Below are 71,336 nucleotides of genomic sequence, written 5' to 3'. Positions count from 1 at the left end.
CAAAGGCTGCCTCACTCGGGGATCTATCAAAAGCTTTATTAAAGATTTGAACAAGTTAATCCTTTAACATCACGCGCAGTAAGTTATTAGCCCAAATGAATTTTCTAGCTGTATAGGATCTACCTTTGAACACGAACGTCCTTCTCATCATTAGTAGTGGTCGTTGCTGGATTGGCTTTTGCCGTGGCTGTTGTTATGTATGTTAGTGATGATGCCTTTATCCAATAACTGCCGAGACGACCATACTTGAACTAACATATGGGTTTCAGCTTTAATTTCGCACAGATGTTTCTTTCCTTAGATTTTACATCCATAATAATCTATTTCATTGTGAAGCGCTTTTTGATAGACAGGATACCTGAGAGTTATATGGAAAATTCGAGCCGTTTCTTAGAAATCAGTGATTATACACATTATTCAGTTTCTGAGAAAGCACATATGGCAAAGGTCATCATCAAACACCGCCAGATAAAATATATGGTTGTCGGGGTGTCCTGAAAGACAATTCGAAAACGCAGATGAGTTTCCCATGTGTTCTGTCCGCTTACTGAATTCAATTCCAACTGAGCGGTAATTTCATTTTAAGTTGTTCGCACCGGTAAAGAATGAGGCTGAGTGAATTATTGCTTGAGTGGCAACAGATCCAGTTTGAAGAGAGAGAGGATATCATGCGAAAGTCAACAACTCTCATTGAAGGAGTTTCATTTAGGTTAGCATTGCCTTGTTTCACTTGTTATTATATGAAAATTGACGACCCGTCAGGAAGGACCAAACCTGGATTTTAAGATAAAGATTTGACTGCTTACTGGAGTTTCTAACACTTTTAACTTTGAAAAAAATTTATGAAAGGTTTGGTCGAAGTACTTTCGTCATCTAGACAAAATTCGCATATTGTTGGTATGTATGACAGTGTACAGCATTCTCTTTCGAAACTACAATTGTATTGCCTTATATTTTAGCAAGGTTAAGGGCAGAGGGAATTCGTCTCTTGATCATAATATCAATTCTTCTTTTATGAAAACGAATGATTAGATTTTCTTAAACAAATTAAAGGCAACTGACATACAGCACATATATGCATCACGATAAAGTGAGACGTCTAGTGGTAAGCAGGGGACGTGTTGTTAACATCAAAAATAGACATTTGAATCATGCCTCTAGAAAAAATTTACTCTCTTTTCTATTTTCAGGTTTTCGAGTATCTGTGTCTCCGCGATCTTCCATTCTCTATTTTCCAATTGCCCATAATACACTCTGTTTGCCCCCCAAATTTTGCATAAACCATTGTTTTTAAATGCTCCTGGGAGTATTGCATTTTCCCAAGAGCATTTTAAGACAATAAGTTATGCAAAATTTGGGGGGCAGACAGAGTGTATTATGGGGAATTGGAAAATAGTCAATGAGGCTGTCGTAAGACTTTCTCAGCCTTTGCGAGGTCGGTTATGTTTCCTACTGGTTAACTACCAGACAGAGCCGATTCAAAAATCTCTACACCCTTTGACGGCCAAGTTGTCCTGCCCGAATCCTTATCTATTCGCTTCAAAATCCTGTGCTTCTTTTTGTGACAGGGGTTAACCAACCTTGGGGTTAAACTTTTTCGTCTCAAACAGGGTGGACCTTGAACAGGTTTCGCTGATTCAAGAAGGACATGGATGGATTTCATATTACAACAATGATTTGAAATATTTTTACGACTGTTCAAGGTGCCGCCTGCCGGCCATGTAGGCTGAATATCCACTACGCTGTTAAAACAGTAAAGGAACATTTATCAACAGTTTAATCAACAAAATATGATAAGTTTCTGAGCGCTTTCTAAGAAATTATTCCGCGAAAAAAAAAACATTACATGATTCCGAGAAACATTAATTACTTATTAAAAATATCTCCCCATGTGGTTATCACGAGTTTCTTTAGACCTCTGTGATTGGTCAGAATACTCTTAACATATATGAAATCATTTTACAAGAAATATAGTTCAAGGTCACAGAAACTGAAATAACATGGATATCTGGAACAGACAAATATAATAACAAAAATGATATGTCACAACTTGGTTTTGGTGAATTTATTCATGGGCATGCTTTAGGATAATAAGCCTGTTAAGGCTTGCAAAGTTTTTCCGGCTACCTCTCTTTAAGTCTTTTTGTTTTAACTGGATAGTTTGTTAGAGAAAAGAAGCAGAAGTATCGCGACCAACACCAAGTTCACATGCCACCGGAAGAACTTTTTAAGCGTTGAAAATCGTGCGTTTAGGAGTCCCAGTCACACGGAGCCACCTTTAACAATATGAAGATTTAGATGCAGGTCCAACTTTTAGCCGGTACGGTCGAATATAAGACCGGCGAAGGAGCAGTTGCATTAATGCGTGGCAACTCAGCTGCAGCCGGTCATTTCCGATTTGCTCATTTAGTGTTTGCTAAAATTTAACCTGGTTCTTGAGTTCCGTGTAAACATAGCGAAAACATTGAACGGTTCCGTGCGAACGAGAGTTTGGTCAAATTCTTCGGGCGGTAGAAAAGTAGGACGCAAAAAGCTGCAACCCACGAACTACTTTTGCACTTTTGATTCGTTTGAGCTCAAACTTTGCAGGATGGTAGAACTTGTATTCCAAAAAATCCGATGTTTTTTGTTTTTCGATTTTAACTGTTTTTGGCGTGAAAATGACGTCACATGCCGGGTTGACAGCAAAATTAAAATTTGAAGATATGGCAAAACAAATAAATAATTTAAAAAAAACAAGACGTCATAGACTGATAGAATGTGCAAATTTTTTTTCAAAATTTCAATTGGGTAAAGAGTTATTAAGCTTTGATTTTTGAATTTCCCGCCATTTTGTTACTATCTTTTAGAAGCATAAGTACATTTCAAGATGCTATATCTCCTGGAGCAATTGAGCTTTTCCAAAAAAATTTCACATTTGTTTCTATAACGTCAAGCTCTTGCAAAATTATTTATTTGTTTTTGCCTTAACTTAAAAAACCGTTAAAATCGAAAAACAAAAAACATAGGATTTTTTGGAATACAGAGTTCTACCATCCTGCAAAGTTTAAGCTCAAAGGAATAAAAATGCAAAAGTTGTTCCTAGGTTGCAGATTTTTGCGCCCTATAGGCCTAGCGAGTGAACACAGTCGAAATTGGCCAATGCAAGAAAATGAATCATAAATAGACTGCTCTCATCACAATAACTACATCAAGCCAGAGTCAAAATGAACTTGTTTTATCTCCCAACTCCAGCTCGTTTTGTGAACGGCCGAGAACTTGTCAAGTGTCAAAAAATGTAACTCCCTCGATCAATAACAATTGACCTTGTTCCTAGCGAACTTTAGACTCACACGTGATCGGGTCTAATGTATCTTAAAACCGCGGGAAATCTCTGTGAAAAAATCATGAATGATTCTTGCCGTCAAGGCTAAAAAACTAAGCGATATTTTCTTCTATTTTTAAGTTGGGGTGAGTAACAAAATGCTAAAGGACTGACCTCACGGGAACCAGCGAGGTTTATTTCCGCGAGACTCTCAAGCTGAGAGAAACGTTCGCGAACTCTTCGCTTAAAAAGCAATCTTTTTGCTTACAATGCACCAAAGAGTGGCACAGAAACCTATCTGATATGACGATTGCACAGGGAGATGGGACGAAGTCAAGAATTTGCCATAAATGCTCCTTATATGAGAGCGATAAAATCGCTGAAGGAGAGGAGGAGGAAGACAGCTCATCCTACTCTGGGCGACAAAGATCACAAACTGTGAAGCACTGAATTTATTCGAGGCAGAACAAATGTGGGCTAAGTCCCTTAGCTATTTATTCTTAATAGGTCAAAACTCGTCTATATTTGCATGTAGATAATGCGCTGCTGCGCAAGCCCGGAAGAATAACCCTGTTTCCGAGAAAACTATAAGCTGATTACGCATGACAGAGTGTACAAATGAAACCACTGATTGGTCGAAAATCGAGCCACGTCACGGCTAGCAAAGACCTTGTTGAGGTGCGTGATACCCATCACTTCAACTGAACGTAACAAACAGACGATCTAACTTATACGCCCCAGAAGAAACGAAGAAATCGTTTCTACAGTGTTATCGTACTGGACAAATCAATATGATCACTGAAGAAAATTTTCGACAGAACTTGGAAGACTTTGATCCAATGGCTGCTATAAACTTGTTGGGATTGGAAGTGAGAAGAGAGGTTCACCAAGAACGCGCCAGACTAAACGATCTGGTGGTAGTTAACGAAGACATCGAATTCCTCAAGAAGCAAATTGATGAGAAAAACCGAGAAATTGTCGATTTAAGGAAGGCTATGGAATCTCTGGAAGAGCAAAACCAAGAACTAACAGTGGAGTTGAAGTCTAGAAACGAAGAGATCAAAGCCCTTAAAGCCAGAATCGGTCGACTTGAAAATGACAAGAAAGATCTGGAAGATGAGTTGCGATCTGTTAAAGTGAAGGTAAATCGAATGGAGAATGACATCAAAGAGTTGAGTGAAGCTAAAGTGGCCCAAGAGGAGAAAAATATGATTCTACAGGAGAATTTGAACAAAGTATCGGGAAAGATGGAAAGCAGAAACCAATCAATAAAGAAAGAATTAAAGGAGATGAAGGAATCACAACACATCCCGCCGCCGTCAGCAGGTCTTCCAAGAGCAGCACGCCAAATTACTCCTCCGTTGTTACGAAAACATTTGCAAATAGTCGATCGCGAACTACATGCTTCGCTTTCTTTGGGGGAATTGTGTCGGCAACTCCAAAACAAGATGTACAAGATGGTGTTTCCGAATTCTTTTTCGTCTGTTAGAAATTACAAGATGAAGAACATTTATCGAGATTTGGATAAACTTCCTCAACCAACAGAAGAGAAAGAAAGGTCAAAGAAAAAGTGGGGCGAGTTGCATGGAAAATTCCAGTGGGACGAAGCTTACGAAGAAGCCATGAAGGCGCTTTTCTGCCTCATTTTCATTATTGCAGTCAGGTATGGCATCATTGTGGTTCGAGAAACACAAAGAAAATAGAAAAAGTAAACGAGCGTGCACTAAGATATGTTTACAAAGATAAAACATCAGCTTATCATGAACTACTACAGCGAATAGGTTTAGGAACCACGTTGGAAAACCGTCGTGTCCAGGACATGTTAATAACTATAAACGCCTGTTTTCAAGGCACCGCTCCCACATGCATTAAGGATCTCGTTAAAATGAGAAACAACAAGTACGATTTAAGGGGCAATAATACGCTATCACTGCCAAAAGTAAATACTACAAAGTATGGATTAAACTCCTTCAGATATTTCGCCGCAAAACAATGGAACAATATTCCAAATGAATTGCGTTTAAGAGCTGGAGGTCTAGAATTTAACAAACAAGTGAGGAACATTCAATTTTAGTTATCTAATTTTGTAATTTTAGATGCTAGATATTTTATATTTTTACATTTCTATGTACATATTTCTTTCTTTCTTTTTTAATACTGATTTGTGGAAAACCTGCAAAATAGCTTTAGCTAAGTGTTTCTCCCACGTTAAATAAAGATTATGTTATGTTATGTTATGATGCACATCCCAGTCCATTAACGGAGGAAGGTTTAAGCAGGACGGCAGAAATGATGGATGCAAAAGGTACCCTAAAAGGATGGCTTTCTTTAAAACGTGTCCTGGACCTGATACACATCTGGAAACAACTGCAAACGATGGAGTAAGTCCTTTCTTGTCTATTTTGTGTGTCAGGGAAAAAAACGGCCCTTTATCGATTAGTTTACTACGACAATACACGTTTCTGAAGTATAATTAGATAGCTAGCAAAAAATCAAGAACTCGAAGTTTCCGGCGAACCCGCCAATTATATATTTGCAATCATGAAACAATGTGTAGAATCCTGTCTAACTAATAGCTTAACTGACTGAGGCGATGTCCATTCTTTAATAAGTTTTACTTTCTCTAGTACATACCTCAACTGCGAAAAGAAAGTAGAATGTAGTACTTTAGGGACCGGTCATTATTTATCGCCTGGGGGGGGTCGGAGGATTTTGGGCTAAACACGATGAAATTTAGCCGATCCCCCCTTTAAATGTTATTTTATTGAAGTGATCCCCCCTCATAACTATATATAACTTTAGTGATCCCCCCCCCCCCATGTCTTTGTACCCATATTCACCTTTCGACGTGTATATTCAGTGTTTTAAACGTTCATATACAGGTAGTATTTCTAACTATGATGTACTTACAACATAATAAAGCCGTTAGTGGCAGTCTTTTTTTAAAAGTGTCTCTTTATCCGTGTCTTTTTCTAGTCTGGATCCAGACATCTGAATTCAGTTGACATACAAGCAATCTTGCTTAAAACTGCAAAGTGCTTGAAACTGCAATCAGTGCTTGAAACTGCAAAGTTACTTTTTTTAGAGTGCCAAATAGCAGTCCGCCAAGTCCCTATCAGCAGGTCATATTTAGCGATAATTTTCAGAGGACCACACTCTAAAGTCATTTGCAGGCGATGAGTTGGCCTATTTAGAAGAAGCACATAGGCGAATCACTACACTGCACGAGGAACTTCAGTCCGCATCCAACAAGTTGACAACAGCGCATATTAACCTGTCAAAGAAGTTTCCTTTGTGCGCGAGAAAATCAACAATGTCAAGAAGAAAGAAGCAAAATAAGAGGAAGGTCCGAAAAACCAAGGACAAGCAACTCAAGCAGAGGGCACGTCATCTCTTAGGAAACTTGACCTCAATCGAGGTCGCGGGGCAAATTTTCGGTTCAATCGAAGAGAATGATAGAGTTACTCCTGTAGATAGCATCAATGCTGACTTTGCTAAGAAACTAACAAGGCGTTTGCATCTAGACCCTTTGCTATGGCTACTAGAAAAGGGTATTTTTAGCACGACCCTAGCAAAAAATCTAGAGCAAGTAGCGGCCATTTTAAGGGCACAAAGTCCAGGGTCAACCTGCCGAAGGGGACTAAATGTTGCTGTTGAATCGGATGACGAGGCTCAAGAGGCAAATGAAGTTGTTGAATGGGATGATGAGGCTCAAGATGAGGCAGATGAAGCAGTTGAATCGAATTTAGTATAGAGGTGACACAGGACGCCCATTCCTGGAGAGGCGATAAATGGTTTATGTTTAAACAAACACGCTTTTTACAATGTTTCAGTTATCAGAAGTTTATATAGTTCACAATTTAGAATTCACCTGTCATGTTTAAAGATGAATATTAGCTAAGTCATGAGCACGTTATAAAAGGAAAATATAAAAGCGTTAAAACAAAGCTTTCTCGATATAAATTGAAATGCACACATTCGCCAGTGTGACAGACTTCCGTTTTTTAAATAAAGTTGTGTTAGAACAAATTGAGATTGCAAATGCTATCATCTCCCAGCAGAATGGGCACATTTATGTTGTATGCTTTCAAACTGGCATTGTTCAAGCAGATTTGAGTAATCCCCCCTCTGAATCCTTCCAAAATTTTCAGTGATCCCCCCCTTTTGGGCTCTCAGTTACGACTGATCCCCCCCTCTGTTCTCCTAAAACTCAAGTGATCCCCCCCAAAATCCTCCGACCCCCCCCCAGGTGATAAGTAATGACCGGTCCCTTAGAGACGCGGTATGAGAATCAATAAGAAAGCGACTAGGAAGGCAATTCAACAGTTCTGCGACCTTTTTGTAACAAAGTGCATGTTAAGTTAAACCTAATGGCCTATGAGAAGCCGTTAACACAAAAGGGATACTTGAAAATAACGATGGTTTTTTTATTTGTTTCAAGAATTTATCAGTCCTTTTAGGTAGAATAGCCATGCCTTGTTGATTAGCTAGTTTATATATAATGCTCATTTCCTCGGTACCTAACGAACAGCCGACAGCTGATCAAGCTTGAGTAACCACTTATTTTGAAACAATGATTAATACCTGTGCATGCTTTTAAAAATACCAACCGTTTGCTTTAAGTCTTAGCTGGACTGCTGAAGTTGTAGAAGCATCATACTAGGACTGAACGGCTTTATTTTGACTGCTATGTTCACTTAAACTGGTGCACGACGTTAGAAAATGACAATGTAACACATGATTGTACAAAATGACTACATCATCTGATTAAGCCATGTTGTTCAGTAGTTAAACGAGAGCATGAATAATGTGAGAAACTGACCCATTTGAAGAGAAGTGCACTGAACGTTAAGTTCACTATAAACAAACGTCGTTACTGAAACCGAAAAACGAGTAGGGTAAAATACCACTATGCTTTCTCCAATTTACAACTGCATGAGGCATCAGATTGGAATAAACTGTTATCTGATATTTCAATTTAGCAATGGCGGATGTAATACTGGAGTTAAAAACGAAAAGGGGGATAAGGGAGGGGGTCTATTTTGACTCAACCGAAAGGTTAAATTATAATAAACAAGTCAATGCAAAACGTAGTTGCATTTCTTAACTGACCGGTTCGTGGTTCTAATGGATATATGCACCATGTGTTTTCAAGCTCGCAAAACATCAACTCAAAATGGGACTTTTACGATCGCCAGGGTTAAGGTACAGTTTCAAAAGACGAAAGAGAATAGAAATTTGGCATCCTCTTTTTTGTTTATTTGTTTGAACGGAAATTGTTAATTTCACGGCTACCTGAAGATGAAAAGAGAATTGTAGAAAAAGATGCAAAGAATTGCCCCATATAGGATATCGATATATTTTTCAAAGTTTACATTTTGCAACTCGAACTTTTGGGCCAAAAATCCGAGTTTTGGAGGAGTTGTGGACTTTGCAACTCAGATTTTCCCACTAGAAATCAGAGTTGTTTAGTATCGAAGTTTTTAACACGAATTCTCAGCAGAGAAATCCGTCTGGTTTAAATCGAAATTTGCGACTCGGGTTTTTGCCGTAAAAATTCGAGTTGCAAATTTTGAAATGCACAAAACTAGGGTTTTTGCCGGGTAAAACTGAATTCCAGTTGTAAATTCTGAAATGCAGCGAACTCGGATTTTAGCAGTACAAATTCGATTTGCCAATTTTGAAATCGAACAACTGACGGATTTCTGCTTTGAAAATCCGAGCTGCCAATTTTGAAATGTACGCATCTCGGATTTTTGAGGTGAAAACTCTGAGTTGCAAATGTAAACTGTAAAAAAAAGATATCGATGTCCTACACGAGCCACGGTACATAAGAATTAATGAATAGATCATTCTCTCTTGAATTTGACAATTGATCAGAAATTAAGGAGAATATCAGTGACCTGTGCATGTACTTCGGACTGCTCTGGGTTCCAGACATATCTCCAGCGAGCTTCATTTAGAGACCAATTCCACAAAAGGAATCGCTCTGCGATATTTTCTAGCGTTTGAGGGGGCTGCTGACAGGACCTTCTCAGGTTCCCCAATCATGAACTGTCCAAAAAGGAACTAAACGAATTTTTTAACGTCCGCGGCTAGTTTATAACTTAAATGAACTCACCTTTACTGGGCTTCCCCTCCGTCCCCCTCCCAACCCTTCAAAAAATATATCCTCCATAGGTTTCCACTTTGGTTGCTGTTCAATGATCGGCGTTTGTTGACTTCTCTTAATTAGTTAAGATACCCCTTAATACTGACACGACCATAAATATTGTTGTATTATTTTCAAATTGTACGACCTCTGACTTTTCATTTTAGGTGGTTTACTAGTGTATAAATTTCAGTTAATGGCAATGGTACGTTGTTTTTCTTTTTACTTCGGCGGAGCGCGAAGTAAACTATTCGCGACACTCAGGAATGTCCCAAAGTTGCTTTCTTGGGGACAAGATTGGGCACGTAGAGTCTCTAGGTTTTCGGTTTTATTCGGCTATTTGACGAAGTGAGAGCCGAATTAGTTCGATATACCTCGACATCACTTCGATTTATTCTTTAACTTATTCGAGGAAGCTTGCCCGGTATTTTGAGCCGAATCACCTGTGAAACCCGGCCATCAGATCAGAGGAGACTCTAAGTTGTGGGATTAGTCGATTGTGCCACTGCGACCCAAGGTAATTTGGCTTATGAAAAATGGCTATGAAATTATCCACTAGTTTCGAGAGAAGACTGGGCACACAAGTTCGGGACTTTTCGACTTGTTACTTCGGCGAAACGCGAAGTAAAGGATTCGCGACGCTCGGGAATGTTTCAAAGTTGCTTCCGACAGTCCCTAAGATGCTTTGGAATTAGTTCGAGATATCTTCGAGTTGTTTGATTTATTCTCATTTTAATTTATTATTCTGGCTAGAAATATTGACTGCAAAAGTATTTTACAGAAAACATTGAAGTAATTTGGGCTAGTAGCTTCAAAATTCGAGCGAAAATAGAGATACAAGAGCAATTTTTATCTATCTTCGCCGATAGATCAAAGTGTCAGATCTGTACAACGTTCCGACGTAAGTTAAAAATAATTTTCACGTAAAACTGTACTGCCGTGTTTTTTTTTTTAATCCAGCGGCCGCACTAAATAATGCTGTTCAATACACTTTTAAAAATAACACCACACAACAAGAAGAAAGAACAAAGTAGGGAACTTCACGACGATATTGGCGGGTCGGTGGGTTACCTATCCAGTTCCTAACCCCGCCCAACAGGGCTTAACTTGAGTGGCGTAACTAAAAAACCGAGTACCGCAAGGATTATTGCGAGCTACTTATTTCTAGTTTATGTTGCGATGTTGTACATGAATTATCCTCGGTATAGAGATTGTGCATTTAGTTAGTTACGTTTCTGGAGAAGGTGCGCAATTAACTGTACATAAGGAAAGTGTTGTGGAAGAGGAAATAAAGCAGTCACAATTAGTCCACAACCACGACGCCGAAGTGTACGCTCCCATAGCGTCTTGTTGGTGGCTATATTCTTACATAAACAGAAAAAGAATGTAAAACATAACTGGGCTTTAATAACCAGAATTAAAACAGTAAGCTCTTCCTGCTCTAAATTTAATTTCAAAATAAGGATTTATGTACATTTGCAGTGAGTTACTGAGTTGCTATTAACGGTGGCGTGGAATCAAACTCCGCTTTGAGGGGCAAAGGAGAAGAAAAAAAAAGATGGGCAAGCAAAGCGAGCCGAGGGTAGTCTGGGGAGGGGAAAGGATGGTCGCCGGCTTCGTCGACGACCGCCCTTTCCCCCTTCCCAGTCCACCGCTCGGCTCGCTTCCCTCGCCGATTGGCTTTTGCTATTTTACCCTGTTTTTCGACTTTTCCCCTACTGCGGATCCTAGTCCCAGGCTAGATTAACAGCAGACAATGTGTCTTGTACAATCAGCCACGGACGGAACTAAACTTCCCCTTATGCGCAACAGCGCCGAAATTCTTGTTGAGTAGGATTTGAGTATGCGCTACGATTGGCCTGTTAAAAAAGCCATTGTCGACTTTTCAATCAGGCTGACGGGAATTTCGAAATTTTTTTCCGGTAATTCACTGAGTCCGTCGGGGGCCCGGTACAAGGATATAGGCGCTAATTCGGAGGCGTTGCTAACCGGGGCTAGATTACGTCTGTCAGGCTCTCCCGGGGTTACCAGGGTGGGGGAAAAAAGAGGGCCTAGGGGAGCTTGCACGTAGGCTACTGCAACGCAGGTTATGTGTCTTGCAGTTTCATTGCAGAACGTTGAATGGGACGTTTAGCATTGAATTTTCCCTTTATCTGGACTTTCATCGTGGCGGTGAAAAGAGTTGCACAGTGCCTTTCCCTTTAACTGGCATACACGGTATGCATCGTACAAACTGATCCTTGGCCATCTCAAAGGTGCTACCACCATCGATAGTGTGCATACGCTCTGTTGTCTTCTGCACGCCTATGTAGTTCACGTTTCTTTTTTATCACGGTACCCTATTGATATAACAAAAGTATCGCGAGTAAGACGAGGAATTATTGAGCTAAGTCACATACTTGCCACGAATGAACCCCCCCTCCCCCCCCCCCCCCAAAAAAAAAAAAACAAAACAAAGCAAAACAAAATCTTTAAACTGACTTGGATGGGATACAAGTAGTAGGGAAGGCCACGGCTGAATTAGCGCTGTTTCAAACTTTATCGCGCTTATTCAATCTCCTTAAATACATCAAATGTTGGCAATTTCTTCGGGAGTTGAATTCTGAAGGGCTCTCAAAGTTCAGGCAAAAAAAGTCGTGATCTTGTGTTCAAGTCCTGCACAAAACGTGAAATTAAGGAAGTTTCAAATTGTAGTCGTACAGTAACGGCAAAGAAATGTAAAGAAAGCGTGACCCACTTGCAAAGTTATTGTTTTGGATATCGTTGCCGTTGCTTTCGCCGTCGTCGGTGCCAAAGCTCCCTATTGGCCGAATTTCTACTAAAGTCTGAGACGGATAAATCGTTTAGATATAAATTCGGTGTTTAGACGAACTTTGACCCCAAATTCCTGTCTAAGCGACACGGGACACTTTTAAAACCGCATCATTGCTTACCCGGATACGTGTGGAGGAGGAAAACCACTCTGGAAAGTGGTTTTAAAAAGATGCAGTTTCGGTAAGCAGATTCACTGGTTTTGTGTGGACGGAAGGCCGATTCGTGAACAAAAATAAAATGTGCGGCTTCAAAAATATCTCGGCTTGAATGGACGGAGCCATAAGCTGGCACTTTTGCTTGCATAAAGCGTTACGCTTGATTCGTTTCTGAAATCCAGGCTATAGAGACGCTGACATTAAGGGCCTGTTTATATGGAGGTAGGGGACCCCAGGTAGGTGAGGTAACTCGCTTAGGTGGGGTAACCCGCCTGTCCATATAATCTCTCATTTTCATTTGATCACGTTTACATGATAGGTGGGGTGACCCGCCTAGGCAGGTAGCCCGGTCTACCAGACAGGGTTACCTTCTCAGCCGGGGTCAAATTTTGCCATGTAAACGTTTCAAGGTGGGGTAACCCGCCTGGTCGGGATCGGATTCGTCATACATCAAATTCGCGCAAAATTCACGTTGGCGGTAGCTTTGCATCATTATTAAAGTTAACAATAGAAAGTCATTGCACTGAAGGTTGCAGCAAGAGCAACAAGTGAGTGTAGAAGTGCATTAATCGCCAAAACACGTGGTTTGCCAGAATTTTTCTTGTTTACGTGCTTAGCGACCATTCTATAATCTTGAGAAAGTGCACCCCGGGATGGTGGGGTTGTAAGATTGCATGTAAAGGGGGGTTATTTTTTTACCCCACATAAGCAGGTTACCTCACCAACCTGGGGTCCCCCACCTCCATGTAAACAGGCCCTAAGAACACAAAAGTTATTTGAGGCATAATGGAGATGATTTGAATACCATCTTTGAATGTGCCATAACTCTATGTCCACGTTTCTTTGGTGGCTATTTAACGCTTCCTTGAATGCTTGACCCATGCTGTTACCACTTTAGACGACCAGGCGGTAGCCTTCCACGCAGGCGTGGTAAGCTAGCCAGGCGGTCAATAGTACCGTCGAAGCCCGTTTTATGGACGCCCGCTTAATACGGACACCTCATTTTGTAAGTGCTATTACTGTTAATTCATTAGTTTGCAATATTTTTGGATATTGAAAATTAGCCTGATGTTTTTACCTTGTATAAATAAAAGTGATGATGATGATGACCCATTCTATGGCCCCCTTATTGTCCGTATTAACGGAGTTGGACTTTACTTTGAAGGCAGCCGTTCTTTTCCTTAACCGCGAATGAGATGCGCGCTTCTATCCATTTTGGTGAGTTAAACACAAAATTCTATCCAAAATCAGTAACGTAATATTGAAGTGACAAGTGCATGGTGTATCAGAATCATTTGTTACCTCATTGTTGTACGCATTGAGAAGTTCTTTCGCCAGTTTCTTGTACATTCTTGCGTTCTTATTTGTTTTCTGCTGTTCCCGAGCAGCGGTGATCAGCCATTTGATTGCTAGAAAACGGCGGCGTTGAGGAGGAAGAGGAATGGGCACCTGAAAGTTAGACAATAAACAATGCGAAACTTAACTGACTCAGTGCAGGCCTGCAAGAGATAGTTTGACTCAAATGGAATTTCCACGATCCGTTTTAGAGATTAGCACGCTGGAGTGACTCCTAATTTTGTGACTGTTACTTTCCGAGCACTATAAGATTGTGCTAACCAGCTAAATTTGTCCAAAAAAACAAAAAAAAATTAATTCAAATGGTTAAAAAGATTGCTTCCGAAATCTGGAAAGTTGCCCCCACGACTACTGAGAATAAAGGTATATTGAAATATTTTGAATCTCAGTCCTTTAACTAAAGAAGACAAAGAGACGTACGTTCGCCACTTTCCTGAACAGACAAAGCATTTTCAAAAAGACACTGTTAGACATCTACACTTTATTCACAGAGCGAAAAGTCAAAAAAGCTTGCACGACTCCATTACAGGGTTCGGAAATGAAGAAAACAACAAAATGCAAAGCAGTAAATTTTTGAACTTTTATTGGCTAGTTCTTTTGTTTGTTTGTTTATTTTTTTTTGTTTATCAGTTTTCAATAGACCCCTCCATGGATTTTCTCAAGTTGATCAGGATCACTTAGCAAAATCCACACTGCTGGAAAGAGCGCCATCAGGTTAAAATCAGTAAACTTGCTACAACTCAAGCGAGCGAAGATACAGCTCCGTAAGTTGCGAAAATTCACAGACGTTTGTATGGTGGGGGCAAGTTTGTACTCTGTAAAATTTCGTGACTATAAAGACTGTATGAGTTAGTTTTTAACAAAATCACTTTAAAATTTGGCAGTTTTACACATTTAAAGACGTTCTTTTCAGCGGCGGTCTCGACGTATTAATTTTTCCCTGACAGGTCCTTGACAAAACTTGTAAAACACCGTGTAAAGTGCCACTCAGCTACTGATCACTTACATGTTAGTTCCAAGTACATGTACAGTTACTTCCTAACCGCGGCAGGACTAGCCCAGCCAGTCGATAAAGCGCTTGACTACAGAGAGGGAAGGTCGCGGGTTTGATTCCCGAGGCCCGACCAATACTCACGGTCTTAAAATAACTGAGAAATGAAGGTACTCCCTTTGCACCGCAAGCGGCTAGACCTTCGCATGGCTCGAATGACCACGTAAAATGGCGGCCCAGTCTTAAGTTGGAGACGCAAAAATAGTGTCCCCAATAATTAGTATTTTCGTGCCAAATACCTTAACAGTCCAATAAAGTGCTTTTTTTCCTTTTGTTTTCTTTTCTCTCTTTTTTTTAGTAAACCCAAGACTATGCTATATTACCTGATAGACCTTGCCTCCTCTATTCATTCCTCTGACCCCAACGATAGGCTTACAGTTTTCCACTGCTTCAAGAAAAATCTGCAGCGGATCTGTCTGTATAGAGTCAGGGTTTGTTGATTCCCGTTGTCTGTAAAATAAGAACAGTTATTTAGAAGAAGACACTAATAATACTCTGTTATACATTGTGTTATCTGTCTTCTCACTGGATAAGAGCCTAAAGGTAATTTTGAAAACCAGCCTGAAGTGAAGATTAGCTAGTTAACTGCTTGCTTACTTAAATCTGTAGGTTGCACATGCAATGCATGATTTCCAAGAACAATTTAATACTGTGTTCTGCAACAGTGTGTTTCTTGTTATTTGCATAAAACGCCTGTGTAAAACACTGTGTAAAACAATGATGATTAGGTTAAAATTTTGTCACGTCCAGAATAATCAAGGTATTCCAGATATCACATAAACCTCATCCAATCTGAATTGTTATTAAAACATTGCTGCCCAAGAATACAGCCACACAGCCTTGCAGTTATAATTATGTACATCAAAACACAATACAAGGAATCAGCGGTTACTCTCACGTTCAACAGATTCATTGCTGTAAGGACATGCTCCCAATCACACCAATTCAACACTGACAGCAAAAATGAGGTGACAGTAATTAATTATTCCTTTAGGGATCTGAAATTAACCTTACTTTTGTAGTTGCTCTGTCTTGATATCCTCCAGAGCCTGTGATAAAACGACAATGACAGCACATTAACTCCACAAGAATGTACATGTACTAAGTATCAATTTACTGGCAAAAGCAAAAAGGTAAATGAACCAAACAAATAATAATTATTACATTTGAAAACTACCTAGGTGTCAAGTGCTGAAATTCTTTAGAGTCATGCACTGTTGTTAACGTGAGTGCCGGTAAATAAATATGCAAAATGTACAGTCAAACTTGTATTAAGCAAACCTGTATTAGGCTGTCCCCCTTTATTGAGTAGTCACTTACCCAAGTCTGGGAAATCATTTCCCTTAACTACTGGTAAACTGGCCTGTTTTCAGCAGTTACCTCTGTTAAGCAGTCATGTTCACCTTTTCTAAGGTCCCAGCTAGTTATTTTATATTGCCTTCACCTCTATAAAATGGCCACTTTGTCAAGATGTTTACACACGTACCGTACTAGTACAATACAGTGTAGATACACTTGCAAGGCATTTAGTGGTCTTTACTTCCTCTTTGGCACAAAAAGCGGTTCACATGTAGAGACACTTTGAGGTTCATTTGTGTATATGTTGCAGGTCAAAATTAAATTCAGGTTAATTTTTTTTAACCTACGTTGATTCTCAATTTCCTGGGTTAAAAAATTTTAACCTGAATTTAATTTTAACCTGTAACATATATACATCAAGCTGTGTGACTATTTTAAGTTTTACATGTTATGTTTCAATTTTATCCATGGATAAAACCTTCAGTATTTGGGCTTTGGGTATGACAATGCATGATAATGAGTTTGAAACAAGGGAATTAATAACATTTAAGCCAAAGATACAGAGCTACAGTCAATTCTCTCTTATTAATGGACACCTCTATAAGACCGACACCTCTGTAAGACCAACACCTTGTGTTGGTCCCTGCCATTTTCCATTTATTTTACTGTTACTATACCCTATAAAAGATGGGCACCTCTCTAACACTGACAATGGACACTTTTGAAACCATTAATGGACACTTGAGAAGTTAATTATGCAGTGAAAAATACCTCAAAACGGAAATGAACATGGTAAGTGCTCTGCATGACAGTAAATTGCAAAGTGTTTGATATTTTGTGGTCGTGCTCCAGTTCGTAGAGTATATACTGTTACTCTTCTTTTAGACCATAAAGCCATGAACATTTGGTTGTAATGAACGTTTGATTGCACAATGAGAAAATAATTCCACTTTTCTGTAACACTGTTCCAGTTTTAGCTGTTTTGCACGAGTTAAACAGATGCGTATTCATTGCGAATAGGTTCAGCTTTAAAATTACTGGTGTCATGATAACTCGACTCTCTATGAGCTGGACACCGCTTTAAAACAGACAGTCAGGGCTGGTCCCAAAGGTGTCCCTATTAGAGATACACTGTAGTTGAGTGTATGGCATATAAATGTAAGAAATGCAGTTGTAATGTTCTCTCACAAATGATTGATATTAGTCGTACATTTCTAAAATTTCAATTGTCCACTTACCATCTTCAATATTTTTTGCGACAAAGACTTTTTGCCATCCCACATCATGCAGTTCACAAATTTGCTGCGTGTGAATCAGAAATGAACAACAGAATTTTATGTTAAATTTTGACCAATTTACCGAATTTCCCGAGATTCATGGGTTTTGCAAGACATGAATTTCTGGTAATACTATTAAGAGAAACAAAAAGTTTGTGGTTCTAAAGAATTGATGGACATTCTTTGATTATGTAACAATGTAGAGGTGGGCACTGTTCAAACCTATAAAAATCACCATCATTAAACAAACAAGAAAATTACAATAAGTAAATAAGCAAATAAATAAAATGAATTTTATAACATTATCATATTACATGTACTTGGTTTATGGCCTCTGAAGTGACCACAACTGATATAGGGACATTGTTTCTGGCCATTGTTCTAATACATGGTTATTGGAAAAACAAAATTGGCAAGAAGGTTACTGAACCTTTTCATTCTTAATAGTGTTACTTACTTTACTAGTTCATTGTCGAATATTGATGGTGTTAAATGAGAGTCAGCAGCTCTTGGAATTTCTAATTCTTCATCTTTGTCTGAAATGTTTCTGAAAAAGAATGGTGAACAACATTCAAGAACTTATAAAAAATTAAGAAAATTCACCTCTTGAGTATCTGATTTCATGATGTAGTTTCACATGACTTTAAGTAATTTTATGGCCTTTATTGTACAAAAAAAAAAATAGTTCCGACATAATTATCACTCAAGCACTATATACACGTAGGTATGAACTACAAGTCACTGCTTCAAGTTCTTGTTACTGTAATTGATTATCTTCCATCTTTTTTGGTGACTGAAACTCAAATAGTTTGAAGTTCAAAATGTCAAAGCAGAAGACCAGGAGTGACTCTTACTGCATAAATGTGGCACAACTGAAAAAAAATGTTTGCAGGAAAATCAGGAATTCACCAAGTGCTTGAAATCTAAATGCTCTAAAGGTGAATTTCTGAATAATGCCTGACTAAAAAATAAAAGGGCTGGAGTTATTACGAGCCTACATCCACATGTTTACTGGTAGAAGACTGTACAAGTAAATACTGGTACAATAAAGCAGGCCTTTCAAAGAAGCCTGGAGTTTTTAGGAATAAACTTGGCAATTCAATAATAATTTTATTTGCCCTGAACATTACTCAGAGCTTATTTCCTTGTGGTTGACATGCCAACCTGACTTTGGGACCTAAGTTACTCTTGAACAAACCTCTGTATGAAGGTAAGCTAGCTTACTTCAATTTACTCAAACATTGCTCAGAGCTTGTTTTATTTTGTTGCCGACACACAAAAACATTGATTACAGTATATGGCCTTGCAAAATTAATGACTGACTTCAGTCAAAACAGCATCCTCATATTCTTTAATTTATTTACCATTATGGACTCTGTATAAATGGTGTTGATAATTGAATAATGATTTATTCCTTTATATTCTAAGCAAGGCTAAGGTGGAAGAATTACGAAATAAAATGCAAAACATATCAGTGCCATGATTATTTCTAATTACTTATTTATTTTTTGATGTTTAAGTGTCTAGATCAACATAGGACTGAATAATTTGGATTTCTGGGCAAAATCTGCTGCTTTTGATTTTGAGACACTCAGCCATTACTGTTAATAACAGAATAATACTCACAGTGAAGCAAGTGATGAACACATATTTCTTGCAACCATCGGACAACTTTGTGATCTGCTTTCAAAGAAATAAAATATCACCAAATTAATTGTTATTACAATAACAACAAATAAAAACTACTTCAAAATTACAACAAACAAGAAACAAAGTTGGCAAAAAACTGCAGAAGAAGGAGAAGAACAAGAAGAAGAAGAAGAAGAAGAAGAAAATGTGTAGAAGGCAAATTTTGCCCATTACATGACGTGTTTTTTGTTTTACTGTTTGGCTTGAAAATTTATGGCTGGAACTAACAACTCTCTTTTAATAGAGCTTGAGGTTGCTTATTCATTAGGGAAACCATGTTAGAAGGATGGAGACCTGGAACAAAATGGCCCAAGTGACCTCACTCCACGCACTCCTTTAATCAACCTTTAGGAATTTTAGTGAAAAGTAAGTTATTGTGGAAAACTAGGAAAATAAAACCTCAAAATAAGGCAGGGTTGAGAACCATCAACTTGTAAACTTAATTTATAGGCAGACCATCCGAACTCTTCAAGGCATTGTGATGTCACATGTGACAAGTGATCTCAAACATTCACTTATTCTGTGATAGTCACTCTTAGCTTGATTCAAGTCATCTGGAGAAATGATTGATAAACAAGAAAAAAAACCATGTAAAAAAAAGCAATTGAAAAAACAGGATTTCACCCTTTTGATCCTAAATCTTTATATCATGTACATGTATAAGAAAGATGCTTTTAACGCCAAAAAAAAAGGTACAACTACCTACAAGATTTGGGAACACAAGGGGAAAAGTACCGTATTAATGAAGCAATTCTCTTGATCACTTGAATCAAGCCAAGATATTTAACAATTATTCCTCAAGCCCGAATAGGCTCTGAGTCAATAGCCCATGAGGCTGAAGGCCGAGGGCTGAATAGGCTATTGACTTAGAGAATTTCAAATTTCCAAATGGCAAGCTGTAAAAATGACTTTCTTTGCACCCTGGAGACGATGCTCTTTGAACGTTCTTGGAGATAAAGTTGAACCTCCGCAAAGAGCCACCTCTCTACAAAGGCCACTTTTTTGTCCCAGCAGACAAAAAATCTATACATGGACTCTTGTTTAAAACCTCTCTACAACGGTCACCTCTTTACAACAACCACTTTCTTCTGTGCCAAAGGTGGCTGTTGTAGAGAGGTTCAACTGTATAATCTTTAGCTTATATTTCATTTTTTCAACATAAAAGATTCAGATAAAAATAAATGACTGCACTCTCCACTGATGGATCAGAGGAGCAAAAATGTACATTTTTCTTCTTAAAATAAGGCTACATGTTTTGTGGAAAGCTTCTAAATTAAAATGCCCTATTATTAATTCCCGCGCAATTTTTTTTCGGGCAATAATCTATGTAGTAAGCTTTCACGTATGCTGATTTTACATTTTCATCTGTTTAGTGTTTTACTAAAGATAAGGGCCCAGTTTTTCGAGGTTAAACTTTAATCCGGGTTTCTTTTTCTTTTGTTCAAAGGTATTTTCTCGGATAATATTTGGATCATCCAATCATCATATTGCACACAAAAAGAATTCAACTGAATTTGCTTTTAAACCTTTGGATTGTCACCCGAGCTTTCAACAACCAGGCCAAGAACTTCAAGCGAAACCCAGACGGCTAAAATCGTCAGAAATAGACAAAATAATACCTTAAGGAAGGCCTGGAAGTTTTAGCTTTTGAAATGCTCAAACTTCTGAAAATCACTCCATGCGGATTGCTACTTTGCCTTGAATATTTCAGGCAATTTACCACAAGTGTCGCTTTTCTGGCAGCCATGTTGAGTAGGAGTATTGCAGTGGAAATGTGGGAGACTGGAAGCAACTTGTTGCACCACTACCCACACTGCTTTGCGCGATTGCCCGCAACGAGCAGCCAGATCACAGGCATCCCAAGCGTAATATATATTGAGACTAGACTTTGCATGGGAATCGAAAGAATGGCCATGGGATGTAAAGATTTTGTACATGGCAAATAAAACTTACATCAAGTAAATTAACTAAAACGGGAAAAAGTTACCATTAAGAATAAAGTAAAAATATTGTTACTTGTGTCGTTTCTAGTCTAGCCGTTTCACTCTTTAGGACCCTTTGGGGAGAATCGCCGCGTCACTCTCAACTATGGCCAGTTTCCTAATCCTACTCCTGTCTCCGAACGTTTTGATCAGGCCGATTTATCAACGATGTCCTTCTTATTCCCTTAGGACTAACCCGTAGCAACCGTGACTCTGTCAGAAAGGTACGCGAGGCTCACCTCAGACTTTAGAACCTCACAGGTATAAATAGGCGAGGGTGATGAACTCAAGAGCCTATCATTTTCTGTTTGCTATGTACTCAAATCTCGCATTTGTAACGTTCATCTTTTATCTGTATTCATTTTTCTTTTATAGTCCCCGTTGAAGCTTTGTGTTGCAAACCGAAATATCGGGCAAATATAATTTACCACTTTATTTTTGTTCTCTTCCTCTATTTTTTCTGTCACTCTTCCTGCCGCAAGGATCAGTTTACTGTTTAAGTCTGCACTTTGGTACTCAAGATTTTACTGATCCAGGTCTACTAAAGATCGTGCGGACCCTTACTGGTTTGTCGTGGTTTTGCCTTCACAAGTGTTTCTGAGCTATCATCAGCTACCATCGCCTCCCCATCAACTATCGCGCTTTGCATCAGCATGTTCAATTGCAAATTTTTCATGAGACCTTAGTTGATGATTGCTTTTCCGCTTTTGCCCCCCTTGAGATATCGTTATTGATAGTTTTTCGGTCACCTGTCTCTTGTTCAACTTGTTGGAACCCGGATTAAGCAGCGTTGCCATGTGAGCTGGAATACGGTATTGGGCGAATCAAATGAGAAGACACCTCAGTTACCCAAAAAGGACGGCGGAGAAACCTTGTGTCACAAGCGTGACCCAAACTTCTCCTTTTCGTCAATCAGATCCTATCCTTTGTAAAAGACCAGAACAGAGGAAAGATAAGGACAGAACTCGCACTATCACGTTTGTCGCTTGTTATACTTTTTGCCTTGTTGCATAAGCTAAGAAAAAGACTGAAACGGTAAAAAAATCTAAACAAAATAATCAACCTCGTTCCCAGGGCTTTTCCCATTGAAATTCAATGGGAAAAGCCCTGGGAACGAGGTTGCAAAATAATAACACAATGATGATGATGATGATGATGATGATGATGATAATGATGATGATAATGATAAGATCATGCCTGAAAATACACAAAGTCTGCCCATTTCGATACCAGGGTAATCGTAAGAGGGAAAAAAACTGAGAAGGTGGAAAACCACGAAGACCTTAAATTTTGACAGTTTGGCGAGTTTCACTTCGGAAGTGTCAGCCTGCGTAGCAAGCGTTTCCGCACGAGTTCGTCTAGAACGTCGGGACGATTGGAAACGCTTGCTACGCAGGCTACGGAAGTGTCGTAAAGTGAAGATCTTATCGATTGTCATTGGAGCTCTTAAGGCCCTTCGAAAGGAACTCTTAACGGTCTCGAAATGTCACGTGCATTAATTCTGTTACAGAAAGCGAGTCTATTGGACTCTGCAGGAATACCGATGAAAGTATTGGACACGTAATTAATGAGGTTTTTAAGAGCCATAACGGGGAGTAACCAGTTAGCCATATAGACTTCCCGCTTCCAACTTACATTGAGCTGTGTTATAAATCAGTAATAATAAATTAATGAAATGAATAAATAGATAAATAAATAAAGATACAGATCAAGCGCATGGTTACCATACGTCCCGCTGCTCCATGGTTTAGAGAGGAGATTAAACTGGAGAGAAGAGTTCGTCGCCGACTGGAAAGAAGATGGCGTAGGACTAGATTGCCCGAAGATCGTCTGCGTTTTATTGAACAAAATCGTATTGTCAATGAGCTATTACTCTCTGTCCGCTCACAATATTACACCAAGCTTACTGATGATAATTGCCTTAATCAGAGGAAACTGTTTGGCATTGTCGGTAAGTTGTTACATCGGAGTCCTGCACCGCAGTATCCATCTTGCTCTTCCGTGGCGGATCTCGCAAATAGATTCATTGGCTTTTTTGGTGAGAAGATTATTACTATTCGACATGAACTGGAATCGAACCCTATGCAGGGAACTTATTTATTTAATGAAGTCACACATTGCCAGAAATAGTGGACATTTCGCGCCCGTGATTAATTGTCAGCGGAATCTCATTTCCAAAAAGCCGGACAAAAACGATCGTAGTCAGGAAAAGCGTATCCCCTGCGATTGTTAAAATAATTTGAGCTCTGTGGATCTGTTTTACGAAGAAAAAAGCTGGAATGAAACATCTTGCAAGAAAATGTTAGGTTTATACTCGGCCGACCGGCTGATAGCAACAAAACAGTACGCGGCTGTGCCTTTCGTGACATTTTCGTGACAATTTTGTTTTAAAACCAAGCCTGGTAGGCTAATCGAGGATTTTTGAATGCCTGGAACCTAGTTTATATCCCGTGAAGCATCTCTAGAGTTGTAGCAACAAACAAAATGGCGATTCGGTGAGGTTTGGAGTTGTGAAGCTTTGTCCGACCGAAATGTGCCATTCACAACTATGGCGTCCATTACTGGACTGCAGATGGAAAACTGAGGGAAATAATGCGCCTTTGGAAGTATTTTCCAGTGCAAAAATCGTCCTTTTAACGACTGTTTTGGAAACATCTTCCATCGCAGAAGTGATATCGAGTCGTGCAAATTTACTTCAGTGAAGGGTTTATCCTCTAATCGACGAGTATTTCGCATGACTTCGGCAAGATTTTAAGACAATGTATGGAGAAATGGAGCGTACAACGAGAGATAAAAGTGGCTTCTTCGGGAAGTAAGTAAACCTACTTCTAATTAGCTATTTTTAACCCAGATGCGAAGGTTGCACAGCACTTAACATGTTTCGAGTCGTGCACCGAACACCGGTGAGCTCATAATCGATATATTTGAAAAAGTTTCCTTTTCTCCATACATTTTCTTATACGAATTCGCAGCCATTGTGGCCTTGGTGCGCACGCGCAACCACCATCTTGTCCCTAATTTCTGGCAATGGTAGCAACAACTAGACTCCATCGTTTGGGCTGTCCTTCATATTCGACCTTACTTCAGATTGTGCACCCTTTGGCATCAAAGTCTTGTGAACTTGACCCTGTTCCCTCTAGAATACTCCTTGGTTGTCTTGATATCCTTTGTCCAGTGATCTGCAAAATTGTTAAGCTGTCTTTGGAGACCTCTGTCATGCCCACTGAACTTAAACAAGCTGTAATTCGTCCTTTGTTGGAAAAGCCGAGTCTTGATTATCAAGAATTTAAGAACTTTCGGCCGATCTCTAACCTCACCTTCTTGTCCAAAGTCATTGAGAAAGTAGTGGCTTTGCAGCTTGTTGACTACATTGACAACAATGGTCTGTGTGAAGTCTTTCAATCTGCCTACCGTGCTCACCATAGCACCGAAACGGCTCTTCTCAGAGTCTACAATGACATTGCTATGTCCATCGACAATCAAAAATCTGTTGTTTTGGTTCTGCTGGACCTGTCTGCTGCTTTTGATACAGTTGACAATTCTCTTCTCCTTGCTAGACTATCTACCCGTTTTGGCATTTGTGACCAGGCACTGGACTGGTTTCGTTCATATCTATCTGATCGCACTCAGTATGTCAGAATCCAAGATGTCTCTTCTGCATGATCTGCATTATGCATGCGTTACCTTATGGTGTACCTCAGGGTACCGTGTTGGGCCCCTTGCTGTATTCTTTGTACACTTCCCCCTTCGGTGATATTGCAAGGTCTCATGGTCTATCTTATCACTTTTATGCTGATGATACACAGCTATATTTATCTTTTGAAACGTCATCGCCTGAGGATTTGTCAACATGTACATCTGCTCTTGAAGATTGTGTTAAAGATATTGACATTTGGATGTTAAATAACAAGCTGAAGCTGAACAGTGGGAAGACTGAAATTATAGTTTTTTCATCCTCCTATCGCCCACGTCCTGCGTTAAAAAACCTGGCGATTGCCTCTGACACTGTTGACTGTTCAACTACTGGTAAAAATATTGGGGTTATTTTTAATAACTCTCTATCGATGTTGCCGCATGTTACTGCTGTTTGCAAGTATTCGTTTTTTTTATTTACGCAATATTTTTGAGATTCGCAAGTTTCTTTCTTACGATACATGTAAAACTCTAATTCATGCCTTTGTTACTGCAAGGATCGACTATTGTAACTCAATGCTTTACGGTCAGCCTAAATGTATCTTGAAACGTTTACAGAGTGTCCTAAATAGTGCTGCTAGGCTTATTCACCTTACTAGTAGATATGAGCATGTTACGCCGTTGCTTATTCAACTTCATTGTTGGCTACCAATTGAACAAAGGGTAACTTTCAAAATTGCAGTAATAACATTTAAGGCGCTTCATGGTGCTGCGCCTAGCTATATCACTGATCTCATCAAGCCTTATACACCTGGTAGACTTCTTAGATCCTCCAATCAATTTTTACTTTCTACATCTAAATTTAATCTTAAAACTTATGGTGGCCGGTCTTTTACTATTGCTGCACCTTCTGTTTTGAATGCACTTCCATTCGAACTTAGATCTTGTAATTCCCTTTCTTCTAAAGTTCAAGACTTGGCTTTTTAAAATTGGTTATGATGTTGTCGTATAGAATGATGATGTGTTTATAGGATGACAATGTAGTTTTGTAGGTTTAGGATTTTGTTGTTATTTTTATTATGTAAAGCACTTTTGGACCATTGGGAATTTTTATAGGATGACAATGTAGTTTTGTAGGTTTAGGATTTTGTTGTTATTTTTATTATGTAAAGCGCTTTTGGACCACTGGGAATTAGCGCTCTATAAATATTGTATATTATTATTGTTTATAAAATAACTGAGATAGTACGCGTGATCTGATTGGTCAAAAACCTATGGTTTATTATACCGGTAAACCCATAGAAAAAGGCATCCGGACCACGAGCCCTAAACAAAACCGGCTATTGATCTGCAAACAACGATTTTAGAAAGGCTAAAAAACAGAACAAGTTACTTACCCAGCCCTTCTTAATATTAAAAGCGTTGGTTTCCACATTTTATTACTGAGCGTCACAATTCGCTACTGCTATAGCTTTGGAAGTTATAAAGTACAAAGCTGAAAAACAGTTTACATTTCACGACGATGCCAAATCGCAGACAAAGACCACAACTGTGTGAATTTCTGGTGTAGAAAGTCTCTAGGAAAACTTAACGATGTGCCAACAAGCAACAAAACGGATAGTTTTAGCATTCTTGATTTATTTTATCTCAAACTTAAATTTCTTAATGAAAGAAATTGTTCCAAAAAGAGATCTCTGATCAAGATATGGTACAAAATCGGTCGCTCTAAGTTGTAAACAAGCTGCCAACGATGATGAAAGATGTCAGAGTTTCGGGCTGGTTTTTCCAACATTTGCACAAATTATTCGGTGATATCGATGCCATAACCTTCCTCAAACCACCTCACTTCACGAATCGACAAATATTAACGCCAATATGTGGCTACGGCAAAGAAACCTTTCTCCACCACTGACATATTTCCATCGGTCGCTGTACGTGCATATAAAGTTGCATGCGACAACTTCGCAAATGCATGCAGCCACGTCGTTACCGCAGCATTTCTTGATCATAATAAAGTCCAAAACAGATCTTAAACCACTGCGGCTTGTTAAAAGTGAATGAAGTCCTCTATTACAATAGCTTCCAGTTCCGTCTGTAACAACGAAATTCTTACGGATCGACTCAACAAAATACAGCTGCGTACAGTATGATGTTCAATTAATTCCTACTTCTGTAGTAAACAAACCATGAACGTATTCTTTCATTGTACGTTCGCATGAATATGTGTTGACTTTTCCTGTAAAACAGCTTTCATAAGTTATCATGTAATGAGTGCAAAAACTCGTGTTTTGAAGTGCTGCTGTTTGTTGTTTGACTGAACTGAGTTTTGAGAAAGTTCAACGCTATTAAATCGTGAGTCATGATTGGCTTATGATGACTTTAGAGAGAAGACGTGACTTGATCACGGTACTAGAACCATATTTTTTACCTAAAATACTCCATTCTACTAAAAGTTATTTTATAAAAGCAATAGACCACACTTTCTATGGGTTTACCGGCGTGATAACCCACTTGGGATGTTGGGAGAACACTCGAAAAGCTTGTAAATCACTCGCCTTCGGCTCGTGATTTACAAGCTTTTCTCGTGTTCTCCCAACATCCCGCGTGGGTTATCACGCCGGTAAACCCATAGAAAGTGTGGTCTTTTGCTTAAATATAATTATATTATAAAGCCCATAGAAAACAAACAAAAACAAACAAAAAACACACACACGGAGAACTTGAAAGAGTCACGAGCAAGCTTAATTTGGGTCATTTGACTAACGTGATTTCACTCAAGTAAACGCGCACGCAATTTCCAGTCGTGAATATCATGAACGATTGTTTTGAACTGCGCGCTATCTTGATTCGTTTGGACATAGGTCATAGTGGACGAGAGGTGATACAATCATTGATCATGACCATATGAACTATCATAACGTCCGTAAAGAAAACAATCACTGCACACTCATACTTATGATGTGAAATCAACATTACCATCACTAACGGCACTGCATAACAATTTCATAAAAATCACTGTATTTTGTCACTCTTGCACACACTGACACAGGGAGGAAGAGAGAAATGAATGGTAGGCAGCGTGGCCGAGTGGTTAGCGCGTCGGACTCGCAATCCGGCGGTCCCGTGTTCGAGTCCCGCTCTGGCCACTTCCTGGATTTGTGCTTGGTCGTCCCGAGTTCAAATTCTCGGCCACGCTTGTAAATAGCCAACTGGTTGCCTTCTGCCAGTTGGGGTTTTTAATCCTGTTATGTTGTCTTTGAATTATTTGTTTCTAAATATTTGAGTGGAGTGCCTGTAAATTAGCTGACTAGCTAAGTGCACCTTCCACTATAAACATGCCTTTAACCTTTTTTTTTTATATATATACCCTATATATAACATCGCTATCCCAGCACCTGAAAAGCTGGTGATAGAAATGGCTAGGCAAGCCTTACATACAAAATATAGTAGCTTTCCGAGCAAAATCAATGGCTTTCATCACCAGAATTAAAATGGCCCAAGCTTAATTAGAGCAGATGCCCATAATCGGGCCCCCCCTTTAAAGATAGTAAAATCCTTCAAGTTACCCTGGAAGCAATTAGAAAGTGAAAAAAAAAACAAACAAACAACACAAGGCGCTCAGTTAGTATTATATGCACTTCATCGAGGAATTTTACACGGACGTTAATGTGGTAAAAAACCACGAGGCATTCACATTTTTTATTATATTTTGCGCTCCTCACCCTCCCGCTTGCCCTTGGGGTGAATTGATCCTCCGCGGTTTTTTCTTTTTCTTATTTGCCCGCGTGGCGGGCGCAGGTTAGATTTTTCTTCAGTTTTCATGTACGCATGCTCGACCAACTCAAAAGAGGAAACAGAATATCGCTGAGGTAGAGCTCGTGCTAGCCGCAATGATAGGTCTTGTAAGCCTGCGAGGCGACGGGCCGACCCGGGCTATACCATCTGGATGTCATCAATTTATAAAGATTGTGTTCCACTCGTCCTGGGATATCTGGCCATCCTATATTTCCCCTTCAATAATGACAAAACTGTGATTAAGTTAAGGGGTTAGTTTCAACTCCCTGAAATTGGCCTACGTCCTAAGGAAGTAAAGCACAAACCTTAATACACTGACGGACCTTATAAAGCTATTCTGGTAACATAAAAAGTAAATAAATGGTGTTCCTCCTCCACAACAACAAAATAAGTGCAGAAACTACAGCGATAAACAATCAACTATTTTATTGTTATTATATTTTTTTAAATTAGCTCTCGAGTTTAACTCAACATTATATAACTTTAGCATTGCTTAATCTACAACTAGTAAAAAAAAGCTTAACAACTTGCGACCAAGCTCTCCTGATTTTTCTCCACAGTTTCTAGATTGTAAAAAAAAAGAGCAACTTGGTCGCCAGTTAACATATACTGTTGCTATATTCCTAGACTTTCACTCAACCAAACAGGGACAGCCATTGGCTGATTCTTGGTCACATGGCCTTGACTAAAATCAAATGTATCCCGATCTTATCCCGATCGGGGTACATTGTATCAAGCAATGTACCTCGCTCGGGATACATTATAGCACCTGATCAAAGCATGGTGGAAAGTGGCGTGACAGAAGGCGGGAAAAACACTGTCAGTTTTCTTTTTCGTGAATGAACACAACAACAAAGTTATCTAGGAAGAGAAACAGCAGCTAGTCGGGAGGAAAAAGATGCAGATAATATAAGGAAAGTATTTTGTGAATCATTCATTAAGTGGTTTTGAGAACTTAATTTGTGTTCTTATAAGTACCGAGTCGACTGTTTTGATTCGCTCCGCTAAAGCGTATTCTTTTGTTGCCGTTGAAGTAGGTTGAAGTAAAGTCTAGAAATATAACAAAACACTTAATGTCAGGTCCCTCGGGAAACCAGTTAGTTTTGTTTTCCCTCGAGTCCTGATGTTTCCCGAGACGATCAGGACTCTCGGGAAAACAAAACTAACTGTTTCCCTCGGGATCTAACAATAAGTGTATGATTGACTACAAGGCAATTTTATTGTCTGCCAAAAGACAAAACCTAGATAGGACCCTTCCGCACCAGAATAACACACTGATTTGTTTGTCTCTACTAAGTAATGATAAAATTAGCTCCGATAATACGCGAGCACACTTGAAAATAGCACTTTTCACAAACTGTGCAGGTCATTAAATGCTAAATGGAGTACAGAATAATTTTCGCGCAAAAAATTGAGGTACGGAGCAGAAAAACCATATGCTTGACAAAATCTGATAGCAAATAAAAACTGCGTCTACTCTCGTTAAACCACAACTATTGACCACGAGATTGCCAAGTTAAAAGCAGTTAAGCCCAAAAGAAGATGGGCCCATAAACTACAAAAACTAGAGAGACCTAAACCTATGACACAATCTCCAAACTGCCAGTGGTTTGGTCCGCAATCTCCCAGGTTAACATACCAGTATCCCTACCGATTCATGACACTATCAATTATAAAAAAAAAAACAAGAAAGTTTCGAGACACTGAAGAGGGATAAAAGAGTGCTAGTTGACCAAATGATTATTAATAACTGATAGGTGGCCGTAAATAAATAAACGACAGAAGATACCTATTTTTTAACGTTTTACGAAGATATATATGTACGTAAAGAAAAGTAATTAAAGTAATGGTCATGAAGATGAGGACGATGAGGATACCAATGGATACAAAAAGTAATAATAATAATAATAATAATAATAATAATAATAATAATAATGGTAAAGGTAACGATAACTGGAACGATAAGCTAGCGCGGGCTCCCATTGGTTACTTCGAGGTCACATGGCATCTAACAATGAACTGTTTCGCGCCAAAATCTCTGAGCGGGCAACATAACAAAATCTATGACGTCAGAGGGTAACAGTGCAATGTTACCCGCGAATATTGACCAACGACCGCCGCTACAACGAAGTTCAATAATTTGCAGCTTCAAAACGTCCAGCTATATAACAAACTTAACATTGAGATTCTCGGGAAACAAAATTAACTGTTTTCCTCGGGACCAGTCATTAAGTGTTAATTCTTGTTTATTCTAGCGAATTTTCGAAACATGAAATTCATGTGAATCCTATTAAGCAGATAACTATCCAAGTTACTCAAGTTGTAGTAAAACAGTTATTACTTGTACATGCTTAAAAGTCTTGATCATGCTCTTTTCCTCGTGCGTGGTCACCTTTTTTACTTAATCTTCAAAACGCGGCAATGACAACTACTATCGATCCTTAGTGCAACTTAAACCTATATTTTGCACTTCCCTCATCATTAAAACACGAAAACCGTCATTGAAAATATAAGCAGAATATAGTGATATTCTCAAGCGAGAAGAAATTACAGCACCTTGTTGTCACCCACCATGGGTGGCTGGCTGTGCGTCATAAGGACACTAATTGAAGATACACTTTTTTTGCCTACAGGTACGGGTGCGCCTGACTTGTCCCCAGTCATCTTCGCGCGTACCGCGCACGGCGGAAGCAGGGGGTGATGGGAAGGGAGAAGAGAGCCACTTGTCGGCGAGTGAGCGAACATTTTTGCAACCGGTAGAAACTTATACAACATGCGACTAGAAGTGGTTATGACATCATCGTTCTCCCGGTAGCCAAGCCCTAATTCTCGTGGGTAAAGGACGGTCTTTCTACTGAAGGTATGGGTAAATTACCCATACCTGTAAACAGAAATGGTGTATCTTAAGTTATCTTAGCCCAACTTTTTCCTCCTTATATATTGAACAGCGGCAGCCAATCCAAACTGCAGGAAAAAAGCATAACATTATTAAATCCAACCAGAAAGGAATGATGCACGCGAGAAATAAAAAGTAAATACATCAACATATGATTAAAAACAACAAACCTGGATTATAGCCACGAGTATTCCTCCTACGCCAACTAATTTAAGATGACTGGAAGCGGAACGCCTAACCAATTTGAGACAACCCTGTTGAAGGATAAAAGGTGACAAACAGGTTGAGAATAATGCAATGTGGGAAGTCAAATGGAAACCCTCATTCGATTTCTGACACATCTACAATTCGTGCGTTAAATGCCGTGCGCAAGCACCTTCCATGAAGTATTATGTATATTTTTTACTCTATAATTATGACTAAACAGGCGGACGAGTTCCTATCATACTTATTCTCATGCGATAGGCCAAATACTCACCCTATTGACCAAGCGAACTTACCCTGCGATTAATCTTGCTAAGTTCAAATTCAAATCCACAGGCATGCACTTGATCAGTACAACAACTGTCTGGTACTTTGTCATATCTATGACCACCATATGTAGTATTCCGCCAATCAGCGTAGTTGATGACTCCACAACATTGGTTCTATGTTGAGAACAGTGTGTATTAGCTATATATAGTGAGGGGAGGAGTGTTTAATAGGAAGTGCCTTTGGAATGGACTGATTAAAGACGTCTATCACTACAATGGTAATTCTTCGCACCTTTGATTGTACTCTGTTTACACTCACAAGGGATCCATAATGACCTGTCACACCATACTGCTTTAGGTGAACTGTTAAGTCATCCTCCATTGTATTTTCCACCTAAAAAAAGAGACAGCTGCAGTTTTTATAACTCTACTTCCAAAATTTTAACTTTTCACTGGCTCAAACAACCCTGTTGTAAGACAGGCGACAAGCCTGCAGTCCTGGGCATTCTCTCTTGCCCCAGTGTATCAAGAAATAGATAGGGAGCAACTAACAGAGAGTGCAAATAATTCAACAGCATTAATGGCAATAATGCAAAATAAAAAAATTGTAAATTTTTGGTATGCAGCAAAAACATTGTCTTGTGCCTTGACAGGAAAAACAATGCATAAAATAACAATTTTTTTTAAAAAAAGGATAAAGACATACCTGTCCAGTATAAACAAAAGCCATAATTGCAGCCACAAAGGCAAGCAAGGCAGAAAGTAAAAGAACAATCAAAAACTGTAGGAAAAAAGAAAATTTTATACAATACAGATAAAGGTACAATAACTTTTTCAATTCAAATCATTCACAGAAATTTTCTAGTACATGTAAAACAGTATTACTACTTTCAAAGCTCTTGGTAGATTACTGATTTTCAAATTGCCTTATCTGTGTAACTTCAAAAAGTGACAAACACTTCCAATAAGGGGCAAGCCATTAACTGGGATGATAATGCCAATAAGAAGTACAATCATGAAATGTCAGTTAAATTCTGTTGAAAATGGACACTAGACTTGCATTCCAATCTGTTAGGTCAACCATAGTCAAATTGGCCACTTTAAACTTCACCCTAACCCTAACCCAGAATGTGCCTTTTAAGAAACATAAGATGGCAATGGAGGAGTGTGTACAGGGGTAAGACTTAAAATCAATGAACAAGCTGTTCTCTGTGTAGTCAAGATAGAACTTCAACTGTATCAACAACGAGAATTTCTTTAAAAAACAGTCAGCATCAAATATGTTTGGTGATCCTTGACAAGTTATGTTTGATTGGAGGGGACTAGCCTGCGAGAAGTCTCTCTTTTTCTTCTGATTTAGTATGGAGGGTGCAAATGCACGCGAGTGTCTTTTGCTTCTCGCACGATTCGCTCAAGGGACTAAGAAAATGAGAAACTGTTCCTAGACTAGAAGGTGACAAACCATCAAAATGGCAATTATTTACAATGCAGTCAGATATTCTCTCCTGAGAACTTTTTTGCTTGTCCTGGCTAACTAAGGGTTCAGAACAGGCAATGGAAACCTCACTCCCCAAAAGTGGTTACAGTTGCTTACTAGAGGTGGTCATTTATAAGTGGTTCCAACAACAGTGATTTGACTGGTAAAATTTGCCTTCTTTGGAACAGAACTTGCTTACAAAAGGAGTACCCTTATAAGAGGAGCTGGTAGCACATGGTAGTTCAACAGACTACTGTACTACTACAATTATTATTTTGATATTGTTCACAATTCGGGATGGAATGCTTATCCTTAACTTCACAATCCAACAAGATGCTTCCCAGTTACTTACTATTAATAAATATTTCTTCGCTTCTGTTGGTGGGCATTCTCTACATTTCATTGCAATGACTTCAACACTTCCAGCAATAATACTCAAAATTCCAGCAATAAGAATGACAACAGCTGCTGATTGAAATGGCACAGAGGAAAGAGCAGCATGGTCTTTCTGATTAACAAGGACTGCAATACCTGATGCAAACATGAAAATGCCTAAAACCTGTGAAAAGATGAAAATATTTATTTAAAGTGCTGTTCCTCATATGGCATTCTCAACACCTGTCCTGTTTCAATTACATTTTAAAGGTTACAGGGTAAATCTAAATTTTATCCATTCTATTTGTTTTATTTACTTTTTCAAACTTGTGTTAACACAGCACAGGTGAATTAAGTCCTGTTATGTACAAACGAACTGGCATTTCTGTTGGTTTGCTGGCTCAGTTGGACTTGGGTGCTGAGACAGTATTGAAGAGGTCAGGGTTCAAATCCTGCTAGATGTTTTCAAGCTTCCTTTTCACAACTGCATAAATTGCATTTTTGCACTGCAACTGTGAAGATCTAACTACTTTGCATCTACTTCTTCATCCCACAGTTTAAATATATATGAAATTCATACATTCATTTATTTAGGCCTCATTTTGCAATAAGTTGTGTATCGCTGCGATGGCCTTCTCTGCATTGTAATTGATGCAATGTCAGCGATGTCAATGATGTACATTGACATTCTGCAATTTCAGTTTATTTAGGCTTATCATAATACAGTTATAAACAAAATTAATACAGTGTATTGTATAAATTTAAGTAAGAACCAATCCCAAGTTTTGTGGTAGTCAATGACTACACAGTTGCATCTGCTTCACCAAATTTTCAAAGACTTATAGCCTATAAAGTAACCAATTATCAATACACTAGAAGGACCCAAAAATACAAGAACCTTTTTGGCAGACTCCAAAAAATGTACGTTTTTACATGCAGATTTTTACTGTAGTACTGCATTAATCACAACAACTTTAACCAAATTAAAATAATTACTGAAATCGGATCCATAGCTCTGTCTTAGTCAGACAGCAATGAAACATAACACAACTGAGTAACACTCCAAAACCATTAACATACTGAAGGGAAAATCAAGTTTGTTTGTGCTTTTCACAAGCGTGTGGCAGAATTTCTAAGCTGTAAAGCACACCACCATGAGCGCAAACCACCAAACCAAAAATTGTCTCTTAATATTATTGTTACATTTGGTTGTGTGGCAAGGTAGGTTCCATACAGTGTTTTACATGCTATACCAGCATTATATTAAAGTGTATCCTTTTCACTCGAAAAAAAAAAAGAAAAAGATTGTGACGTCATTATATAGTGCAGTGATTGCACCAATGTCATTTACTTCTCATTTCCATCAATTTGGATACTAATTTTACTTCAGTCTTGTTCATTCTTAATTTTTCAAAGTGATACCGATTTTACTTAAAACTACACTTTGACAAACTTCAATCCAAAATCAGTCAGTAGAAAAAATTTTATAGCGATCAGACAAGGATAAAATCACTTTTAAAACAATGAAAACCATTGGTATGGACTTAGAAAAACTGTATCAAAACACTGTAAACTGTATCGAATTTCCACAAATTCCAGAAGGTGCTTGTCATACACCTCCTTTCCCAACCCCCCCCCCCCACCACACTATTTTATTATGCAAAAGATAATTTTTTCTGCGATAAAATGAGATAAAATCTTTTTATTTATGTTAATACGTATACAGTGTCTAATGGTCTCAAGGACGTTCTTAGCTAATAATTAACCATAGAGGTGATACCTTAATTATGCTACTGACTACACGAATAATGTCATCTGCAAAAGAACCAGTTACTTTCAAACTAAACACCACGTCAACTTTCAGTACTTCATTTCAGTTAGCACATGGTACAAGAAGGCTTAACACATGACCAAATTACAGTGAATCAAATGTGTAATAAAGCAACAGCTAGATAACTGGAAGTTTGTTCATGGGCCGATGACAATAAATATTGTATTTAAGAAAACTATAGTGAACTGTGAAAAAATCATTTAGCCAACCGTAAATTGTATAGCTAAAAGATGATCAATGTAAACAATAATACTTGTTTTGAAACAAAGGTATAAACAGTAAAATAACTGATAGCTTGCTCAACCGAGAAGCTGTTAATAACTCACCAATCTTACTCAGACCCACTGGAAAAAAAACCACTGTAAGCATCCCCACCCCCTTGGAAATCACTGTCTTTTGGACCCCCCTCCCCTCAGAATTTCAGTTGCTCTCTGTGGGGAGGTATGGCTATTTTATGGAACTACACACACATTGTAAACATTTCCTAGTGAATTAATTAGCATGATTTGAAAACATAATAAGATAGAATGTACTTACTACAATACAGATGCCCACACCAGGAAGGACTCTACTTGTGTAATGTCTCTGATGCGCATTACGCACTAAGCCTTCCATCGTTAAACCCGCCATTTTTCTTCCTGGCTCTGATACAGTGATTGTCCTGACAGTTCTACATGCAAAAAATCATTGCAAATAATATTAAAGTAATTACAAACAACAATATTATATTCTATAGATAAAAAAACAAAATAATATAAGGTATTTTTTGTTAATTATCTTACAAAAATACCACTGATTGAAAGGGAAATCATATGCTGGCACGGTAGCCTGCGAACGGCAGACGTTTCTCCTTGCTCATCGCCACTGAGGGACGTTTTGGGAGAAGGAATGTCTCCGCGACTTAGCGACAGAAATTCCATAGTTGATGATGTAAATCAATGTTTACTTAATAAATCCAGTAGTCATAAGGTTCCAAATGCAAATTTGCTCAATTTTACGTTTCTCTTGGTCGATTTTGGAAAAGTGTTGTGATTATCTGCAAATGAGCTCCAGCAGACCTCTCAAATGCTTCTTCTAGAGAAGACTATATTCCACAAATATTGACTGTTTTGTAAGAGATTCATTGCGTTTACATTTGACCTTTGCCGCCTTTTGTCTTTTGCCTGTCATTCATAAACAATAGCTAGAACAATGAAACTACTCCGTTAACCAATTAGCGCTTCTGACCGGATTTCAGACAGATTTTGCATCATCAGTATGGAATTTCTGTCGCTGAGTCGCAGACGGCGGCCCTTGATATATACACCTATAAATGATATCCTCAAAAATCAAAGATTAAAAAAGCAAGACTCTTTTTAACATAGAAAGTAAAAGCTTATTATTGTTGCTGCAAAGCCACCAGGCTTCGCAGCCGACTAATTCAGGTCGCATACATGACCAGCGTCAGTTGCCTGTGCCAGAAGCCAGCTTCATTTGAGATTTTAGGATGTAAATATGTATGTATGTATATCACCACATTTGCCTTGATTTCAAGTATGGCATTCGAAAGCGAGGCTCTTTCGTTCGCAGTCAATCGATTCAGAAAGAAAACAAAAGGTCACTCAGAACACAGTCAAATAAAGCGTGAAATGGAAAACTTTAAGCCCGGAAGAAATCCTGTTTCGTATAGAAAGCCACGTTTTTGCTAGTGAAGAGTATGAGTGCAAGTGAAGGTAAAAAATTCATGTGAATTGAAGCGATATGTTTTTCAGAACATTTCAAGCAATTCCTGGAACTCTGCGGTAAATAAAGTCGGTGTTTTGGCAAAATTTGTATTCAGCAAGGCTTTGTTGTATTTATTTAATTGATATATTGTTTTAGTTATTGAGTTTTTCTTGAAAGTGTGACAAGGTTTGTTTTCCCTTGGTAGTTAAACGTTTCATACACAATGGAAGCAAAGGTTGAAAGTGATTTGATCGAAGCTTTATGAACCAGTTTAATAATGAACTCGATTGGAAATTCACTCTTTCACTCACCCACACGCTCATGTGCTCTTAACTTTATAATGGCCAGGTTTCAGACAAATATGCTGATTTATTCTAATGTACTTTTATACAATGTAGCTTGATATAAACACTTATTTTGGTTCAAAGTTCAGTTTCCGTTTGCCTTTGTGTTGTGTAGCATTACATGCACAGTTATTTGACACAGTTAATGTCAAATATGACAATGGCTTTCTTGATATTGTAATATTTCCTTCTTTGTATTGGGGATAAGTCTGAGGCTACTGAAGCCAAACAAATAGGGGAAAATTCTAGTTGTGATATACCTTGAATTTTTTGCCAGCCATCACAGAAATCTGAAAGTGGTCACAGTCCAACTCCCAATTTCAAGGATTTCCTTCTTTAACATCTTTTCGCAAAACCACAAATAGGATTTGCAAAATGGTTGTGCCCAGATTTCCCAGTGACCAAAGATTTTACTGGGGATTTTAAACAAGAATTCAAAGCTGAACATTTTGTGAAAAACTTTATGATCTCATGAAGTTATTTTGATTTGGACGTTTAGCAGGGGTAGGGTAGTGAATTCTGAAAATAATTTATGCATTATATCTATTAATTTTCATTTTGTAGTCACACAAGTAGACAAAGGAAGCCCGCCATGTAAAAACATATCAATAATAGTAACAACAAAATAGTAAATAAAGGTTCTTACTGCTTAAGTTCTTAAATAAACGCTTGCTTGCGTTCGTTTGATAAACTGAATAATACTCAAAGAACTTGGACAGCACATGCGATTGAGAGAGAAACAAAACAAATGCTTTCGCGAGAAGGAGCCGCCTTTCACAGTAAAATCGGCGAAATTGACGATTACTTGTATTCACAGCAATTTTATAACATTTCTTGATACTTTCTACTAAGTTCTCCACTGTATTTTAGCTTAATGTCATGCACAAGCATGTATGACTGAGTGGCTTAATCGTCAATGGAGCCTCAATACAATCCAACCCGGCAATGAAAGAATTTATCATTTCTTTTTACCTTCAGAATTGCACCAAAATAAGGTTAAATCCAACTTCTAACGCCTTTAAGCGTCGATGATTTTTTCAAATGCGGTTAAAACACCAACAGCTTCACATTGCAAGACGACTTAAACGCGGGCGTAGTTTTTCAAGTCATACTTCTGACCATTGGGGAGTGACCTGGAACCCAGGCCCTTTGTTTATCGGCGCATCCCAACGACTAAAGAAACCGAGTAAGGGCCAGGGGACAAAGCTGTGGACTTTGGAGTTCAAACAGATTGGGTTCAAAAAAACGCGTTGACAGTTATCAAGTTACAAATCTGCGGAAACTCTCCCTAACTCGTGCCAGAAGACTGATTCTTAAAGAAAATACTATAAGTAGTTTGTAAGAGAGTTAACCTTCGATCAGGTGGACCTTCTTCCCTTAAGCCGTGCCATCTCCTTCCCCCTCCCTTTCCCCGTCCGTTAGAAGAAAATCAGTCAAAATGGATGTAGTGAAATCTCATAAGACAAACTTAAAGCAAGGGGCACACATACACCATGTACACCAACTGGCCAGTACCTCACGCATGGGCAATATCCTCCGGGCAGTGAGTGAGGCAGCCATGGACAGCTGTTTCGCCATAGTTCGAGAACTCGATCTTTCGACAACCCGGCCTATTTTTCGAAAACCAAAACCAAAAGTCGTTTCCAATTATTTTTTCTAACCTGTATGATTTTTTTTTCGTTTTCTTTCTTTTCATTTCTTTCCTTTTTCTTTTTTTACAAAAGCTTGTTCAAAATCCGATGGCGCCAGGCCGTCCGGCTGTAGAAGCAAGTAAAACTTGGACTAGGGAAGGAAGGGGAGGAACGGGGACAGGGGACGGGGATAAAAAATAAAACTGAAATTAGAAAAAAAAAAAAACGGAAAAAAAATCCCCGCCCGCGAAGTCTGCGAAATTACCTTACCGAACACCAACCCCCCCCCCCCCCCCCCCACCCCCAAACCCAACCTACCTCTTGCCGTAATTACTTGAGTATGACTTTTTGTGAAAGGTTTGAGTAGGCAACAAAAATCGACTTACAGTAATGGCAATGACACGTCTGTTTGACAAGTCTTGGAGTATAGCTGGGGCGGATCTAGAAGGGGTTCATGGGGTTCGATCGAACCTCCGAAATAAAGGCAGCTAACGTCAAAAACTTGTAAAAATATAAAACGAATACTGTGAATCTTAAATACAATAAATTCATTACCAAGTAGTATAAGCCTCTGCTATTCAACAAAGCTAAAATGTTTTCTTCTTAAAAAAACAAATAAATTCTTGGTTCACTGTGAATGTAGCTCTTTTAATTGTCTCTTTTCTCATACTTCTGCAAAGCATCACGCCAAAAGTGACATTTTGACTAGCTACATGCACCTTCCCTCTAAAAACCTGGATCCGCCCTGGGTATAGTGATGTGCAAGTAAAATAATGCCAAATACACGTCTTAGCTAGTGACAGTTGAAGGATTTGCAGAAAAGTTACTTTAAAGTGAAGCTTGGAAGTCGTTAAGCAAAAGGCCATTTCCACGTTACCTTGGAATCCTGTCTGTTAGAACGAGGCTAAGCGCAAAACCATTGATATTTTATTCTCACGCCAAAAAAGAATAATTTTTGCATAAGTAAAGGTTTTAGGGCGCTTTCCCCTGGGTCCAGAGCCATAGAAAAGCGCCCTGGGGACTAGAAGGCTTGCACTTAGCTAGCGTTTGAATGAAAGAGTTTTTGGAACTCAGGAAATGGTCTATATGTAACATTTCTCCTCACTACAAAATTTGTTTTTTAATTCCTTAATTTGGAATACTGCATGCAGACGTGTGTCGTCAAGAAGGACTATATAGTTTCGTTGCAGGTTCACTCGGTCTCTATCATTTATAACTTTTCCCGTATACACTTGCAACTCTAGTCTGAGAAAACGAAGTCCCTCATTGAGACAAGCGAACCATTATCTGCCATTTAGTATTCTTCCTTTTATGCGGCTTTCTCGGATTGGTAGGTAACAATCACTTTGATACCACCTCACCAACCAGAATCGATACATTGAGTGATTTTTGTGCACCTTTTTCCTAAAGCAATGCAGCAAGTATAAACTTATCCTGAAAAACTTTAATCCCCTATTCGGTAACCTTAAATTAGGCCTCGTCATCTATCTCCGCCCCTCTTGAGTAGCATTCTTCATTCGTATTGCTTATGATTTTAAACTACCTCGCATGAATTTTTGGCGTAAGTGATATAATAATTTAACCACTTAAAAAAGGTTGTTTCAATAATGATTCTTAAAAATTGAATAATAATAATAACAACGATGAGAAGTCACGGTAATAGAACTGAGTGGAGAACAATTCAGGGAGTAATCGGGCTTGTTATAATTTCAAACCTACTTTCAAATTACGAGCCCGATTACTCTGGAAGATCTGTAAAGGAGACAACGCGTGCACACAGTAGACAAGTGGTACAAACACGAGCCACTGAAAAGCTCTCACATTGTCATTAAAACAATCAGGATAAAAAAGGCACTCTCGATGATGTGGTTATACCCTCTAATAAAAATACTTCTACCAAGGTTTCCGAAAAATTATCCAAATATGAAGATCTGCAGATCGAAATCACCAGAATGTGGCAGATGAAGACAGAAATAGTCACAGTGGTTCCAGGTGTGTTACGAGTTAATATTAGACACCAGTGCAGTCTTGTAGATGACAAAATTACAGCTTCCTGTCAAACGAATCGGATAGGTCTCCTTGGCATTATATTAAAGTTAACATGACTATAAACAATAAACAATGAAAATGAGCCTTAAAAAATTAAACTCTTATAAGCAATAACAAGCTTTCAAAAATCCCCTAATAAAATCCGCTTTGTGTTCTTCAAGTCTGTCCACTTCGGTGCCTTTTTTTCATAAATATTTTTATTATTTACTGTGACTGTCTATTTCTTTTAAAGCTTTGTGTGGCCGTTTTTTTTTACGCAAGACTCCAGACACACTCCATTTGTTGGTTCTTCCCAATGTTTGGATTTTGGTCAGTTTTCTGACACAGGCTGAAGCTGGCGAATGTATTTAAAACCAATATAGAAATATTTCTCCCTAAATGGAGAAATAGAGCCACCTGTATGTATATCAGAAGTGTTGCAAAACGTTAGTGTGAATTATTTATGATTCAAATAACTAGGTCAGTATTAAATTACACGCAATCTTTTGAAGAGGCCTTATTTTGTTCACGTACATCAGTATAATATGTACTTCGTCTCAAGAGTAATCCGGTCCTTGAGAGATAACCCCGAAAAATGATTAACGGCATAGTCTTGGTGCTATTTTTGCCAGTGATCGTTACTGGACAACAAATAATTCAGTTTCAAAATGCACAGAGCTTGAAAAGAGATCAGGAAAAGGGCATATTTTATGCTCATTTTAAAGCTCATCACCAACATCGTTTGAATGTGTTGCCTATAAAGAAAAATGCATTAAGAACTCAACAGGAGTGTGGCCAATTTTGTGCTGATACAAAAACATGTTTTTCCTTCAACGTAGCTTCAGTGACGGACGCTAACAACAAACTAGTTTGCGAGCTTTTGCCGACTGACATTTTTAACAAATCTGAGAAATTTGGTTCTAATCCTAGTTTTCATCACTTCAGCATAAAGGTAAGAAATTGCTATTTTATTATTCGGCTCTTTTTTGTTTTGTTTTGTTTTTGTACTTTCACGATGGGTAGTACATATTTCGACCAATTTGCTAACGAAATGTTTTTAAAGTGAAGGAAATCCTTCTTTTCAACGGCATTGTTTTTGTTTGGGAATAAGCTGTATTGAATTGTGTTATGGGACCATCAGTAACGCTGTCAATGCTTAATTCTCAGACACCCTGTTCCAAAAAGCCCTGCAAGAATGGAGGAAGTTGTGTGGCAAAGTATGAAGAAGACGCGTTTCAATGTGTATGCGCTCCAGGGTATACAGGAACACACTGCGAAACAGGTTAGGCGATCTCATTTTGTTATAAAGTTCAAAGAGGAAAAGCTAATTAAAATTGGCTTCGTTTTTAAACTACAACGGGGAAAAAATTCAATGAGAAGAATTATTTTAAAGGTCCTGACAGAGGAAAACCAGCTTGAAATGCAGTCACTTCATGTATTTATTATTGGGAGTAGATGATGATTATTATGTTAAACAAATAGACAACTGTAGCAAGCTGCATCAGTCAAACTAATGAGATGACGATATTAAGATACAATTGTTACATCGCCAAACTATCAAACAAAACTGAAGGAGCGTAGTGAGAGTGTCTTATATGCACCGTTGGGCTTTCAATTAATATTATTACCCTTAAAAAGACCACTTAAAAGAAATCAGTGGAACTTGACTAGTTGCACACCAAGATATAAACTTAATTAACACGCTTTAGTGTTCGGCTGTTGCCAAGGCTGTTAAAGCTAGTAATTTTCGAATTCAAAACGTGCAGCTGTTCACAGTTCTTATGTTTTAAGCTTTACTTGAAATATTCTGAGTTAATTTTTGCATAAACTGACTTTTCTCCATAAACTGTCAGAGAACTTGTTTCATAATTTCTTTCTTCTTATTATTACTTAAATCTATTACTAATGAAAGCCCTAAAATTCGGTTTTTAACGAATGCCGAAAAAGAAAAGGGTTACGGCATATAAGAAAGTAATTTTGGAAGAACTTGTTGGGTTGAGATTTCCATTCAGTACAAGCAACCTAAAATTTGAAACAGTTCCCGCTTTATGTATACTTAGTTCAAAGAATTTTTCAAAACCTGATAAAGAGCTTACAGTGTACGTGTTACCTTCGGAACTGGCATGCATTAAAAATGCAGGTGTGTATAGTTGTGCTTTGTTTTACAGTCGACTCTCTCTTAACGGACAACTCTATAAGACAGACACCTCTGTAAAACGGACACTTATAGCTGGTCCCTGCCTTTGCTTATTCCCTTTATTTGACTCTTTATAAGACGGACATCTCTCTAAGACGGACACTTAATGCCGGTCCCAAAGGTGTTCGTCTTGGAGAGAGTTGACTGTACCATTAATTGGTATTATTATTCATTCAAAATATTTCCCCAATTCTGATTGGCTAAAAGCACGCGCATAACTCACCATAACCAGTTACTGATGACCAAATTTGGAAGAATTTTGTATTTAACGAAGAAATGACGTCAAAAATACAGCCTGCTACAGGTTAATTAAGGCACCGTTACCTAGAAGACCTGGGGACGAAGTTGAGTTGTTTTTGGTTGTGAAAACAAAAATAGCGGACACTTTACTCGTTTCAAAAGTAACAACTATAGCTGGAACTAGGCGAAATAATAGCTAAAAACATAGCAAAAACAGTAAGAAGACAACTCGGAAGGCGAAATCTGCTATTTGGAGAATATTTGAGGAGCTGGACAAACCTAAACGTACAATATCGAAGATGAACTTAACATCGATGCGGGTAAGCATGTTTTAGCCAGATGTTTTTAAACTAGGAATTACTTTGAATGAAGAATAAAGCAATTAATGAATTCGGCTTTCGTAGCATACATAGGATATGAAGAATTGAGCAGATCGAGGAGGGTGTTATCCACCGAGGCCGAAGCCGAATCATTAATTGCTAATTAAAGCACATTTGAAAAAATATAATAACTGAAATATAGGTCGCTGTATTCATATTAACACCGACGTCGCGTAGAAGTTTTTCTGAGCTTTTTGAAGCTAGATTTGTCTTTCTCTTTAATTATTATTATAGTTTTATTTTATATAAGCAAGTAGAGATTACTGATATTATTCAAGCTGTTCAAGCAACAAGAATAAAATACCACTCTTTTCGTAAGAAAATGAAAACCTGTTCAGGAACCTGACCTAATTTCCTAGGTAACCATCAATTATAAAGAAAATTTTCGAGGCTAGCTAGTACGAAAAATCGAAAGTCTTTCAAGAAGGTTTTTAGAATGTTACAGCCGGTATATCGACAAGTATACATGTGCCTATATACAAAGTTGCGGAGCCATCTTCGTGATCATACGCGTTACATCAAGTGATCTTGTCGGGAAAGTTGAATCAAATTCTTATCATCCATCTTAAAGCTTAAGGGGGTAGACTGAATTTCAAAACACGTCGTTTCTCGTCCTGAAAAGAAGATAGCCATGTCCGTGTCAGTATTTTACAATTTTATTTGCGCTTGTCTTCGTCGATGTCGCAGTTTCAACACAAATTTGCGTTGTCGTAATTTCATCTGTCTCTAATGTCGCTGTTTTCCACGCCGTGACGCTTTCAGGAGATCGACATGAAGGTTCTATACCTGCAAACTTTTTCTGATGAGTCAAATGCGTCAGATTTTTGTCTTGTCATGATCTGGATTTTCCCAGCGACTTCCGAAGAATTCTGACGATTTTCCGAAGACTTCCGAACATTGCCGAAATGTCTGAAGATGTTCCAACGCAGAATGAGCACTCCCGAAACTTTTCGGAAACGCATCAGTTTCTATGATATGGCACAGTTAGGACACCATTTCATCATTAGGGCCTTTTTGGAATATTTACTGGGACATTGAATCAAATTTCGTTATAATGATGTGGTAAAGAACAGCTTGCCCAGATTTGTGAATCAGGCGTGAGAAATTGTCCTTGATGCGTGAGATCAATGTCCTTAGTCTGCAGGCGTGAGACTCACGCATAATGCGTCTCCAAACGCAAGAGGGTCACAAGCGTCCAACCCACATTAAACATAGACTTGAAAATGCCCATTTTATCCCTCCTGTTTAGGAGGTGAGTGAGTTTACGCAACAGAACGGCGGAAAGAGGGGGACGGCAAAACGCTTTTGTGTGACAAAAGTGACTGGGCTATTACTTTCATGTTTTGTCGTAATCTTCACTAAATATTTTCTACATAAAGATCTGTTGCATTTTCAGTAGAGTTACTAGAATGGAGTCGCAAATTTTCTGATTTGGCGGGTAAGACAGTTTTTCATATTTACCGCTAACAAACGTATCAGAACTTTGTACTGTAGGTGAAAAGTAAGGTGTTCTTCATTCAAAATAAGGTAGATACATATTAGAAAGCGACTAAGTTGGGATCGCGAAAATTACGTTTTTGCCCAAAAGTGACGAAGATGGGGTCTATAACTGGGCACAGAATAGACTATATATTTCTGAGAGGCCAGCAGCACATACCAGCAAAAATTAACCCAAGTACGTATACCCTCCCCCCCGCCCCCCCCCCGGTTAGGGCGTTAGGACAATCCTGTCTGCTTTCGGTCTTTATTTTTTGAACTGACCTTGATCTGAATACAGTCAAACCTCGTTCATACGGACATTGAGGGGGGCATAGAAAGTATCCGTATTAACGGGGTGTCTGTGAATTTAGAGAAAATATAAGGGCTTTCTTTCGCCATGGACAAAGAAAACTGTTCGTAATAATGAGGTGTCCGTATTAAGCCGGTGTCTGTAAAGCGGGTTTTGACTGTAACTTGTATTTGCCTTTCAGATATAAATGAGTGTGCCAGCAACCCGTGCCAGAATGGTGGGTCATGCAGCGACCTCGTGAACAAATTTGTCTGCGCTTGTCCTCCAGGGTACGGTGGGATCCTTTGTGAGGCTGGTAAGTAAATGGTGTCAGGGGTACAGTGGGGTTTAGGGTCTATTGTTAGGAGGGTACATATATTTCAGTACAAATATGTTTTGAGCAACACGGTGGGGAGGGCTGACATTGTATTCTTTGGAAGACATAATCATGGGGTCACTCTATCATCTGTATTGCTCTTTTTATCGAAGGCTGTAGGCATGGTGTAGCAACTCCTAATCACGAATCCGGCCCGAAAAATATAACGCTCAATGGTCTGCACACAATTTCACGTTCCAAACTGGACTCTCCTTGAGGCCTAACAATGAAACATGCCAAATTTCGTAAATGTCTTGGCAGAAGAAGTCCAAAGCGTTCTGTCGGTGTCTTTGCAAATAAAAAAAAAAACATACTAGACAAAACCAATTCTTATATGTGAAACTGAGGGGATATCATTCTTGACTTAAATCATTCAGCATACTGTTATGCGACTCTGCTTGCTCTCGATGGTGTATTGGTGGCTAAATAGTGTCCGATGTATTGATGTATGTATGTGAATAGTGTCCAATGTAATTTGCAAAAACTAAGCAAAATACTTCAAAGCTAAAATTGTTACTTCAACTGTTCAATTTCCCCCGTAGTTCACGGTGGTTACAGTTCATGGGGTCAATGGGGTTCCTGTGACGTCTCATGCGGTGGTGGGACGCGTTACAGATACCGCGCATGCACCAATCCTCCTCCTCAGCACGGTGGAAACGACTGCTCTGGACTAGGGTCTAATGCTCAAACGGAAGTTTGTAACAGCAACAATTGTCCAAGTAAGTCGTTCAATTGTATAGAAATTTAATGAAGTTTGCAACAGCAATAATTGTCCAAGCAAGCCGTTCAATACCGAATTTAAACGGGACGCCCCCCTAATTTGATAATTGCCGTCCCTCAAAAACTCTTTTTGTTGTGGCTTTGAGTTTGGCTGTTCATCTTGGATCATAGACATTAGTAAAATCGTCAAACCTGCTATTTTTGCAGTACTAGCTATACAGTCACGCAAACTTCTTCTGAGTTGGATTCTTTCGTTTTCGGCATACCTGACTATAGCTCTGGACTCCCCGGAATTTTGAAAATTGAAATGCATGACTGACAGCTAGAGCTTGCGTCGTTCGTTGCGCCGCTGATTATGGTACAAAAAGTTAATAGGGGTTTAAGTTCTTGTGGTTGATAAAAAAAATGTTCTTCATATGTGTGAGTGTCATTGTATTTTAAGCACGAAAGAACAAATTGAGGACACTAATTTTACGTCTGCTTGTGGAAACGCGACCGCCATTTTACGTGGTCATCCGAGCCACACGAAGGTCTAGCCATTTGCAGTCCAAAGGCAGTACCTTCATTTCTCAGTTATTTCAAGACTCCAAGTATTGGTCCGGCGCCGGAAATGGAACCCTCGCGACCCTCCCGCTCTGCAGTAAACAAGCGCCCTACCGACTGACCTAATCCTCCTGCCGCGGTTTTCGGGTAACACATCCGCCGATGATAGAAAACGGTTAGCGTAGAGGTAACGACACTCGTTCTCAGCAGGGCTAGTTTTTGTAAAATAAAAAACGAGACAAAACAACAAGGAAATTAAATGGCTGACCTACTGATCACCGCCAATTTTTTTCGCACTTTAGCTTGTTTCAAAACTTCATAGTGACAGCGAACAGTTGCAACTGAGCTTCAATAATTGATAGCGCTCACATCACCAAGGCACCACAGTAAAAACCCGCATATAAGAACAAATGAATTAAGAACGACAGGCTGAAATTTGGCCCATAAAGGACAATATAGATATATATATAAGAAACCGAGTTCAGTTTGATAAATAAAAAGTGTTCTTATATAATACGGGATAGGGCGTCGGAATAAGAACGCAGTGTAACTACTGGGTTGCTGCTAGACAATTACAAAACTATAGCTGTTGCCTGGGTGTCTTTAGGATTTTATGCTCCAGAGGATCATGTTATGCTGCAGCTGGTTGAAGGATGTAAATATCAAATACATGTAGTAAACTATCTGAATAGAAAAGATCAACTACTTTCATGTTATGTGTATGTTATGTGTTAAGTTGATTTCTCAATAAGCACCCGATAAATAAGAACTAGATCAGGCTGAACCCCGAAATCATGTGTTCTTATATGCAGGTGTTTACTATTGTAAGTATCACTTCACGATCAGAGGTTGGACTAACACCTAAGGTCTGCCAGTTGGTCTTTGTAGCCTGGAAGTGGTTTAAGAAAAGTAACGTGTCTGAGATGAAATTAAAGTGAAATTGGTTCCATTTACCGGTGAAGGAAGCTGGTTTAAACCAGCAACCAATTATATTGACAAAAGCGGTTTTGTTTCAGTTCATGGTGGTTACAGTTCTTTTGGTCAGTGGAGTTCTTGTTCAGTTGCTTGCGGAAGTGGAACTCGTTCCAGATCCCGCACATGCACAAATCCCCCACCACAATATGGCGGCAATGACTGTTCTGGATTGGGATCAAGTGTTGAAAGTCAAGGTTGCATCGGTAACAATTGTCCAAGTAAGAGAGAAGAAAGCAGGTTATTCTTCAATACATAGCACCTGAACAGTATTCATTTTTTTAAAATTGTAAAATACTGAGAAACATTAATCAAAAATAATTTCACACAAGCGAACTACTAGAGAGGTTTCTTTTGAATAGTTAAATCACTTTAAAATTTCGTTCAGAGGAATAAAAGTTAAAATATTTCTTGAACACTTAAGCAGGAATTTGTAATGACTCTGGAACTTTTTCGGTAGGAGGAAGTACGGTGGTGCTTTCCCGTTCTTCCTTTAAGTTTTCACCTGCAGCTAACTTCGCTCGTAGCAGTGAGTTAGCTGCTCATGTATGGGTGCCAAATGATGCGGAGTTCATGCAAACGATCGTTATTCACAACATTATTCAGTTGTAATTAGGTAGAACCACTTCTGAATAACAAACTGCCCATGTCAATTGATCAGTTGTACCTGCTCCTTAATATACACGTTTTAGAATAGTGTTTAGTTTACAAACACTGACCAGTCGTATATGGAATGTTTAATCAGACTCTCTCTAATACGGCCACCTTTGAGACCTGCACTAATCGTGTCCGTCTTAGAGAGATGCTCTTCTTAAAGAGAGTCCACTAAAAGAAGCAAAGCAAGAAGCCAACTGTAGGTGCCATGTCTAGGGAGTTGTCCGTCTTATAGAGGTGTCTGTTAAGAAAGAGATGACTGTATAAGAATGCGAGGTCGGCGTTTACACGTATTAGAAGTGTTTGGATCTTACAGAATTGTTTCAGGATTTAGGCAGTCGTTTTTGGCCTCCTATAAAATCCGTAAACATTCCCGCATACCAATGCAAACTCTTAAACACATGTTATTTTTTCATCAGTTGACGGCGGTTACAGTTCTTGGGGTCAGTGGAGTTCCTGTTCTGTGACTTGTGGTGGTGGTACTCGTTCCAGATCCCGTACATGCACCAATCCCCCGCCACAGTTTGGCGGTAAGGACTGCTCTGACCTGGGATCCAGTTCCGAAAGTGATGCCTGTGAAACGCAGTGTTGCTCTGGGGGTAAGAACAGAAACGTTTTAGTCTTAAAATATTTCCTTCGTTATCTGCAAGGTACACATTTATTACCATCGAACTTCAGAGAAGCGGCAGGATAAAGACACACACCAAACGCTTAAACTTCCTATAGCTTTTTTAACCACAAAAGGATATTGTTGTTGATCAACTAAAACTCTGGAAATGAAACTAGCAGGTACAATGCCTTTTACCTGAGGGTTCAAATGGTTTATGATCTCCCATATACCAACCTCGTCACCAGGGCGCTTTTCCCTGGCTTCCCAACTCCAAAGCCACGGAAAAGCGCTCTGGGGACGAGGTTGCCCATATACATGAAGCCATGAAGTCAATGTTCCATTTCATTCAATGATGTTTATTTGTTATGGTAGAGAAAGGAGAGACAATATCGTTTCTAAATACCACTCATATGACGCTTTTTCGCTACTGATATTCTCTGACAGTATCTTATTTCATCAAAAATGTAGGTACTCAAAATCATGAAGCTCAAGTTATTAAGCAAGAACAAGAGACTATAAAGGGGACAGAGAGGGCATCCCCCATATACACCCTATTCCATAGGTAATTCGTCTCGAGTTATTTTTAGAATCGGGATAAAGTTACCTCGCGCGAGGCGTGGATGTTTCGCATGACCAAACGTCGTGCAAAACATGTCGGGCGAGAGGCAATGAAAGCGTAAAAAGATCGAGAGCATTCCTGAATATTGAAGCGAAATGAGTCGGCGCTCACCTGGGAAAAAGGAAACGCTGGACTCTTTGACAACCCGTGAAATCAGTTTAACTCGAAGTTGTCGTAACCTCAGTGCTTTAATAAAATGAGAAATTTCGCCGGTCTATTGAAACCGGTCGTTTGTACAATTTAGGGAGTTTAAGATCCAACGACGCGGACGACAACTAGAACGTCAAAAAAAACAATAGGTTTAATTAGCAAAACGACAACTTCGCACGTGCAACACACTTTTTTGTTCATTTCTTTCCCGTTTTTGCAAGACTACGACGTGAAAATGCCTAATTTCGCGTTTTATGGAGGACGTAAATAAGTAACGACGAAATTTTATTTCTCTTTCTGAGCTTGAATATGGTCCCTTGAAATTCAGCTTTAGGAGGGTTCGCCTACAATTGACAAAGTAAGTGGGTAGGAATAATCGCTATAAAGACTGAAAAAAATAAACATCAAACCAGAAATTGCTCTCTTCAAACTGTAAATTATAAATGTTCCTGAGAGAATATTCAGTGTGTTAAGGATTTCCCTGCTCTACTGTTAGCTCTATACAAGAGGGGAAGGGCGATTCTTTTTTAATTTCGGTTTCGCTGACACAGCTTTCGCAGAAATCTCGCTGTAGTCGTTTTCGTCGACAAAAGAAATAGCAAAATCGCTCTCCCTGTCTTCCCCCATTTTGTTCTGCGTCATTTCGTGAAGGACGCGTGGCTCTCAGCGTGGGTCATCCACGCGGAACACATTCGCGCTATGTGATTGGCTGTTGTCTAATCCCCCTTGAGATCTGTGGTGTTAAAAATAACTCGAGACGAATTACCTATGGAATAGGGTGTATATGGGGGATGCCCTCTCTGTCCCCTTTATATGTCTCTTGTTTCAACAGTATTTCCTACAAATGACACTACTTACAGAGTCGTAACGAGTTATGTGTTACCAGGGATGGGGTGGGATCAGGGGTCACAAGCCATGAGATCGGAATTAGTAGTGCTCTAAGCAAGGGGACCGGGGATTCAGTTTCTTTCAAGCAATCATTGTGCATGTACGCAGTTCATCAATTCTCATTAATAGAGGACAATTATTTCAACTTCCACCACTAAATGTAATATGACTGTTTTACATAAAATGACTACTGCCACAATCGTCCATAGTTGCCATGGCACCATGTTAGCGCACATTTTTTATGTATTTCCACTCATAATATAGCAGTGGTTAGCTCGAAAGCTAAGCTCCTCTGACCACCGTACACTTCTATCCAAGCCATTAATTTTCTTTTTTTCTTCTTCTCCTTCTTTATTAGTGTATTCCTACCTTACGATACATAATGTAAATATTTTATAAAAGTGTGAATAAAATTGAATTGAATTGAATTAAATTGGTCTTAGAACACGGCATGAAGCTGTAGAAAAAATATATATACACTGTATACGGAAAAGCCAAAAAGGCATGGTCGGGCCAACTGGTGAAGATTAACACAGATTCGGGATTGCCTTCAGGTCAACTTGAAAAACGTAGATACGACTTTTTTTGACACCTAGTCTCAGTCTGTATAAAAGTGTGATAGGTATAGTATTCGGGAATTGCATTTTGCGCATATTAAAGTTTGATGCTCATTTTTCAGGAAAATAATCAATATATAAACAAAACGCACTGTGACTTAGCCTTTTCATCCGTCGAGAAAAGATTTAAATGACTTGTAGATAATTTGGCTTTCAGACCCTTGTGGCGTTACCCAGGAGTCTCGACGGGACTGTGGTTATTATGGAATATCAGGAAGTGACTGCCTTGCAAAAGGGTGCTGTCATGATGACTCAGTTCCAGATGGTATTCCACACTGTTACTTTAAAAGATGCTCATAGACACTTACAGGCTGTGAAGGATGGACCCTCTAATTGTAAATTACAGGGTAATTGTCAGTATGGAGTTCACACTACGATAACAGGGAAAAATGGAGTGTTAATTGCATGAAAAAGTTGTACGACTTAACAAGGGATCGGCAATAAACCATGACACGCCATATAACCATAATACGGAGAAAAATAAAACGCGGCTATACGCGCCGGTTATTAGAAACTGGCGGGATTTTAGTCAGTTTTGACGTTTATACGGGAAAACTTCATTCTATCCTTCAATTAATCAATTAATAATGCAATCACCGTTCTTTCAGCTGGTCTGTGCCAGAGCAGCCCTGATCTGACCTCAACATATTTATGTCTTACCGTTCAACAAAGCTACTGTTATATTAAGTCACTAGCAATCCTCTGGAATCGAACTCGAACTGCAGATGGTGTTTCTGAGACTTGAAGTTCTCAAGGGAATATCACTTTCCCTCTTTTTTTTAGTTCTGACGTTCAAGGGTGGCAACTTAATATAGCGGTAGCCTCGCACCTCTATAAGACCTCTAATTTTATTGGATCTCTATATACAGTAAAAACCGCATATAAGAACCTAAAATTCAAGAACCTGCTAGGCTATATTTCATTTTAAACCCCCTTTTCATAAGAACCTATTTAGCCTAAAATTTCCAATAGGTGCTTTCTTTACAAAAATGAAGGCACAGTTGAAAATACAGAAAAAATTTAGTCTAGGTTTCAGTCAGTAAGATTCAAAGAATGAACTAAAATGAAAACCATATCATGTCTTCTCCAACACAGCATTTTATGGACACTGCAGCATGAAAGACATGCATACTAGTATTTTGGAAGGTTTTGTTTACTGTATGGTTCTCATCTAAACCATATTCTAGATAAATATTTAATACAGGAATATATTTCTTATCACATGTACCCTGTAGTAGTTATCTGTACTGGTCGCTAGTGCCCTATCAATTTAAAAACCTATTTAAGAACCTTAGTAGCCTTAACTCCCACTTAATGCCATTTCTATAAGAATCTATTTGGGCTAAGTTGGAAAAATCTAGGTTCTTATACGTGGGTTTTTACTGTATCGCATTTCGCATATCGCAAGAGAGAAAAGCACGAGGTGGCCCTAGCGTGATTTTGAGTTGCTCCAGGTCACGCGTGGCCGCAAGAAAGCCTCAAAATCAGGCTAAGGGGTGGCCGCGGCCGGCTACTTCATATAGGCGAACGATTAATAAAAAAAGATAACAAAGACAGTGTCTTTATGGAGGGTAAATTTAGACTTTGGAAACTGAGCGTATGATAGATAGGACTGTTATATACGGGTGCCACTGTAACACAAGAACGAAGAAATACTTCAAGGGTAAAATGAATGCACATTGTTTTCCTTTTTTGATAGCTTAATACCGTTTATCGTATTGTAAAATAGCGCTCTAGTTATTGATATTTATCAATAAAATGGCTGTATTTACTTTGCGACTAAATTTTACTGATCACTGCACGCGATCGAGCTTCCATATTTGATGCAAGGAATGCACGTTAAGTCTGCGGCAACGTTAATGAAAACGAATGACGCTTTGGTCCGGTTGGAGACTTTCTTTCGTTTGAAAAGCTGCATGTCATTCCCTTTTTCGTGCTAGTTCCTTTGTAGCGATATATTTATGGCATTATGGAAAGCGCACAAGGTAAGCAATGTCTGACATTCCCATCATGTGCCAGTCAAAAAAGACATTTTTTGTAGCCAAAATGCATCATTAGCATTTGGAGAAATGAAAGAAAAGATGTAATAAACACACCTGTTAGATTTTACGATATTTGGTCGAAAACACGGTTTAAATCGCACTTGATTCTCGATTCTGGCTGGAAGATCACAAGAAAAATGCACTCGATCGCTGTCATTCTCTTTCTCTTAGCAGCGGGTAAGTGCAAGTGACTTGCTTTAGAGTCGCCATTTTGTGTGTGTAAAAAAAAAAAAAAGAAAGAAAAATGGTAAGCTTCTTGCTTCTTGATAAACATGCGTGTCGCTGAAAGCTTTCATCTGTGCGTGTTCGTAAGTTGCAAAACTGGATAAAAGCTTTGCTACCTTATTGGTTTGGCTTTCAAAATATAACAGTTACATTAATCGAAACATGTCCTTGCTTTTACTGTTTACGGTGCCTTTGCCATCAAAAAGGGGTATTTCTAAAATTAAAGTACGCGTTTAGATACCAATGAAGTAATCCCAGTACTAATAAGAAATGTTTTTGTTTGATAGGATATCCTGTTAGCTCAGGTAAGATTTCTGTGATCAGAATCAAAATAGCAGTACACGGGTATGCCATGCATCGTTAAAAGAACTAGTCCTGCTAAATCAGTGAAGAAAAAAAAAACATTCAGAACAGTTTAAGTAAGAGTTTGCTACTTGAGTATATCCAAAAATTTGCTGATAAGGACGTTAATAATAATAGATAGGAGATAATAAGCCAAGGATAAGCGTCATTAAAATACTCTGATGACTATTCTGTTAAGTAATGTTTGATAAACGAGGAGAACCTATTATATACGTTGATTGATATATTCTCACCAAAGACCTAAAGCTACCTGCAAACAGACGCAACAACTCCCAACATTGTTGGCCCAACAACGTTGGGAGTTGTTGCGTCCGTTTGCGCGTAGCTAAACGTTTGACCAGTTCCAAACTTTGCGCAACAACTCCCAACAACATGCAACAGGTTGGGAGTTGCTGGCCAAAAATGTTGCGTCCGTTTGCATGGGACTTTTTAAACGTTTAACCACGGCTAACAATGTTCGGAGTTTTTGCGTCCGTCTGCACGTAGCTTAAGGATTGGGATACGTTTGTTAAAATGCGTTGCCACTTATTAATATTAAATTGTTTACCTGTATTAAATTCCTTCGTGACTAAATTATGATTTTATTTTATTTTTTGGAAATTAATTTTAAATTTCCATTAGGTGTCTTAATACTTCGGTTTTGCATATTGTTGTTTACAACTTTTGTCTCAAACTTAGAGCTCGTTTACCCCTGTGCTGGTTTTATTCCATCTCTCCGACCTGACTGCGGTTATTATGGGATACAGAAAGAAGAGTGTTTACGTCGCCTATGCTGTTGGGATGATACCATTCAAAATGTTCCTTGGTGTTTTAAAAACAGTAAGAAAAACAAATCTCTTTAATTTCCGTTCGCACCTTGTAAGGCAAATTCTTAAGGGCAACTTTGAGAGTGTTTATTCTGGGCCACAGTTAACGTACAGAGATGTGGCTGTAGCGAAAAATAGTTCGACTTTAGTCCGGGGAATAAAAAAAGGAAATAAAATTTTTACAGTGGAAAATTAAGAAAAACATTCTTTGTAACGATTTTAAAATATGCGTACTAAGCACATTTACTAAAATCCTGAGGCTCTCAGGAATAGATGGATGCGAAAACTAGCCACATTTAAACAAAATAATAATCATAACGATAACGATAAGGATGTTGACAATGATAATGATGATGATGAAGATGATGATGACAATAATAATAATACTACTAATAATAATAATAATGATAATGATAATGATAATGATAATAATAATAATAATAATAATAATAATAATAATAATAATAATGGTAGTAATAATAATTTTTATTGGTATGTATGTTTGAGTAGGAGAGGAATGTGGCCCTCCTGGTCAAAGTTTAACTGAAGAGCATACTGACTGTGGATGGGTGGGCATCGACAGAGACACATGCAATAAAAGAGGCTGCTGCTACATTAAGAACCAGGCTTGCTTTTACCCAAAAAGTAAGTGTGGCGACTTTTGTCAACCGGACAGTTGGAACTAATAACTACAATGTAAAATCTTTAGATTCAAGTTTTCGTTTTTTGCTACAGGGTCAAAGGCTTGTAATGTACTGATTTACATGTAAGACCAAAGCATTGATGCTTCATTTTTCCATAGCCAAAGATGTTTTTTTCAGTCAGTGGCACGGAAAGCTTAGAAGAAAAAATCCGAGAACTTCTAATAGGAGTCAAACCTATGGCCTTGTGGTTATAAGTCCAAATACTCTACCACTAACTAAAAGAAAAAAAAATTTCTCATGTATTCACCATCACATTTCTATCAATTACATAATTCTCACAATAATAAGAAAATGAAACGTCGGTTAATCTATTTCTAGTGTTGAATGATCTATCGCTGCTGAAGTAGCTATATTACAGCTGTACTACAAACTGACTACTTCCGCTGAGACCTCAAGCCGTGAGCTAACCCTTTGTTCATTAGGTGAAAAAAAAAAGTAAAATTAGTTTCTAAAGACTCGTTTGAAATTATATTCTTAAGGTCACAAATGCCATGGCATTAATCCATTCAAGCGCGAGGAGTGCGGTTATTTTGGAATACAGCGAGAAGAGTGCGAAAACAAAGGATGCTGTTTTGACCACACACACCATTCTGTACCTTGGTGCTTCAAAAGTCGTTCTATGTCATTGATGGAGGGCTCCGGAGCACCACCTACAACCGAGGGAGCTCCGTTTGCATGAACGGCAGGTATTTTGTAGCCTGAGAAAACAGAAAACATCTTGCGACGCCACCGGCGGTTTCCTCGCGAAATGACGCCTGAAAGACGAGCACAGCCAAATTCCATACCCGTGGCGTGCCATTGCCCATATTTGAGTAGCACTTCTGATTGGACGAAGCAAATTTCCGACCAATCAGAAGCAGTGACCAGATCTGAGTATTGGCAAGTCATCAGTATGGAATTTCTCTGCTCGTGTCTCAGACGTCACTTCGCAGGGAAACCAGTGGTGGCGAAATGTCGGCTGTAATTTCTCAGGCTAGGCAAGTTAATAAATGAAGTCTTTTTTGTTTTCTCTATCAACCTTCCTTGTTTTCTGTCTTTTTTTCTGTGTTTTGTTTTGGTGACTCGCCACACTATTTGAAAAAAAAAATTACACTGCATTTGAGAAATTAAGGGATTTTTCGGGATCAAAAGAACAAGAGAAAAAACCCTGCGTACTAAAAATTAAAAGTGAGAAAATATTAACTCGATAACTCTATTCAAATGTCCTTCTCAATTTGATTTCAGTAGATGATCATAACGTTATGATGCAAGTCAAATCTAGAACGATTTGTATGAAGTCATTTGTCAGTGTCTCTCGGCAATATTTTGTTCATTTGACCATCCCTAGCCTGCGAGCAAGTTTTCTTTTTGAAGAATATCGTGACAAGTCGAGCACGAACGGTACGCGTAAAGGTGATGTTACACGGGACGATTCGCAACGACGATTTTTAGAGCAACACATCGTTGCAACATTGTTTCAAATGGTTCCAACACTGTTCCAACATTGCAACGCTGTGTTGCGCTAAAAAATCGTCGTTGCGAATCGTCCCGTGTAACATCACCTTAAGGACCGCAAGCTCACGCTATCCCTCACAGCACTCTTCGCTTGCCCGGACTCGAAATGGAGGGCTGGTTTGCATGGTACAGCATCCCACACACAAAGATACTATTAATAATGCTTATATCTTATTTCTATTTGCTGAGTGGGTTGTTGTTCTTTGTCTTGTTCCAATTAGGTCAGATGTGGACCTTACCAGATGCTTATGATGCTTACCAGATGCTTATGACTTAACGAAAATGCAAGCAAGCTAAGCAAGAAATATAAAGTGACAACATTAAAATACCTCAGAGGAACAACAAAATTTCACCTCATGGATTTGTAAGAATAATTTAATCAACCATGAAAATAAGAAAATAAAACATTTTTAAATTCATACTGTATCTCTGGAGAATTTCTTACCTTCGCCAGGTATTACAAGTACACTGCAACTTGTGCTCCTAAGTCTGTTCTTTCTTCCAAACCCTTGAAAGATAGCCAACATCCACGGCGTCAAATCTCCCCTGCCCTTTTCAAGCAGCGGTACACGGTGCGGGTTCTCATAAGGATGGCTGAAGGCCACGTTAGACCATGCAATAGTTTACTACTGTTTTACTTCATGTCCCATTATAACCCGATAAACTGAAATGAGACAAGTTCTTAACCATGGCCAGCATGTTTTAATGTGCAGGTTTGAACTGACCCTGCATGGTTAGTGGACTGGCTGTGGGTTGGAGCTGGGACCTACCGCTCAACAGACGGGCGCTGTACCCAAGAGTGAGCCAGCCGGCGGTTTTACGATGTTTGCCTTTGGAACGAGAACTGAAATAACTTAAAGTATCAAAATGCGAAATCAAAGTCATTAAAATCAGAAGGCTGCACGTTGGACGTTCTTGCTACGCGGTCGCATAGAGAACGTCATATACAATTTATGAAGTATAGAAATCCCCAGACTCAGTGCAAAATTCGTGACAAAACGATAATTTCGTCCGAATAGCTCGAACTTCATCAGCGAGGTGAAGTGTCATAAATAAAGATAACTTTGGGGCATACTAACTGCATCATTTCACTGAAATTTTTTGGGAGAAAAGCCAATCAAAATTAAAGTGAGTAATTTCCTGCTTAGTAAAACTACTCTATTTGTCCTCTACTTGAAGCTCACTGTGTGGAACTTGAGAAATAGGCCTACAGTGGTCGTGGCATGGTAAAATGCAGGACAACAACGTCACGGTAGCAGGATAAAAATTCTACTAGAGGACTTTCATGAAATGTTTAAAAATTGGGGTCCAAAGGGAAGAAAAAAGGACAAGACCTAATATTGATAATCTTATTTATAGCTAATAATCTTATTTAATAGCTAACTTAGACAATAATATGAAAAATGGAAAAACTAAAGCTCTAGTTAATTCGCTGCACCAACATCCCTATTTATCAATAAAAGGCTGTATTTATTTTATCTGAATTATAGTGACACTGCACGTGATTGAGGACACGTCCCTAGTTTGAAAACAGGATAATCAACAGGAAAAAATTTAACTGCTTAGAAAAAAAAGAAACGGCGTTACTTGGGGAAGGGGATGTTTTCAAAAAGACTCTTAGTAACTGTCTTATATCAACCCGGTTTTCAGGCAATAAGTAACTATATGAGCACTGTCTAACTTTCTACATTGTCATGACAGAATCGAAGATGTGATCAAGTAAAAAAAAAAAAAGTATCCAAATGATCATTAGCATGTGGGAAAAACGCAGAGAAATATTTATTCAACGCACCTGTTATTCGTGGCGTTAAAACTGAATGGACACTGATATTTGGTTATCAACTTATATTTGACAGACAAAAAGATTTTGATCGCATTTTGGTTCTGACTTGGAAGCCGATCGAAAGCAAAATGCACTGGAGTTCCATTATCTTGCTACTTTTACCACTGGGTAAGTAATTAGGCCAGTCTCGAATGATAAAAATTAAAACTTTGCTCCATGGGCCAGAGCAATACCAAAACTAAAAGAAATGAATTATTAATCCCTGAGCCTCGGTGCCATTTTTTTTTGTTTCACATCCCTCAGCCTCAGAGTCAAGCATGAATTTTCCAAAGTCGAACCGATCTATTTAGAATATATGTTATTGCGTCTTAAAGTATAAAAAAGAAAACGCAATTTTAAACAGGCAAGATATTTGCCAGCTACGAAAATCTATATTTGTATATTTCTTTTACTATTAACCGTAGTTTTCTAAATTGACAACAAACGAGCTTCGAGTTTAGTGGACCCTTAGAGCAAGTAACATTCTGTTACTGACGTACTTTTCAACCCTCTGTCTGGGTGTAAAACCGTTACAAGGCTTATCTGTACGGCCCGCCATGAGTTCATATTGTTGGCTGTCTCCCAACCTGGACATTGCTTTTTTTTTCCTTCACTGTAAGGAAGGTGTACCCTGCCGTTTTAACTGATTCCATTTGTCTCAGTAACTTTTTCTATTTTCAGTGTTCAAAAAATAAAATCCCTCACTGAGGCTAAAGATTTAATCTGGGTAGTCATAGTTGCAAATGAGCGTTTTTCCTGTTGCTGTAATCGTGTGAAACAAATCAGCTTTAATGTTGTTAATCGAGTCTTAAATTTGAGCTTTCGAACCGACTTCGTTTCTAACTCAAATCTCATAATTGCATGGGTTTGTTTGCTCAGCTGTACTCACTAGTAACTGTTAAAAATCTTCAATTTATCCGAGGATTATCATAAAGAGAATTTAAAAATCACAGAATTGACAAACACGCTTTTGCTCTCATCTGATACTGCGATGAAAAATTCCTGTTTTACGGCCCGAGCTATTCAATTATATTTATGTAGTGGCATCAGACCTGACGATTGTTTGAGACTGAATTTCTTACATCGATAAGATCGTATATCACTTTTTATCTGGCTGATTTTCTTTAATTTATCGCGCGTTGCATTTTGCCACTTAACCTAATTCCAGGGATGTTCAAGATCAAAATTGTTTTTGGGTACCCTCCTAGGACCTGCTCGCAAATACACGGTAAGGGGCCAAGGAATTATAAAGTGCAACCGCAACTGGTTGGAGGGTGTGTGGGGTGTAGCGGAAGAAGTAATTTGCCACAGAAAAGTGCAACTACAGTCCTTTCTGAACCAAAGTTATGACCCCCCTCCCCCACCCACCAAACAAAAATTCCTGGATCCGCCCCTGTTACGTTATGTTGGAAATTTAAAAAAAACAACAGATTTAGCCTGATCAGGAATAAAACATCTATCGGAGGGAGGGGAAGAAATTAGACAGCCGCATTGGTGAAAAACATGCAAAGAAAACGATGACTTTGACTCAAATCGAACTATCAAGCGAGTACGGTTTGAAACTTGTGGAAGTCAAGGCAAACGCCACAATCGTCAAAATTTAAGCTCATCAATGGAGTAAAACAATGGAGGAGAGAGCATTCCTTTTAAAATTGTACTTAGAAAGACATTTCAAAGCTTTGTCGGGAGGTATTTTCAACAAGTTTTCACAAATTGTCTACTAAGCGCGTTTATAAGAGCCCAGCGCAAAACAATCCTACATCCTTGAACAAAAAGTATACAAAAGCAAAGAAAGCAATAAAACCTCGAGTTGCACAAAAACCACAAATTTTCATCAACTATGGGCTCAGCTGTGGAAGAGCGATAAGGTGGGTTTTGAATTGCGGGTTTTTGAGGAAGATGTAAGCAGAACAAGCTAGTTTATAGAAAACACGTCTGTTTCGAAAATGTCGAGGACAAGTGAGGTTGTAGATTGGAGTCTGGTGTAAGCGCAGTGTTACTCTCTTGCTAAAACGAAACCACAACTTAACAAAGCCAATTCAAATTTTTTTCAAACACTTTTGAGGTGAAAGACACAAAAGCCTTAACGGTTGTTGCAATCTAGATCGAGTCGCAATGAGTACTAGGTGTTGACCGCCAAAGGGGAATACTAAGAAGAACAAACGAGAGCCAGTGCAAACTTCCTGATGTAATTTTTTTTTACTATTTCATCAAAATTGTTTCCAGGCTGTTATTCTTGCCTCTGCATAGAATTTGCCAAAACATTTGTCCGTTCATAGACAGTTTCAGAATATATACTCATAGTATGATTGTTTGTTTTTGTACGATGTTCCATTTCTTCTTTTTCAATTTTCTTTTTTTTTTGGGGGGGGGGGGGGGGGGCGTGTAATTACAATCAGGTGGCTTACTAGTTGCTTATTTACTTACTTTTCAAAGTCATCCTAATACTCACAAGAACTCTTTGTTTTTCATAGGGTGCCCAGCCATTTCAGGTAAGCGGCCTGTTTGCAGAAACAAAGTAGAATACAAGGAATATAACTTGTAAGGGTTTAATGGTGCAGCAAGCTTTTCATAATTATCTTCCAAAAATGTCCGTAACCGTAATCACCCGAATGACGCTCTCGATACCCTTTAGCAAATGTGTTGAGCACATGATAGCGGATCATACGCTCGCGCGAAGTGTGCGCAACGGAGCCTCATAGCTATAGAAAATAGAAACATATGGATCCGAGAAAATGTGGTTATGACGACCTAGTTTTCCACACTCCACCTTTGGTCAAAATTTTAAAAACTTGATATGCAGCACCTAGAAATTTGTTTTGGAATTGACTTGTACATAATTTAAAAGGGTTGTTAACATGTAACGTTTACCGCTCAGATTTTGCAAAGAAAACACATTCTGAACACAAAAATCGGCCTCATTTATCATTTGCCTTGGGTGGATTGCTTTTTAGACGGAAAGGTTGACCTATGAGCATAAACTGTAAAATGGACGCAGCCAAAGAGTTTCGTAAATATACAATTACCAGCCTTTATAAAACATTAAATTTCATGGGCTGAACAATAGCTTCTTAAAGGGGTGTGCTGCGGGGGTTCAGTGATACAGAGGTATGGGCAAGAATTCTTTTCCAAGTCTATTACGGTGATCGAATATATTACGGTATGAATGTCTGGATTTCTATACTATGGGTTGAGGCATATTCATTTAAATTTTATTGTTTAAGGTAGATAAGAAGTACATAAATCTAATATATATTACTTTTAATGGACCACTAAGTGCATTCTCTGAGATGCTACACTTCACCGGGATCGCGGTTTAGGCAACGATCTTTTGGTGAAAAGCTGCAGAAACTAAGTAAACATGATATCAACAAAGAAAACTAGAAAATGGATACTAAAAATTAAGCTGTCACTTAGTACTCACATCTATGAAATTAAGTTTGAAATGCTATACTCTTACGATGAGATTGTACTTAGTTAATGCTCTTGTCATCTCAAGAATTAGTTGAAAGAATATGTTAATGAATCAAAGAATACATGGTGAAGTGTCCGTAAGGAACGGTTCAGCTTATTAACTATTATTCCTCGAGCCTGAATTGGCTCTGAGTCAATAGCCCATGAGGCCGAAGACCGAATGGGCTATTGACTAAGAGGCCATTCGTTTAGTAAAATCCAACTAGTTGGTCAAAAATATCGAGACAAAATAACTTTATCTAGTTAAAGCTAGACTTTTAATTCTTTTTTGCCTCCAAAAAGCCGGCGCCTTTTCGCTACTAGTGGGCTATCACATATAGCCTAGTAGTAGCTTAGCCAATCAGAACGCAGCATTGATAATACTGACCACTCGCTGGATTTTACTAAAAATGAATAGACTGCCATCAATAACGATTTTTTAACTGCTTCAGTTCTACTGAATTCCTTCATCAAAATATCAGTGAGCTTTGAAAGAGTTTAAACAGCTTTCATCGCTTTCTTTCCTTGCCAAACTTAGAGCTCGTTTACCCCTGTGATGGTATCGATCCTCTTCGCCGGGATGACTGCGGTTATTACGGGATACAGAAAGAAGAGTGTATGCATCGTGGATGCTGTTGGGATGATATCGATCGTTCAAAACGTTCCTTGGTGTTTCAGAAACAGTAAGGACAGAGTTTGATTCCTTAAATGAATGGCGTGCTAAATCAACCCGTCTTAAGGGAACCTTAATTGCAATTGTACTACTGAAATGGTTGATATAATAAAATTATAATTCTTAATTAGTGAGAGTAATCAACCATGGTAGCTATTGGAAATTTATACAATAATTTCTTTAATCTTTGCTGCATGTATCTATGTTTGAATAGGAGAGGAATGTGGCGTTAAGGCCCAAGATCGTACAGACTGTGGATGGTTCGGTATCAATAAAGCCGAATGTAACAAGAGAGGCTGTTGTTGGGATGATAAGACCAAAAAAGCTCAGTTTTGCTTTTACCCGAAGAGTAAGTATGCCCTTGTTAATCAGGATTTGACGCGGCCATTATAAAAGCAAACGCTTGGAGTAACCTTCTAATAAGTGCATCTTTTCTACTATCGATAGCTCATTACTTTTAAGGTAGACCCACATAGGTTGGTCGCACTGTCCGTACAAGTCCACAAAGATGAATACTGAAGCAAAGAGTAAAACTTGAAGTAAAATTTGATCTAAAGATAATAAACTAGTTGATAGACTTTTCCTAAGAAAAATCAAGATTCACATTTCTTGTGAGCTGAAGCAAACATTACCACAGCATGGTATAATTGAAGCTGAGGGCTTCTTTTTTTAACTCGAGAACTAATTATTTGTGGGGTCAAAAAAAAGTATCTGAAAAATTATTGACTTTCTTCAGGTCACAAATGCTACGGCATCAAGAACCGCGAGGATTGTGGATATATTGGAATACATCGGGATGAGTGCGAAAAGTACTATGGATGCTGCTTTGACCACACAGTCCAGGGTGTGCCTTGGTGCTTCAGAGGCCGTTATATGCCACCCCCACAGATGTTAACCTCACAAACTCCTCCCTCCCTTTCCCGAGCAAGTCCAACCGAGGGATCTGGGGCACCGCCCACAGATGAGGGAGAACCAATTCAAGGTAACTCTCGCTAGCAAAATTAAACAGAAATGTCATAATTTGGAGAGCTTTAGCAAAGTCATATGCCTTTTTACAAACGACTTATTTATTTCAATACTTTCAACGTGCAAATGCAAAGTTTGTATATGGTTTTAAACAGGGTATTGTAAAGCCTGCCGCTTAAGATCAGAAAAGGTTCAAAAGTTAAAGCTGTGTTATTTTTTCTTTCTTTCAAAGTAAGTCTCACACTTAAGTAAAGTCTACGTGTTTGGGACTGCACCTAACGCCCTCTTACCACTGTCGAGCACAAATAAAGAGTGGCTAAGCCTCATTCTTATAACCAGCCCTAAATATCTAAGCCACCATGGCATTAGCAGGTCAGTATTGGAATAGACGGCAACGAAAATTTGACGAACGCAAAAGGCATACGCAAAACAACAACTGTACGTGCATCACCATTTTTTGTGCATTTCTTTCCCGCCACTCCATAACTACGACGCGAAAATTTCTAATGAAACGTTTTATGAAGGACGTAAACCGCGCTAGCGACGACGAACTTTTCTTCCCTTTTCTGAACTTGGATATTGTTCGAAGGAATTCGACTTCAGGAAGGTTCGCCTGCGTTAATGACTAAAAAGTGAGTTGGAATATCGAATGAAGAATGAAACATCGCAATCACTATTTTTAAACTGTACGTAATGAACAATAAAAACTGGTGTAGCTATTTTTATGTGTATGGTTGCCACAGCTAGAGATTTCTGAAATTCCCTGACTTTTTTCTGACAAATGTAAAATTTTCCTGACCAACTGAATTAACAGTTTCACAAATTAGTCCTGATGATGGACTCAACACCCCCTCCCCCCCCTCACAGCCTGATCCTCTCCAGCCATTTATTTATGCTTTCAGCAAGGCACATGCAATGTACATGAATTAATAGTTCCTCAACATAACGTGCAAAAAAGATTGATTTTTTTGAAACCCAACATCAGCTTGTTGTTCAATTTTATGAAAAAAATTGTACCAATAAAACACGATTCATGTCCGTAAAATGTACAAATGTACTCTTAAAATTTCACTTCCCCTGACTTCTTTCAAAGACTTCAATTTTCCCTGACTCGAAGTGAAATTACCGGACTTTTCCCTGACCTTGGGAAATTTTATTTTCCCTGACAATTTCCTGATCCGACTGTGTATCGTTCAGCAGCCTTTCAAACATTTTCTATTCAGGACATTATTAGGTGATCGCGCAATCCGGCGTGACACCAAGAAACATCACCAGAATTCATTGCTGACTGAGTAGGTTTGTGTACTTTTTCTAACACAAAAAAAAGTTTGATCACATTACACCATGGACTTGGTTGACTCACCATCGAAGAGCTACTACACTTATGTAACCATGATCTTTAAATGTCTCAATGGTCTTGCACCCAGTTACTTAAGTACTTATGATTGTAAAACACCCAGAAACTCAGGGCTTTTAAATATTGGAACAGTCTTTTCAATGATATGAGAAACTCTGCCTCTGTTGAGGTTTTTAAAAGGGGTGCCAGGCTTGAGATCAGAATGCGAAAATAGAGCATTTACCAGTAGTTTGTTGATCTTTTTTAATTAATTGTTTATTTAAACTTTTTATTTTTCATAATTTTAGTTTTAGCATTCAAATTCAGTTGTAACTTAAGTTTGTCTTTTATACCTGTAATTTTTAGTTATTTCGTACATTACTTAGCCTAATGAGTTCTGTAAATTAATTCTGAAAAACCTAATTGGGAGAATTAATAAAATGTATTGTATTGTGTTAATCTACAGACTTTTAAAGAGGGATGAGGACCTTGGCCCTGCACGATAAAGATACTCGAAAGTCAACCATGAATCAGTACTGTAGAATTATGAAAGACGAAATAGAAAGGAAAAATAAAATTGTTCTTTTCAATATGTAATGACAAAGTTTAAGGTGAGAAAATAAAGTTTAAAGAGAAATGACTAATGAATAATCCATACTGTTGTCTTTGCTTTTCGTCCAGTTGTTATATTTTGGATAATTTTTGCCACAAAAGAATCACTAAGCTTTTGAAACCATTTCATAGGAAATTCAGTATCAGAAAAACGTTGGCAGATCAGGTTCAGCTACTCGATCGCTTGGAGCGTATATCTATACCATTGCCGCTATATGTTTTTTGGAAAAAATAAAATACCATAAATTCTATTCAAATTAAACATTGATAATTTCGCTTCTTTTTAATGTTTTCGGAATTTTTTTTCTTTCAAAAAGTACGTAGTGATCTCCGAGATAGCTCAGACAAACGTGACCTGCAGGAAAGTATTGTTTAGTTTAATTTATCTAATGTTTACTTTAAAAGATCAAACTTTTTTTCGAGTATTTTGGGGCAAACATGATCAAGTCTACCATTGCACGCAATGATACTTGAAGTCTATGTTCACACTATACCGATAGCTTTTCGGATAACAAGTACCCTGCGTAGCAAGCGTTTCCGTTTGGTTTCGGAGCAAAGAAAGACCGAGGAACGGGATTCTCGGTTTAGGCCGCGCGAGAAGTGAAACAAGAGCCATTTTTCGCGCGGTCTTTGACTCTCGTTCCTCGTTCTTTGCTCGTAAACCGCACGGAAACGCTTGCTACGCAGGCCAGATAACAAGAAAAGCTATCTGATATAGTATCAACAGCAACGGAACAGAACTGGAACAAGGTCGTTCACACACATCGAACATCGTGCCGGAGCGCTTGGCCGAGAGGGTTTGGTGCGTCTAAATCCCAGGCCTCACTCATGAATATTTATTACTGTCTCAGTTGATTCCAGTCCTCGTTCCTACTTCACTTTGGCGACTGTCCTATACCTGTTAACAATGAACCAAAACTTAACCGATATGTGACGCTCCACTTCCTAGTTCGGCAACGAGCAGCTTAAGCTCCGTTAACCTGACAAATCGCTTTGAAATCAGCTTATCCGATATGGTTTTCGGGCCGGCGCAAGAGCTATCCTCGCCGTTGCATATTCTAAATAATATGCGACATTGGATGAGGTTCATTGATTTTTTTGTGTACAGTGAAGAATGTGTGACAACATAAATTTACTTAATCAAGTTCCATGATTTATAATTATTATCCATTAGATGAATAACTTACACGCAAAATAAATTACGCGCACTGCGAAAGGTGCTTAAAAAAGAGAAAGAACGAAAAAGAAGAAAAGAAAGAAAGTAAAGTTATAAACTTTTGAAACACTTAGATAGTTTTCCCCGAAACGTGCACGCAAACACAACCCTATTTTTTTCCAGATTTCAACGGCGATGTCAGTCACTTCGATTTCTGATTAAAAAGGACAGCTACTTTGAACTCAACTGCAGAGAACCTGCATTTAAGACAAATAGTAAAGGGATTAATGCTGGTCACAGACTAACTATTAAGTAAAAATTTAAGTGCATAACGAGCAATTGATGTATTCAAATCAACAACTGTATTTCAAAATGATTGTTGCATGCTTGTGGTAAATTTTTAACTAAAATTTGTCATTCCGAGGCATAAAACCAGACAGCAGCTAGAAATCGAACTATTCGTCTTTTGATGGTCTAATAAATTTATTTTCTAGAACATTTCTATAAGTTTAAATGATCAATATTGATAATAGCGCATTTGGAGTACCTACTTTCTTTTCTTCGTGCAAGAATTCACACCTTGACAAAAGAAATTGCATATTAATCCATTTTGAGCAAAACAAGTACTTGTTATTGTATGAAGGTGCAAAGCAAGCTACGGGACACGAAAAAATTCCGCATTCGAGAAAGAGAACGAAGAGAACAGAGAATTATCTTTAGACCGACAGAATTCCATTCATAAAAAATGCAAAATTAACAACTCCGTTTCATCTACTAAAAACCTTGAAAATATCAAGGGCAGTGCAAAAGGGCTTTTAAAGAGGTTTCGTTTGAATGGTCACACTATATGAGTTCGTTCCTCAACTCAAAAGTTGCAAGTGCAGGTTCCGACAGGTTCCTATAGCTGGCGGCAAAGGAAGTGAAAACACATTCAAATTGAAACCGGTTAAAAAAAAAAAAAAAAAAAACACGACATATTAAATGATGTTAAATGATATTAAATGATGGCCCTCCACAAGAAACCTTCGAAAGTATATCTTTCCCATGGCTTGTTAGCCTGGCCTTGACACGTTTTTAACCGATTTCTATCATAACAGGGAATATCTAGGGCTTGAATTCAAGCACATTCGTGAAGGAATTTGCTTCAAAGAAAGATTTTTAAAGAACTTAAGAGAAAAAAGGTCACATTAACTCTTTTGTGTTTTGGTATTGTTTCAACTCGAAAGATAGCTACAGGGCACGAAAAATTTCCGCATAGGAGAAAGAGAAAGCAATAAACACTCGGTATAAAAATTCCAAGGAATTTTCCTGTTTTAAACAAACCCTTATTTATGGATTATTAATGGAAGGTCAGAGCACCTAAATCAGCCCCTTGATGACTTATTATTTTGAAAATAGCTTTTAATTAAAGACCCTGCATTGTTGTACAATACTGTCATTTCACAATTGCTATTATAAATACAGTCAAATGCCATAAATACTGACACTGAATGTTGCAGAACAGTGTAAAAGAAAGATTGGGTCCATAAGTATATGGAGACCACTACACTTTAGGGGTGAACATTGCACTACGGTGTTAATTTGACATTTTTTATGATTCGATTAGGAGCAAAACCAATTAGTTTTAAAATACCTGCTTTACAACCATTCAAACGGTGTTTAATTAGGACTTTCATGCATAGGAAAGATGATGGATAACACAAGAGCCAAAATATAACACAAAAAGTAGTTATTGTGGTTCGAGGTGAAAAAGGAATTTGAAACAAAAGACCTTTCTATCTAGTCGGGATTTTAAAAACCACTTTCTTTAAAGGAGACCATGCAGAACCAAATATGGAAATAAGAACCGATTAAGACAAAAGAGTAGCACAAAAACTACCTTCAAAGGTGCCGACCAGAGGTTAGGTTGATTAAAATAGCATGCAACCTGGAATACCTGCAGGTAATGTTTCCTCAAAGCGAAGTTAACAGTTTTGGAAATTAAGAATTATCCACTTCTTCAGAGAAAATAAGAGGTATCAGGCTAGTTCACGGAACTATTATGACGATTTGCAACGTCAGTTCCATCTGATTTCAAGTGTGACCATGCAAGTATAGACACATTTACTATGACATCTTGTCTTCTGAAACATGTTTCATCGCATATCAATAACCCAAAATATTTGTAAAATGGTTTTGACCACCGTTTTTCGTTCAAAATGTCCTAAGTGATGATATTTCTTTCGTGGAAACTAAATCTTGGCTTGAATTCACAGTTATAGAATGCTAACTCTCTGATACGAATGTTAATGTGTTGCCATTGACTACGGGGAAGTGTTGTCTGTTTTGTTAAATCTATAAAAAAAAGCCATAGGAGGACGAAGTCAGTAAATGGACAGACTGGTTGGGGAAAATGGATGCCAAAGCAAGATGTCGCCTCAGTATACCTTTTAATAAATTGTTGATTTTCATTTGAAGGGGAAAATAATACAAACTGAGAAATGACTTTAGTTATGAGGTTGTTGCGCAATGAAATTCATGGAGAGTACTAAGCAAAACATTCGCGAATTACAGAATCGTAACCTTTGATTTTGCCCTCCAAATATTCAAAACAATGCTCGATGACCAGGCGGGAAAGCAAATATTTCAGAGTCCGCTGATGAAAATAAACTTTGATATAACAATTATCCCCTGGCTGAGCAGAATGGACATTTAGAGCAAATTTAAAACACCTCCGTCGCGGGATCAAAATATGTCATTACACAAGATTAGAAATGCATGCTGATCATAGTAGTTATATACTGTGACAAGGGCCAAGTTGAACTCGAACGTCTGCGAGTTAAAGCGTAGACACGTGAAGAACGAAGCCATATAGTTGTTGGACATTGGAGCAGAATAAAGCATTAAAATTGCATCATGAAATGCATCATGACTGTGACAAGGAGTCTATATGACTTCGAAAGTCTGCTTAGTTCGTTAAAGAGTCGACACGTCAAGAACAAATGTCATGGTTGATACAAAGACAGTTTCAATAAATTTATCAGTACGAAAGATACTCGAACATAGAAAGAAAGTGTTAGTATTCTTAACGTTCCACCCTCAAATATGAAAGAGGCTTTTCCAGTGGAAATGCTACTCGAAAGAAAAGATAGGGCTCGCATTCACAACAAACAAGCTATCATTGACGTTAAACGACCGCCTGTGTAATGTACAAACACAAAACTTTCGTTTTCACAACCTGTCAGTGTTACAGAGCGCAACTGACTGATTGAAGGGCCAGTTTACATGGAGGAAAAGTAGCCCGCCTGTCCATGTATAATCTCTTATACAGTCACCCCACGTATCGTGTAAACGTGATCACATTAAAATGACAGATTATATGGACAGGCGGGTTACCCCACCTTAAAACGGGTAACCTTATCTACGTGGGGTCCCTCACTTCCATGTTCACAGACCCTCTGAATGACTCTGATTAGAGAAACAAACGTCTCCCAAGAAATGGGAAAAAATGCAGTAGAACACTTAAAACACCTGTATATGGTTATGGTGATACTGTAACCGTCTTTGGTATCAAGTAAAACTAAAGATGCACTTGTCTTGGTGCAGTTGCACATACTGGTAAAAAGACTGTAATCTAAAAATGCTGGTTATAGTTAAGGGGCTGTGCCACGCCATTTGCTATCTTTTCAAAAAGCGGCTAAAACGT

The 71,336-nt window shown here is 38.5% G+C and overlaps 5 protein-coding genes and 1 pseudogene across 6 annotated transcripts in view; 4 read left to right on the top strand and 2 right to left on the bottom strand.

Annotated features, from left to right (window-relative positions):
• LOC140940719 (uncharacterized) overlaps positions 1–67 on the top strand; it is a 1,524-nt gene extending 1,457 nt beyond the window's left edge. Inside the window, exon 1 of the mRNA XM_073389682.1 lies at positions 1–67. This exon is cut by the window's left edge and continues 1,457 nt beyond it. The gene's annotated coding sequence lies outside the window, so the exon portion shown is untranslated.
• A 3,948-nt stretch (positions 68–4,015) lies between these two features.
• Positions 4,016–5,512, top strand: LOC140941124 (uncharacterized). Its single transcript, XM_073390091.1, has one exon. The coding sequence runs from the start codon at positions 4,096–4,098 to the stop codon at positions 5,005–5,007; it is 912 nt and encodes a 303-aa protein (XP_073246192.1). The 5' UTR covers positions 4,016–4,095; the 3' UTR covers positions 5,008–5,512.
• A 5,146-nt stretch (positions 5,513–10,658) lies between these two features.
• Positions 10,659–20,843, bottom strand: LOC140941687 (small ribosomal subunit protein uS7-like). Of its 2 annotated transcripts, none has more exons than XM_073390698.1 (8): positions 20,716–20,843; positions 19,034–19,090; positions 17,865–17,954; positions 17,369–17,432; positions 15,846–15,880; positions 15,155–15,281; positions 13,727–13,873; positions 10,659–11,794 (listed from the first exon to the last, which is right to left on the bottom strand). In XM_073390698.1, the coding sequence occupies exons 1-8, from the start codon at positions 20,841–20,843 to the stop codon at positions 11,714–11,716; spliced, it is 729 nt and encodes a 242-aa protein (XP_073246799.1). In that variant the 3' UTR covers positions 10,659–11,713. The 2 variants fall into 2 exon arrangements, with proteins under 2 accessions (XP_073246799.1, XP_073246800.1); XM_073390699.1 differs by having other exon boundaries at positions 10,663–11,794; positions 19,034–19,087.
• Positions 20,844–28,907: 8,064 nt separating this feature from the next.
• Positions 28,908–38,717, bottom strand: LOC140941166 (CD151 antigen-like). Its single transcript, XM_073390141.1, has 8 exons — positions 38,579–38,717; positions 36,096–36,228; positions 33,705–33,911; positions 32,582–32,656; positions 32,168–32,269; positions 31,903–32,049; positions 31,573–31,656; positions 28,908–31,470 (listed from the first exon to the last, which is right to left on the bottom strand). Exons 2-8 carry the CDS (start codon positions 36,186–36,188, stop codon positions 31,420–31,422), a joined length of 759 nt encoding a protein of 252 aa, XP_073246242.1. The 5' UTR covers positions 36,189–36,228; positions 38,579–38,717; the 3' UTR covers positions 28,908–31,419.
• A 3,143-nt stretch (positions 38,718–41,860) lies between these two features.
• On the top strand, positions 41,861–52,408 carry LOC140941835 (uncharacterized). The gene is made up of 8 exons (XM_073390842.1): positions 41,861–42,217; positions 42,433–42,547; positions 46,053–46,166; positions 46,769–46,945; positions 48,506–48,682; positions 49,535–49,714; positions 51,327–51,424; positions 52,157–52,408. The coding sequence occupies exons 1-8, from the start codon at positions 41,861–41,863 to the stop codon at positions 52,406–52,408; spliced, it is 1,470 nt and encodes a 489-aa protein (XP_073246943.1).
• Positions 52,409–54,123: 1,715 nt separating this feature from the next.
• On the top strand, positions 54,124–66,523 carry LOC140941834 (uncharacterized; annotated as a pseudogene).
• The last annotated feature ends 4,813 nt before the right edge of the window (positions 66,524–71,336 follow it).

This window comes from Porites lutea, chromosome 6, assembly GCF_958299795.1.
Source record: "Porites lutea chromosome 6, jaPorLute2.1, whole genome shotgun sequence".
NCBI classification, from domain to species: Eukaryota; Metazoa; Cnidaria; class Anthozoa; order Scleractinia; family Poritidae; genus Porites; species Porites lutea.
This window is presented reverse-complemented; position numbering and strand designations above follow the sequence as displayed.

Excerpts from the sequence above, each read along its gene's own strand:
- LOC140941124 (XM_073390091.1), top strand. The coding sequence starts at position 4,096 with ATGATCACTGAAGAAAATTTTCGACAGAACTTGGAAGACTTTGATCCA.
- LOC140941687 (XM_073390698.1), bottom strand. The coding sequence starts at position 20,843 with ATGGCTGCCAGAAAAGCGACACTTGTGGTAAATTGCCTGAAATATTCA. Across the intron at positions 19,091-20,715 it reads ACTTCCAGGCCTTCCTTAAG|CAGATCACAAAGTTGTCCGA; the intron begins GTATTATTTTGT and ends TTTCTTTGAAAG. Across the intron at positions 17,955-19,033 it reads TGTTCATCACTTGCTTCACT|AAACATTTCAGACAAAGATG; the intron begins GTGAGTATTATT and ends ATTCTTTTTCAG.
- LOC140941166 (XM_073390141.1), bottom strand. The coding sequence starts at position 36,188 with ATGGCGGGTTTAACGATGGAAGGCTTAGTGCGTAATGCGCATCAGAGA. Across the intron at positions 32,657-33,704 it reads CGAAGAAATATTTATTAATA|TTTTTGATTGTTCTTTTACT; the intron begins GTAAGTAACTGG and ends TTTTTCCTACAG. Across the intron at positions 31,471-31,572 it reads TACTCGTGGCTATAATCCAG|TTTGGATTGGCTGCCGCTGT; the intron begins GTTTGTTGTTTT and ends TTTTTCCTGCAG.
- LOC140941835 (XM_073390842.1), top strand. The coding sequence starts at position 41,861 with ATGATTAACGGCATAGTCTTGGTGCTATTTTTGCCAGTGATCGTTACT. Across the intron at positions 42,548-46,052 it reads AGGAACACACTGCGAAACAG|ATATAAATGAGTGTGCCAGC; the intron begins GTTAGGCGATCT and ends TTTGCCTTTCAG. Across the intron at positions 46,167-46,768 it reads TGGGATCCTTTGTGAGGCTG|TTCACGGTGGTTACAGTTCA; the intron begins GTAAGTAAATGG and ends TTTCCCCCGTAG.